Source organism: Henckelia pumila, chromosome 1 (assembly GCF_033568475.1).
Source record: "Henckelia pumila isolate YLH828 chromosome 1, ASM3356847v2, whole genome shotgun sequence".
Taxonomy (NCBI): Eukaryota; Viridiplantae; Streptophyta; class Magnoliopsida; order Lamiales; family Gesneriaceae; genus Henckelia; species Henckelia pumila.
This window is the reverse complement of record NC_133120.1, coordinates 158,396,033-158,468,121: the sequence shown is the minus strand read 5'-3', so window position 1 is coordinate 158,468,121 and position 72,089 is coordinate 158,396,033. Positions and strand designations below refer to the sequence as shown.

General features: G+C 34.7%; 3 protein-coding genes and 1 long non-coding RNA gene across 5 annotated transcripts; 1 reads left to right on the top strand and 3 right to left on the bottom strand.

Moving 5' to 3' along the window:
* Positions 1–32,522: 32,522 nt before the first annotated feature.
* On the top strand, positions 32,523–34,484 carry LOC140876066 (protein LIFEGUARD 4-like). The gene is made up of 4 exons (XM_073279920.1): positions 32,523–32,926; positions 33,208–33,321; positions 33,590–33,747; positions 34,016–34,484. Exons 1-4 carry the CDS (start codon positions 32,677–32,679, stop codon positions 34,217–34,219), a joined length of 726 nt encoding a protein of 241 aa, XP_073136021.1. The 5' UTR covers positions 32,523–32,676; the 3' UTR covers positions 34,220–34,484.
* Positions 34,485–34,756: 272 nt separating this feature from the next.
* Positions 34,757–39,043, bottom strand: LOC140887994 (VAN3-binding protein-like). 2 transcript variants are annotated; one of them, XM_073295670.1, is made up of 7 exons: positions 38,550–39,043; positions 37,682–37,804; positions 36,334–36,757; positions 35,966–36,193; positions 35,632–35,681; positions 35,357–35,414; positions 34,757–35,165 (listed from the first exon to the last, which is right to left on the bottom strand). In XM_073295670.1, exons 1-7 carry the CDS (start codon positions 38,862–38,864, stop codon positions 34,951–34,953), a joined length of 1,413 nt encoding a protein of 470 aa, XP_073151771.1. In that variant the 5' UTR covers positions 38,865–39,043; the 3' UTR covers positions 34,757–34,950. The 2 variants fall into 2 exon arrangements, with proteins under 2 accessions (XP_073151771.1, XP_073151762.1); XM_073295661.1 differs by having other exon boundaries at positions 37,682–37,807; positions 38,550–39,042.
* Positions 39,044–56,362: 17,319 nt separating this feature from the next.
* Positions 56,363–57,232, bottom strand: LOC140862910 (uncharacterized). The gene is made up of 3 exons (XR_012143807.1): positions 57,095–57,232; positions 56,657–56,715; positions 56,363–56,574 (listed from the first exon to the last, which is right to left on the bottom strand). It is a non-coding gene; the product is annotated as an uncharacterized lncRNA (long non-coding RNA).
* A 10,432-nt stretch (positions 57,233–67,664) lies between these two features.
* Positions 67,665–70,606, bottom strand: LOC140874307 (uncharacterized). The gene is made up of 4 exons (XM_073277582.1): positions 70,388–70,606; positions 69,952–70,060; positions 68,801–69,799; positions 67,665–68,614 (listed from the first exon to the last, which is right to left on the bottom strand). Exons 1-4 carry the CDS (start codon positions 70,604–70,606, stop codon positions 67,665–67,667), a joined length of 2,277 nt encoding a protein of 758 aa, XP_073133683.1.
* Positions 70,607–72,089: the final 1,483 nt, after the last annotated feature.

The window sequence follows — 72,089 nt, the reverse complement described above, 5'->3', positions numbered from 1 at the left end:
TACCCGGTGCAGCGGAAGTTTAAAAATTTTTCATGGAACGTTTCCATGGTATGGGTATCAACCGTTCATCGATTGAATTACGTGTGTGTAAAATTTAAATAACAATTAAATAAATTTTACCTCAAATCTCGCAACGAGATTAATGGACACCAACAGAAACAATTCTGCTCTTGTTGTCTCTCCCTGGAACCGATGAACGCCTTCAATCATGTCCACGAACAGAGGTTTTAATCCCTCTGATAGATTGCACTAGAAAATCTATCAGAAGTTTTCTGCGAAGAGAATACACGAATTTGATTCGCTATTCCAGACTGCAATTCAAAATCACAGACCGGAATTTCTCAGACAGAGAGGGAGGGGGGCGACGGCCAAGCTTGAGAGAGGGGCTAGGGTTTCGATTTTTTCTCTCAAAATTATGAGCTATCGTGTGTAATTTCTGTACTGAAATAACTTATTTATAATGCAGGCCACTAACACCTTAGGGCCCATTAGTCATAAGCTGGGGCCCGACAAGCAAAGCCCGCTCGTTCAGAAATTAATATAAAATTCATCGTGACTCCGATTGATGAAACGATTTCACCAATGTGCACAGAAACCATTTCTGCACGTTTTAAAGTCAAAATAAATTTTCCTGAATCCGAATTCAGTGGTTTCCAAAAATGTCCATCCCTATGTCATTTTAGGAAATCCTACTCCCTTACTCTTATTTAAGAAGTCCAACTCCTTAGTTCATTAAATTTAACTCTTTAAATTTAACTATCTCAACGGGGATTAAAACCCCATTACACTGTGTGACCCTCAATGGTTCAGGGATACAGCTAGCCGTGGGCTCACAACTCCTTTGTGACTCGGAACAACACTTTCCGACTTGCCCAACGAATCATGGTAAAGCGCCTAGCAACATCGCCCCATGATTCCCTAGGTATCACTGATAGTGCCTACAAGAACCAGTAGATTTTGGTTAACGTACAGTACGTCCCTTCATCCATATATCCCGATCGAATCAACACCCATTGGTATATCGAGAGTCGCTCAAGATTCGATAACTATGCAATACATCTTGAAGATCAAATTAGTGACATCGCATGTGCTACTAAGAAACCATTTCTTAAATCACATCAAGTACTCTGGCCAGAGATTTGTCACACTAATATCTCCTCAATCGCATAGGATATCCACACTCGCAAGTATGTGGTGAATCCTTGACAACAATGCATTGACTCCTATATGTGTCGTAACTGTACCCAATCTCGACACCTGATGACCCCCTCAGAGTCGGTAAACGAGTCAAAGCACAGTACTAGCATATAGAGTCTCCATGATGTTTCAAGTCGTAAGGACTAATGGTGTACAACCAAAACCGCGGACTTTATCCACTCGATAAGTGATAACCACTTGGAAAGTCCGGATAGGGTAGTTCGACTATTCATCCTATGAATATCCATTTGCATGCTTCGAACATCTCCATGTTCCCTACCAATGAAACGTGGTACTCCGCATCGCAAATGCTAGTCTCAAACTCGAGCGATCCTTATCCTTATTATCGGACGGCTCAATCGACTAGGAACGGTTTTAGAATATACAGTGACTATAAGATGTATTTCATGATAGACATCTCCATGTTCTACCACATCTTACATACACTATAGTATATTCAAGGTCTTTATCAAAACAACAATAGTATATCACAATATAACAATATGAAGTAATATAAAGTCATTGCCATAAAAGTGTAAATAATATTAAACAAAAGATTGTTTATACAAAGAGTCAACAAAGCCCATAGCCACACAGTTGGCTCACTGGGCACCCACTCTTACAGAAAAGACAAAGAAAATGTCATTAATGAATGTAAAATTATATAAACAAAGATTGTTTATACATAGAGTCATAAAAGCCCTTAGCCACAAGTTGGCTAACCGGGCACCCACTCTTTCAACCGTGTGACACCCACTGGACCAATGGGGCAGCATGTGTGGTTTACCCAGGATGACGATAATCCAAAATGAGGTTCAGTATGTGTGGCACCCATTAAATATTTAGAGCAGCGTGTGCATACCGGAGGCGCCTATGTTCTGAGCATGTTATTCCAGTTATGATCTCAGTTTACCAGAGCATTCATATTTCATGTTGCATGCATCATATAGACTTGCATACTTGATATTTTTGTACTAGGAGTTAGCGCTCACGTCCTTGCTTTTATCTCGGACACCCCATTCGACGGGCAGGTTTGCAGGTAGACCAGAAGCGAGATCAGTGGTTGGTTGGTGACCAGGGCTTGGTAGCATGGGTCATTAGAGGTTTCTATATTAAGATTTTATTCGGTATTTCACTAGAAAAAAGACTTTCGAAATGGTAAATTATAGGCTTTAGAAGTGGTCTGCCATCGCTTCTAAATAATTACCTCCAGTTCATTTCCCGTCTCGTCTGTCGGCGCAGCTAAAGCTTTTAGAAGCAGTAATAGACCCCGGTGGTACATCTCCTATAACCCTTGCGATTGGACACCAATTGGGGGGGGGGGGTGCGAACCCGCGTCTGTAGGTAGTTGTTAGAGCGGTTGTGCGATATACAGTTTTGGTTTCAGTCGCATTCTCTACTATTAGCAACAGGAAATTCCCGTTTTTAATTCAGTGATTTAGCGGCGGTGGTATTATCGCTTTGATAGATACTCCAGCGGCGGTGCTATAACCTCTTCGATAGATACTCCCCGCAGTGGTGGTATAACCGCTTCGATAGATTCTACCAGCATGGTTGTGAACCGCTGCGAATGCATCAATAGCATTGGGGAATAACCGCTTATATACATTGATATAGAAGCGGTTCACAAATACTTCATAATCATTGGTGTTTGTGTGTTACCTAAGATTAAACAGCGGTTATTAACAGTTTGTAATGCTTGATTCAATAGCGGTTTTCAAACCATCCTTATATCTTAATCTGATAATCATGTGTTTTAAAAGCAGTTTTCAAAATTGGTTTAATCAAGAATTAGCAATGGTTATAGATTTTTTTCTAATAGTTATATGAATCATTGTTATAGATTTTGTCCATCTATACACTCTTTTTGTCGTGGTTTGGCTGCTAAATATTGCATACTATAATGGTGCATTCTCAACCACAATTCATGAATAATAATAATAATAACAAATGTACTTTTATACTAAACAAAACCACACTTCAATCCACAAAATAAAATAACTCCATCAAAAATAAGTATCCATAAAACATACCAAAAGGATAATAAAAACCAAAGTACTTGTCCTTAACATTCTGAATAGAAATTATGATATTCCCGCGGTGGAGAATTTCGCATACTTCCATTTGTGGTTGAAAGAGCATTTGTGTGCTGATTCATAATATCCTCCATCATAGCCGCCATCTAAAAAAAATAAATAGAATTTGAAAATCATTAATTTACACAAATAATTATAACTTATTTCTTGGGATTAAGAATTTATACCAGTCATGGTAGTGACTCAGGTTCATGAGATCCTCCAAGCAGTTTCAGATGTCATAGTTTGCATGTCGCGTGTTAAATGTTGGCATTTTTTGTTCTTGCATATGTCTCATAATTCGTGCTTATATTTTTGCCTCCCTTGAGCTTGTCGAGCTTCCATATCTCTCATTTTCTCTTCCATTTCCTTAACTTTTTTCTGATATGTCTGGAGTATAATGAGAGGTTTGAATATAAATGGGCATACGCTCACAAAACTCAGGAATTACTTGACTAGCAATGCGCCGGCTCCCAAACATCAAACTCGACCATAATATTTGGGTCCAAATACATCACTATATAAATAAAATTAACATAAAACAATATGTAATAATTTTAAAAATAATTTTGAAACTATGACCAGAATGTTTCCTCATGCACTTCTATCATTGTGTTCCCTCAGGCTTATTGATGAGATGGTGTTGCACAGTCTCCTCCAATAATTCCTAACAAAAGTTGTTTGTTTATAAAATAAATAGAGTATATAGAAGTTAATATGTGAGAACATTTTTTACCTTCACTCGTATTGCTTCATCATCAACTAGAGCATCTCCTTTCTTTTTACTACTTTGACTCAATGTATTATTTCAATACGAGTCAGCTTTCTACCATTCTCCCGAAACTAGTAAGATAACAAGTAACATATATACAACACCAAATATGACAATATAAACATGTTTATGAACAAAAAGAGGTTTTGAATTTTTAGATACATAATAAAAATTTTGAAGAAAAAAAATAAATTTGATACTTACAAATTTGTCCTCCAAAGATGGTATATTTGTACGTCCTTGTGCATGAGATCCTTTTTTTCTTATTTGCATTTTCTCAATTGATTTTTGAAATATCCTGAGGAAAAATAGTTTACATAAAATTTCATAGGATATAATAGAAAATTTGAGATAATTAAGAAATACGACATATAAATATGAATACCTCAATAGTTTTTTCAGTAGTTACACAATCTCTCCCAATCATTTGTTGTAAGACCATGAGGAGCTAGACGAATGTTGACAAGCTCTTTTATAGGTGTATTTGAATAATAAGAACTTGGCCTTGATTTCATTCCTCCACCGTCTTCATGCAGCTCCCATGTTCTGCATCACCACATTTCTATGGCGCTCGCCGATACAAAAATGTCTTGTTCTTCCCCTAGTACTTTTTATTTTTGTCAATAAAGATCAATGTATAGTTTTATGTTACTAACATTTTTTTCTTGTCCAAATATCTTCATTCTTCAAAAAAATATGCTATTTGTTTTTTGCCCTACATAATTTTGTAATCGATGGTATAACAATAATAAGTTTATAAGTTAATGAGATGAAACCTATTATACCTATAATAAACTATCTGAATCCTGCCAAATTGATTTTCATATTTGCATTGAAAACAAAAAATATATTCATGAATTTTTCTTCAAAATAAGAATACAAAAAAAAAAAAAAACACCTGTGGCACCCGACTCTGGGTCTAACCTTTATTAGATGTCACATTCCCTAACAACACTCCTTGTATAAATTGTGTCTCTATTCGAAGTGTCGTAGGTAGTAACAGATCATTTGAACTAACAACGTTTGAGGAAGCGATTTATAATAATATTACAAAATGGTTCTTTGATACAATAAGACTATTCTTATCATGTAGTAGTACATAAAATACTAGAAATGACATTACTTTATTTATTACTAGATAGACGGACTCTAACGACATAACAGAGACAACATAAATACAAATTTAAAACTTGTTTGAGGCAAAAGATGGATAATTCACTACTTGTTTGAGGCAAAAGATGGATAATTCACTGCCATTTTATTCCTTTTCCATTTCTAGGAACCCTGGCTCTGGAATTACAATAGATAGAAAATATGAAGGTTAAGTCTTTAAGAACTCAGTGAGAATAAGTATTAATTCGTAGGATAATATATTTATTTGAAATAATAATAAATTTTAGGAGTAACAAAGCTCATACAAGTGTGTAAGAATTCAATAGTTCAATAATAATCATTTTGATGATGATGATAATGATGAGCCAAAGTGAAAAAATATACCCGGACCGAAGTCTCGTTATTCAGATGAACCATATACTCGGGTTTTACCAATTGTTCATTGGTCAATATCCAAACCAAAGTCCGTTGTCCAGTGGACTCAATCTCGAGACCGAATTTCGTTGTCTAGGGCTCTTTCTCTGTTAATAACATTTATTCATTCAATCATTTGACCTTTCGATCATTTATTCATTTGTTTGATGAGGAACCAAGACATTATTTCATTCGAAGAAATACAATGATCATGTATAAGCAGAAACGAACCAACAAAATAGGATGAACAATATTTGTGATGATATCTTATTATAATTCTCTGGCCAAATGCCAAAAGAAGAAATACAAAAAGGTAATATTCCTCACCTTAGTAACTTACTGTAATTGAGTGTGGAAATCCAAATAATAAGAAAGTCATATTAATCATATCATTAGTAAATTACTCTCCCTATGGTGTACCAAAGTATGCAGTAATTAACACATGGATTTTAAAGAACTTTATTTAGTGTCTTAGAAACCTAAGGTACTGATGAGTGTATTTTGTATGCATTAGTTCGTGATAGGTTTATGTCTATTTTGTGTGCATTCATATAATTTTTATGTGTTTTTATGTGTTTTAGTACATGCTTGTGTATTTCACTGGTTAATTTTGTAGGAAAATGAATTGTTGAAGAGTGAATTACGGATCAGTTTTGTTCAAAAACTCAAATTTAATTTTAGACATATCAAAATCCGATCTCATCGTTCAGAATTAATTAATGATGTTTTAAAGCTTTTGTCCAAATTTCAGCTCGATCCTACGGTTAGAACTCGAGATATGAATTTTTCAAAATTGTCGCTCGGAGCAAAAAATGTGAGGCGCGCGAGCGAGATTTGAGCTCGCCCGCTCGCGAGTTAAAATTCCAAAAACTTGCTTTTCATTGCGCGCGCGAGCAAGAATTCCAATCGCCCGCGTGCGGGTTCCGGCGTTAGACTATTCCGAAAAGTCCTTGTGTTGGAAGGAAACTAATTGGTATGGGTTCCAGATCATATAAATAGAAGATATATCATATTTTTGGGGGTTCTCTCAGTTCCGAAGTTCAAGAATGCAGACAACACAAGGGAGGCGGCTACAATGCGTGGGAAAGAAGATTTCTCTTTTTTTTTCTTCTTTTTTTTATTTTTGAATTATTGTTTTTAATTATTGAAAAGTTTTTATTCAACCAAGACAGCGTGATTGGGCCGAACAAATTCATGTAGAAAACTTGAATGTTTGTTTGGGATTTTTCAGACTTGATTTTATTTTATTAGTTGTAAGATTTATATTTGTCTTGTGAATAGCCTGATCAACTATTTTCTTGCATGTTAATTGATTTCAAGTCGACAGAGGAGGAATTGATTTTGATCACTTTGATAATCAACACATGATAAAACCGACTAGAAATAGAATTCGATTTCAGTGTGTGGTTTGGATGTAAACAGAATTTTCACAAATATTTAATGCATTCAAATTTGATTAGAATTACGAAAGATTAAACCGTCAATATTTGAATGAATTTGATTGTTCTAGAAATAGATCTTTGAACAAGATAGGAGAATTCCCATAATTTAAGATTAAAATCTGAGTCCTGAATCAGCTACATGTTACATGATTTGTTCGGTACCTACGTGTGTCTTGGTTGTATTATTTTAATTAAATTTTATTTTCAACTATTTTAATTCTTATTTCTTAAGCATTTTTTATTTAAATTCTTATTTTATTTAAATCAAATTGCTCTTTATGATTTTTTTCTAGATTAAGTAAAATAATTAATTCTTGAGAATTGACTACAGTCTCTGTGGGATCGATACTTGGACTCTCTGTCCACTTAACTATTACTTGAACTAGTGCACTTGCTAGTAAATACCAAATTAAGCAATCAAGTTTTTGGCGCCGTTGCCGGGGACTGTTTAGTTAAAATTAAGATAGATTATTTGCTTGAGACTAGACATTTTATTATTGTTATTTAATTATTATTTATTATTAATTTTGTTGTTTTTTACTTGTGAGGTACTTGGAGATGGATCATTGACAAGTGTTCACAAGGTTTGGCCAACAATATTTGGAGTCTTTCTATGATGCTTGGGGGAGATTCAATGATTTGGCGAGCAGATTTCAATGTCATGATTTTTCAACCTACACTCTAGTTCAGATTTTTTATGATGGATTGGATGAGATAACAAGACTTTGGTAGATTATGGAGCTTTGGCCACTGACAGTCACTTGTTCAATAGAGATTACGACAGTGCGATGCACTTGTTAAATGATATGGCAGATTTTTACTACCATTGGCATTGTGATCCTTCACTGCAGGGTTGGAGTCACCAATATCCTCCACAATTCAACTCCACAAATCAAGAAGAGTGTATAGGGCATTTTGAGGATCTTGTGGCTCAGTTGGAGAAAATGGTGCGACAACAGACAGAGATATATCAGCTCTTAGAAAGCCGCATCAACTCTTTGAGTCTCTTGGATGAGCAGATTGAGCTTCTTATAGAACCAGTTTCTAATATCTGTCAAGAGAATGAAGTAATTGTGCCAGATTATGAGGAAATATTTTTTGAGGAATCTTCATGTGAAGAGGATACAAAAGTGATGGTGGAGGAGGAGAAATATACAATGCGAAATATTTGACCTCGTCAATGGTCTTTACATTCACGTCATTAAAAGATTTGTTCTTGCCATTGACGCCAACTCCACAACATTATGATAAGTGCATTTTGTATGCATTAGTTTGTGACATTTTTATATATATAATTTTGTGTGCATTCATATTGTTTTTATGTGTTTTTATGTGTTTTATTTCATGTGTGTGTATTTCACTCCTCCGCTTAATTTTGTAGGAAAATGGATTTTTGAAGAATTAATTAAGGAGCAGCCTTGATCTAAAAATCATATTTAATTTTAGAGAGATCCAAATTCGATCTTGACCGTTCAGAATGAAGTTCAAGGTGTTTTGAAGCTGCAGTCCAAATTTCAGGTCAATCCGACGGCTAGAACTCAAGATATGAATTTTTCAAAATTGTCGCTCGGAGCAGGTTAAAGGTTGCGCTGATGGTGAGAGTTGTTGCGCGTTTGCACAACAACAGGCGCAAACAAACATGGAGAAGGCGCAATCGCGCATCAAGGATTGTGCTTGGGTGCTAAAGAGATGAGTTCAGCGCTTGACAAGGCGCAATCGCGCAAACTGGGAAGAAATTAGCGCAAGTGTGTTGCGCTATCGCGCAGATTTAGGAATTAGAAGACGCGCGTGCGCGAGGGCCATAGTGCGCGCGAGCGCAGTACAAAATTTCAGAAAATTTGATGAAGATGCGCGCGAGCGTGATGACATTGTGCGCGAGAGTCGTGAGGCCACTGGTTTCTAAAGTTGCGCGCGCGCAAGTTCTTTTTCAGGCGCGCGCGTGTGTCGCAAGCAAAATTTCCGAGAAAAAATATTATTTTGAAAGGAATTTAAATTATTACGGCACGGGCTTGGGAGATTTTTCTCTTCTCTTTTATTTTATTTTATTTGTCAATTCATGATTAAAACTTGGTTTTGAATTATGAATTGTGAGTAGTTTTTCTTTTTCGATCAAGGCCACGTGATTGGGCCAGACAATTTATGTAGAAAACTCGTTTGTTTATTTGAGATTTTTAGACTTGATTTGATTTTATTAATTATCGAATTTATATTTGTCTTACAAATTTCTTGGCCAGTTTTTTTTTTGCTTGTTAATCGATTCCAAGTCGACAGAGGAGGTCTCGATTTTGATCACTTCGATAATCAACATAGTGTAAAACTGACTAGAAATAGAATTTGGTTTCATTATGAGGTTTAGGTTTTTACTGAATTTTCACAGCAATTTATGCATTCAAATTTGATTAGAATTACGAAAGATTAGTTCATCAATATTTGAATAGGTTTGATTGTTCTAGAAATAGTCCTTCGAACAAATTAGGAAAATTCCCGTGAATTACAATTAAGTCTGATATCTTAGATTGACTGCTTGTTACATGAATTGTTTGATACCTATGTGTGTCCTTGATCGAAGTTTTTTTCCAAATTTTAAGTAATCCAAAGTCTTCTGCTGTGTTTTAATTAATTAAATTTTAATTGCAATTTTTAATTATTAGTTAAAATCTGAAATCGATATTTTTTATTAGTCTAGATTAAGTATAAATAAATATATTTTGGTAATCATATTTTTAACAGTCCCTGTGGGTTCGACACTTGGACCTTTGTCCACTATATTATTACTTGACCTGGTATGCTTGCCAGTTGAATTTATTCACACCGATTAACGCGGTCAAGTTTTTGGCGCCGTTGTCGGGGACTGTTTATGATATCAGAATTTTTTATTTCTCTTGAGATTAGACTGTTTTTTTTTTAATAAAATTTTGAATTTTTTTATTTTCTTTTTGTTTGTCAGGTACTCGTCTGCTAGTGCATGCGTCGATCTAGATTTTTTAAAAATCTCCTACCACTCGACTTGGAGATAGAACGCACACTCAGAAAAATTCGTTGTGCTAAGAGAGATCTTAATCTGGAACTTAGTTCTGAGTTTGAGGAAGAGATGGCAGAAGAAGTTGACAACCGCACTGTTTGGGATCTTATTAGGCCTCCGGTTGAAGGTTATGGATCCAGCATCGTTCGCCCCGCTGTTGAGGCGAACAGCTTTGAGCTTAAACCCTCCACTATTCAGATGATCCAACTTCAAGCACGGTTTGGAGGCACTTCTACTGAGGATCCTTACGCTCATCTAGAGAGATTCTTGTCGATCTGCGACACATTCAAGTTCAATGGGGTAACCTCTAATGCAGTGAGACTTCGGTTATTTCCATTCTCTCTACAGTGCGAAGCCTTGGAGTGGCTCGATGATCTGTTGACTGGTTGTATTACTACTTGGACGGGTCTTGTCCAAGAATTCCTAAAGAAATACTTCCCTCCTACGAAGATAGCTAAGTTATTCTCTGATATTATATCTTTCAAGCAAAAGGAGGGAGAATCTCTACATGCGGCGTGGACCAGGTTCAAAAAAATGTTGAGGACATGTCCTCAGCATAATCTTACTCAAAGCCAGCAGACCCAGAAATTCTACAACGGAACCGATCAGTCGGTTCGATCTATGCTGGATGCTGCTGCTAATGGATGCTTATTCAGGAAGACGCCAGCTGAAGCCTGGGAGATCATTGGAAATATGGCGGAGAGTAACATTGGATGGCCGGATGTAAAGAAGGAAAAGAAGGCCGGAGTTCTAGAGGTCGATGCTTTGATGGCCCTGAATGCTAAGATCGACGCTCTAACACATCAAGTGGCACTCATAAAAAAGCGCCATCACAAGGGAATCTGAAAGAAGATCAGCAGTTGTTTGAAGTTGATGCTGTAAATTTTATTGAAAATCAAGGACGACAGCCGTACAACTCCTACAACAACAATTATAATCAGAACTGGCAGCCCAAGCAAGAGGAGAAGAAACCGATCTTCGAGGAAATAATGATGAAATATGTGGCGGGTACTGAGGCTCGCTTACAAAAATCAAGAAGCTATGATGCAGAGGTTGGAAAGTCAGATGGGTCAAATTGCTTCCCAATTGTCAAACCGTCCTACTGGATCTCTACCGAGCAACACTGAGCTTAATCCCAAAGGCATGAATGCAATTATGGTAGTGACGAGATCACAATCTGAATAGTCTGAGGAGAAGCAGATGGACGAAGAAGAGACCATGGAGGGGACGAAAAGTGCAGAAGTTATGGAGGATGTGCGTGTTGAAAATTCCTCCAAGGCACGTAAGAAAGGTAAGACTTCGAAATTTGAAGTTAATGAAAATGTTGATTTATCTACTTTACCTTTCCCTCTTAGAGCTAAGCAACTATTATTTGATTCTCAATTTAAAAAGTTTCTTGAAATTTTCAAGAAACTGCATATTAACATACCTTTTGCAGATGCTTTAGCTCAGATGCCGAGATATGCAAAGTTTTTTGAAAGACTTGCTGAAAAATAAAAAGAAGCTGAATGATCTTACGCAAGTCACAATGAAGGAGGAGTGCTCGGCGGTGTTGCAAAAGAAGCTTCCAACAAAATTTCATGATCCAGGGAGTTTTTTCTATACCCTGTCATATTGGAAGTCTGTCTTTTGATAATGTGTTGTGTGATATAGGATCGAGTATAAATTTAATGCCATATTTTATTGCTCGAAAACTAGGTGTTGAAAATATAGAACCTGCTTCTATCTCCCTTAAATTTGCTGATGGATCTATTAAATACCCGAGGGGGATAGTGGAGAATGTCTTAGTCAAGATAGATCAATTTATTTATCCTGTAGATTTTGTTATTCTTGACATGGAGGAGGATTTAGAGGTGCCTCTGATTTTAGGACGTCCTTTTCTTTCTGCTAGTAGGGCGTTGATTGATGTTGAGAGAGGAGAGTTGGTGTTGAGACTGAATGATGAACAAGTAGTTTTTACTATGTCTAGTCGGCTACTGAGAGCCCAATTTTGAAAGCTTGTTCTGCTATTCGTTTTATTGATATGATTGATGTTGTTGGTGATGCATGTCAGCAGGTGCAGTTGTCTGCAGGAATTGGCCAAGTGCACAAATTCTTTAATGGTGTAGCATGCAAGTGCCGGACTGATTTGAGTTTTTCACAGACGGTGGATAAACCACCTTGAATTTCACCACTCAAGAGAAGAGTATAGTCGGGCTATAGACTATAAATTTAGCGCTGACTGGGAGGCAACCCAGTGTTTTGCTTTTGCTTTTTATTTTGTTTTCGGTTTTTTTTTGTTTTTATTTGATTTTTGTTTTTTTCCCATGCCAGTTGGTCGTGCCTGCCGTACTCTAGAATGCTGATACCGTCCCGAAGGATTCTGTCAAGAAGGAAGAGAATGAATCGAAAAACCAGGGAGTGTTATTTTTGTTTTCTTTGTGTTTTTTGTTTTTCATTGCATTGTGTGTTTGTTTGCATTTTGTTCATTGTTCTGAAGCATTGAGGGCAATGCTTTGGATAAGTATGGGGGGTAGACTAGTATTGCATTATCTATGTGTTTGTATTTCATCTGTCATGTTTCGTGTTTGTTTTCATATTGTTTGTTTTTGTTCGTTTTTGTTGTCTTGAATGAGTTGGATGAGTCATAATAGCTAATGATGATGAAGTTTTATTTTTGAAAAAAAAAATGGTTTTTTGAAAATTTTTGCTCTTTACTGTACATAAGAAACTGTAGGTTGAACCGTGAATATTTTTAAGCACTAATGTTAGGCCAGTGAATTGTAGCGAAAGATTTGATGAAGTTTCTGTCTGTTTGACCATTGCACGGCAATAGGTGGTTTGTGGATCTTGATTTTGTTCTATAAATTTTAATGAGGCTCTAGTTTACACTTATGATCTTGGGCGCACCTAGAGAAAAAAAAAATTTACAATTCCATCCGGGCCTTGAAAGGATTAAAATCCTATAAAAGAATAAATTTAAGGCTAAGTATGGGTTAAATGGGATTGATGCTCCATCCGGGCTATAGACGAGGGGATTAGAAAGAAAAAATAAAATGATTTTTCGTATCCTAGCCAGTTATAGCTAAGTCAGCGGTAATTATTGAGGCTAAAGCAATACCGGGTGCAAAATCCGGAGGTGTGTAATTCATTATCTCAAGGGAGGTGGGTATTTCTAGAGGTCGTTGGAAGGAATGGGCACTTGAAGAGTGAAACTTGCACTGATTTGTCATAGGTCGCTAAGCAGATTTGAGACGAATTCGGTCTAAGTTGCATGAAACTGGAATGACATTTTTCACGCACACGTTCACGTTAAACCGAAAGTGTATTATGAAAAGTTGGGAGTATGTCTGTGTTTTTTGTTTTGTGATTGAACTTCTCGGAGGCTGTGCACTCTCATGAATCATCCTTACTTATGTTTTTGTTTGCATTTTATTTTTGCATGTCTTGCTCGAGGGCGAGCAAGAGTTAAGTATAGGGGTGTTGATAAGTGCATTTTGTATGCATTAGTTTGTGACATTTTTATATATAATTTTGTGTGCATTCATATTGTTTTTATGTGTTTTTATGTGTTTTAGTTCATGTGTGTGTATTTCACTCCTCCGCTTAATTTTGTAGGAAAATGGATTTTAGAAGAGTTAATTACGGAGCAGCCTTGATCTAAAAATCATATTTAATTTTAAAAAGATCCAAATCCGATCTCCACTGTTCAAAATGAAGTTCAAGGTGTTTTGAAGCTGCAGTCCAAATTTCAGGTCAATCCGACGACTAGAACTAAAGATATGAATTTTTAAAAATCGTCGCTGGAGCAGGTTGAAGGTTGCGCTAATGGTGAGAGTTGTTGCGCGTTTGCACAACAATAGGCGCAAACAAACATGGAGAAGGCGCGATCGCGCATCAAGGATTGTGTTTGGCGCTAAAGAGATGAGTTCAGCGCTTGACAAGGTGCAATCGCGCAAGCTAGGAAGAAATTAGCGCAAGTATGTTGCGCTATCGCGCAGATTCAGGAATTAGAAGACGCGCGCGCGCGAGGGCCATAGTGCGCGTGAGCGCAGTACAAAATTTCAGAAAATTTGATGAAGACGCGCGCGAGCGCGATGACACTGTGCGCGAGCGCGAGAGACGTGAGGCCACTGGTTTTTAAAGCTGCGCGCGCGCGAGGTCTTTTTCAGGCGCGCGCGTGTCGCAAAGAGCAAAATTTCCGAGAAAAAATATTATTTTGCAAGGAATTTAATTATTACGGCACAGGCTTGGGAGATTTTTCTCTTCTCTTTTATTTTATTTTATTTGTCAATTCATGATTAAAACTTGGTTTTGAATTATGAATTGTGAGTAGTTTTTCTTTTTCGATCAAGGCCACATGATTGGTCCAGACAATTTATGTAGAAAACTCGTTTGTTTATTTGAGATTTTTAGACTTGATTTGATTTTATTAATTATCGAATTTATATTTGTCTTCCAAATTTTTTGGCCAGTTATTTGTTTGCTTGTTAATCGATTCCAAGTCGACAGAGGAGGTCTCGATTTTGATCACTTCGATAATCAACATAGTGTAAAACTAGAAATAGAATTTGGTTTCATTATGCGGTTTAGGTTTTTACTGAATTTTCACAACAATTTATGCATTCAAATTTGATTAGAATTACTAAAGATTAGTTCATCAATATTTGAATAGGTTTGATTGTTCTAGAAATAGTCCTTCGAACAAATTAGAAAAATTCCCGTGAATTACAATTAAGTCTGATATCTTAGATTGACTGCTTGTTACATGAATTGTCTGGTACCTATGTGTGTCCTTGATCGAAGCTTTTTCCAAATTTTAAGTAATCCAAAGTCTTCTGCTGTGTTTTAATTAATTAAATTTTAATTGCAATTTTTAATTATTAGTTAAAATCTGAAATCGATATTTTTGATTAGTCTAGATTAAGTATAAATAAATATATTTTGGTAATCATATTTTTACAGTCCCTGTGGGTTCGACACTTGGACCTTTGTCCACTATATTATTACTTGACCTGGTACCTTGCCAGATGAATTTATTCACACCGATTAACGCGGTCACATTACATTCTCTATGAGCTTCAACCTAGATTTAGAGTCTCCTTCCAAAAAAAAATTCATATCGAGTATTGCTGGACCGACGAGCTTACCATGTCAATATCACGCTAAGCTTGAGGGCGATGGAAATCAAAACCCATACGTAGAGTCGTATGATTCTTACTATGGGCGGCAGCCGCTCTTTGCTGGTTACTTCTACATAGTCGTGTTATAGAATATAAACTTAGCGCTGACTGGGAGGCAACCCAGTATTCTTTTCCTTGCCTTTTATTTTAATTTTTGTTTATGTTTCTTTTTATTTGAATTTTGCTTCTTTCCTATGCCAGTTTGTCATGACGGCCGCTATATCTAGTCTGTTGCTATCACCCCAACTGCTACTGTTGAGGGGGAAGAGGACGAATCTATAACCAGGGGAGTGTTGTTTTTGTTTTTCTTTGTGTTTATGTTCGTCTTGCATTCGGTTCATTATTCTAAAGCATTGAGGGCAATGCTTTGGATAAGTATGGGGGTAGATTAGTTTTGTTTGTGTTGTTGTTTGCATTCATTCGGTTTAGTTCATTGTATATAGTTCGTATTCATGCATATCATTATGTTTTGTGTTTATATTGTGTGAATAAGTATAATGATGACTGTTTGCCGATGATGATAAAGTTGTCGAAAAAAAAAATAGGAAATGTTGTTGTTGATTGAACATGAGAAGCTGTTGATTGAATCGTGAATCATTTTTAAGCACGCATGTTAGACTAGTGTAATGTAGCGACGTAATTGATGAAGTTCATGTTTGCTTGACCATTGCACGACAATATGTGTTTGTTGATCATGATAGTGCCTTTGGATTCTTGATGTGTGTTAGACATTTCATGTGTGATCTTGGGCGTACCTATAAAATTTTTGAAAATAAAAAACTTTTGTTGAAAACTAAAGTTAACTCCATCCGGGTTACGAGCAGAGATTGAAATCCTAATCTCTCGTTCTTGACTAAGTATGCGGATTCCATGGGGTTAAAAATTTGAAATTTTAAAATAGCAATTCCATCCGGGCTTGGACAATGATTGAAATCCTAATCATTGTTTCATAGCTAAGTTTGCGGGTTAAATGGGATTGTTGCTCCATCCGGGTTATAGACGAGGGGATTGAAATTCTAATTCTATCTTAGTTATAGCTAAGTCTGCGGGTAATTATTGGGGCATAAGAAAACTAATTGCAAAATCAAGAGGTATGTTTTTAATCTCAAGAAAGTGCATGTTTTTGTTTGGGATTGTTGAGATGACGGAGTGCTGGATTGTGATACTTGCATTGAATTGTCATAGGTTGCTAAACATTATTAGGATCGATTTTTTTGAAGTTGCACGAAACTGGAATAAAATGAAACACACACGTTTACGTTCAACTAACAGTGTATTGTGTACAATCGAAAGTTGTTTTGGTTTTTGGTAGATTGAAGTAGAGCTCGTCTGAGGCTATCTTGTACATAATTCATTCGTACTTGTGTTGTTGCATTGTGTTTTTGCATATCTTGCTCGAGGGCGAGCAAGGTTTAAGTATGAGGGTGTTGATGAGTGCATTTTGTATGCATTAGTTTATGATAGGTTTATGTCTATTTTGTGTGAATTCATATTGTTTTTATGTGTTTTTATGTGTTTTAGTGCATGCTTGTGTATTTCACTTCTCGGGTTAATTTTGTAGGAAAATGAATTGTTGAAGAGTGAATTACGGACCAGCTTTTTTCAAAAAATCAAATTTAATATTAGAGAGATCCAAATCAAATCTCCATTGTTCAGAATTACATAGATGATGTTTTGAAGTTGCTGTCCAAATTTTAGCTCGATCCGACGGTTAGAACTCGAGATATGAATTTTTCAAAATCGTCGCTCGGAGCAGAAAACATGAGGCGCGTGAGCAAGATTTGAGCTCGCCCGCGCGCGAGTCAAAATTCCAGAAACTTGCTTTTCATTGGGCACGCGAGTGAGAATTCCACTTCCCCGCGTGCGGGTTCTGGCGTCAGACTGTTCCGAAAAGTCCTTGTGTTGGAAGGAAATTAATTGGTATGGGTTCATGATCATATAAATAGAAGATATATCATATTTTTGGGGGTTCCCTCAGTTCTGAAGTTCCAGAATGCAGACAACACAAGGGAGGCGGCTACAAGGTGTGTTCAGAGAAGATTTCTCTTTTCTTTTCTTCTTTTTTTTTTTGAATTATTGTTTTTAATTATTGAGTAGTTTTTATTCAACCAAGATGGCGTAATTCGGCCGAACAAATTCATGTAAAAAACTTGGATGTTTGTTTGGGATTTTTCAGACTTGATTTTATTTTATTGGTTGTCAGATTTATATTTGTCTTGTGAATAGCGTGATCAACTGTTTGCTTGCATGTTAATTGATTCCAAGTCGACAGAGGAAGAATTAATTTTGATCACTTTGATAATCAACACATGGTAAAACCAACTAGAAATAGAATTCGATTTCAGTGTGTGGTTTGGGTGTAAACTGAATTTTCACAAATATTTAATGCATTCAAATTTGATTAGAATTACGAAAGATTAATCCGTCAATATTTGAATAGGTTTGATTGTTCTAGAAATACACCTTTGAACAAGATAGGAGAATTTCCGTAACTTAAGATTAAATCTGAGTCCTGAATTGGCTACATGTTACATGATTTGTTCGGTACCTACGTGTGTCTTGGTTGTCTTGTTTTAATTAAATTTTCTTTTCAACTATTTTAATTCTTATTTCTTAAGCAGTTTTTATTTTAAATTCTTATTTTATTTAAATCAATTATCTCTTTATGATTTTGTCTAGATTAAGTAAAATAATTAATTCTTGAGAATTGACTACAGTCTCTGTGGGATCGATACTTGGACTCTCTGTCAACTTTACTATAACTTGACCTAGTGCATTTGCTAGTAAATACCGAATTAAGCGATCAATTTTTTGGCGCCGTTGCCGGGGACTTTTTAGTTAATATTAGGATAGATTATTTGCTTGACACTAGACATTTTATTATTGTTATTTATTTATTATTTATTATTAATTTTGTTGTTTCTTACTTGTGAGGTATTTGGAGATGGATCATCGACAGGTGTTCGCAAGGTTTGGCCAACAATACTCGAAGCCTTTCTATGATGCTTGGGGGAGATTCAATGATTTGGCGAGCAGATTTTGATGCCATGATTTTCAACCTACACTCTAGTTCAGATTTTTTATGATGGATTGGATGAGATAACAAGACGTTGTGTAGATTATGGAGCTTTGGCCACTGGCAGTCACTTGTTCAATAGAGATTACGACAGTGTGATGCACTTGTTAAATGATATGGCAGATTTTTACTACCATTGGCAATGTGATCCTTCACTGTAAGGTTGGAGTCACCAATATCCTCCACAATTCAACTCCACAAATCAAGAAGAGTGTATAGGGCATTTTGAGGATCATGTGGCTCAGTTGGAGAACATGGTGCGACAACAGACAGAGATAAATCTGTTCTTAGAAAGTCGCATCAATTCTTTGAGTCTCTTGGATGAGCAGATTGAGCTTCTTATAGAACCAGTTTCTAATATCTGTCAAGAAAATGAAGTAATTGTGCCAGATTATGAGGAAATATTTTTTGAGGAATCTTCATGTGAAGTAGAGACAAAAGTAATGGTGGAGGAGGAAGAAATATACAAGGTGAAAGATTTGACCTCGTCAATGGTCTTTACATGCATGCCATTAGAAGATCTGTTCTTGCCATTGACGCCAACTCCACAACATTACATTCTCTATGAGCTTCAGCCTAGATTCAGAGACTCCTTCCAAAAAAAAAATTCATACCGAGTATTGCTGGACCGACAAGCTTACCATGTCAATATCACGCCAAGCTTGAGGGCGATGGAAATCAAAACCCATACGTAGAGTCGTATGATTCTTACTATGGGCGGCAGCCGCTCTTTGAAGGTTGCTTCTGCATAGTCGGGCTGTAGACTATAAACTTAGCTCTGACTGGGAGGCAACCCAATATTCTTTCCCTTGCCTTTTATTTTAATTTTTGTTTATGTTTCTTTTTATTTGAATTTTGCTTCTTTCCTATGCCAGTTTGTCATGTCGGCCGCTATACCTAGTCTGTTGCTATCGCCCAAACTGCTACTGTCGAGGAGGAAGAGGACGAATCTATAACCAGGGGAGTGTTGTTTTTGTTTTTCTTTGTGTTTATGTTCGTTTTGAATTCTGTTCATTGTTCTAAAGAATTGAGGGAAATGCTTTGGATAAGTATGGGGGTAGATTAGTTTTGTTTGTGTTGTTATTTGCATTCATTCGGTTTAGTTCATGGAATATAGTTCGTATTCATGCATATCATTATGTTTTGTGTTTATGTTGTGTGAATAAGTAGAATGATGACTGTTGGCCGATGATGATAGAGTTGTCGAAAAAAAAATTTAGGAAATGTTGATGTTGATTGAACATGAGAAGCTGTTGGTTGAATCGTGAATCATTTTTAAGCACGCGTGTTAGACTAGTGTAATGTAGCAACGTAATTGATGAAGTTTGTGTTTGCTTGACCATTGCACGACCATATGTGTTTATTGATCATGATAGTGTCTTTTGATTCTTGATAATTGTTATACATTGCATGTGTGATCTTGGGCGTACCTATAAAATTTTTGGAAAAAAAAACTTTTGTTGAAAACTAAAGTTAACTCCATCCGGGTTACGAGCAGAGATTGAAATCCTAATCTCTTGTTCTTGATTAAGTATGCGGATTCAATGGGGTTGAAAATTTGAAATTTTAAAATAGCGATTCCATCCGGGCTTTGACAATTATTGAAATCCTAATCATTGTTCCATAGCTAAGTTTGCGGGTTAAATGGGATTGTTGCTCCATCCGAGCTATAGACGAAGGGATTGAAATTCTAATCCTATCTTAGTTATAGCTAAGTCTGCGGGTAATTATTGGGGCATAAGAAAACTAATTGCAAAATCAAGAGGTATGTTTTTAATCTCAAGAAAGTGCATGTTTTTGTTTGGGATTGTTGAGATGGCGGAGTGCTGGATTGTGATACTTGCGTTGAATTGTCATAGGTCGTTAAACATTATTAGGATGTATTCTTTTGAAGTTGCACGAAACTGAAATAACATGGCACACACACACGTTTACGTTCAACTGACAGTGTATTGTGGATAATCGCACTACAAGAAAAATGCACAAACACAACCCTTAAAAGACAACACTTTTAGTGAAAAGTGTTGTCGTTTTTTAAAAGACAACGCTTTTAGTGAAAAGCGTTGTGGTTATATGTTTTTTATTCATCAAAGACAACGCTTTTTTTAAAACGCGTTGTCAATAAGTGTTTTTTTTGGGTCAAAGACAACGCTTTTAAAAGTGTTGTTTATTAGCGTTTTTTTTCCATGTATCACAACACTTTTTAAAAAGTGTTGTAGAAAAAATATTATTTTTATTTAAAATAAAACATAAAATAAATAATATTACCCAAGATCCCCAAATCAAAATTCAGAGCCCTTCTCGATTACTTCTCCCCCTTCTCAATTACTTCTCCGATCCGATCCCTTTCTCCTTTTTCTCTCTTTATAATTCAAAATCCACATCGCAACTGTTGTTGCTCGATTCTTCGGACGATTTTGCTGTTCTTGCTGTCAAAATAAATAATGTCAATTTTTTATATTGCTTGTACGCAACGCCACGAAGAACAGGGAGCGGGACTCCATTGAGGAGAAGTGGGTGTGCTACTTGGAGGTGGTGGAGAGGAAGAAGATAAAGGAGGAGGAGGTCACCAGCGCCGCCGTGGATCCGCGGCTGAGCGAAGATCGGGCGGCGATCCAAGGTCTTGCATTGAAGCTGGATTATCAAGAAATCTTGAAGGCTTGGTCCAACAAAGGCCCGCTTTATGTGGATGCTGAGAATTCGCAGATCGTCCCCGACATGTACTCCGATGATTTTCTCTTGCAAGAGTCTAATTCATCATATTATAACGTAAGATTTTATCAGCTCTTCTATTTTTTCAATCCTAATTTTAATCATATAGTTAAATTACTTAATATTATTATGTGCCTTTACTTTGTACTTTCCGTGCTTAATATATTACTTAATCATCACACGTGATTATTTGTTTGACTTGCTGAGTTTAGATTAATTAAATTCATACTAACTGCCACTCTTTTACTTTGTTTTAAAGTCTATATATGTATATTTTTTGAATCAAATTTCTGCCCCAAATTGAAACTTATTAAAAATCTTGGTAGCAGTCTAGTGTTTGATATGATCTAGCTTTCGCTTTTAAAGAAACTTGATGAGGTACTTGCTGAATTATTGAATTGAATATTTTGAATTACCTAAGTCCAAAGGCATCATCATATATAACAGAGTGCAAGTGAAAGAAAGAAAGAGCTTTTGAATCTTTATTGGGTCTTATTTTAGGTGTTCACGCCTGGAAAAATCTCCACGAATCTGGTTCTATTTCAATGTATTTTTTTTTTTTAGAAATAAAACAAAATTAGTTGAACAACTTTCTAGAAATGGGTCCGAGTCCGATCGATTAAAATTAATATTTGGTATTATTATTCAATAAATAAATTTTTCTTCTTTTGATACTTGCAATTAGAGATAGGACTTAGGAGATTATCACTCTGCTATTCAACGTCATGTCATCATGTTAATAGGCTTTTGACAAATGAATAAATTTGGTTGGATATATATGAAATTCACGGATCAAATTATGAATATTAATATTAATAATAATATTTAAAATTAGGGGTATCAATTATTGAATAGAAGGAGCACTGGGGCTGTACAATTGTACAGTGTGACCAAGACGGAATCATTGGAGTGTAGTCTTTTGTCGTGTGCCTCTGCCCCGAATTAATTCATGGGCACTCCAGATTCATTAATTAGTTTGACCCGAATTTTTTCAGGTCTAGGTCCGATGACATGACAATCGAGCTGCGATTTTTATGGTATAGTTTTCAATCATGAAAGTTTTAGGGATACATGCACATATTATATAGTGGTAATGGAGGAATTGATATAGGAAACTTTATTGTTTTGGAGCTTATAATATATAGTTATATCGAGTGGGTCGTTGCTTGACTTCGTGACATCAAATTGTCCTGAGAATAGTGTGAAATTAATATTTCGTTAATATTTTATGTGTTTTTCTTACATTGTTGGTGTTTTAATTTAGTTATACGTCATATATATGGTGTGATTGATTAGCAGGTAATGGATTTACCTGCCTTGCAAATCATGGGGAGTTGACACGGTACAGTGTATGAATTTTTATTCTAAGCAATATGGACCCATTAGTTTATGCTAATCTTGAAAACGAGTGCTCGAATTAGTTGAGCATATGGTAGCTAGTTTATGAATTGTGAATGGAAGGGTTCTATTTATGACTTGCTTCTATTGGTTTGATCGAATGAGTTGTTAATTGGACAGGATGCTGCGTACTTTTGTTTAGAAATGAGTTGTTAGTTGTTTAAACTCATGAAGACACAAGAACATTTTCTTACTTGCAGATATCTCTATGACTTCATACAGCTATTGGAGAGAAACGTAAGGGTGGAAACACTTGAAGGCATAAATGAGAAGATCCGAAAGCGACTGAAAAATCCTAAGTTGTCCAACAGTATTTGTGCTAAAGTATATATGCATGTTTCTGCTGCTTGGTGTAGATCCCTTGTCATTAGCATGGCAGTTGTTACACCCTTTCTTTCAAGGCTCTCGATTGAGATTTGTGATATGAATTTATTGGGCGAGGGACTGGAAAGAAACCAACTGCTTTGTGTCGATCTGCAATCAGAAGAATTGTGGAGTTCAGCTTTTGAGGATTCAAATCATCTCAAGAATCTTGAAACCAAATGGAACCCTTCGTTATCGAAGATCAAGAATGTTATAATCAAGAGAGTTTTAGATGAAGATTTGGAAACGGCAGCCGCACTTCTCAGATCTTCTTACAACTTTTATAAAGATACCTCTTGTGCATTGCTTCCATCCGGTATAAACCTTTATATGGTGCCAGCTCAGTTGGCGACAGAAACATATATCCAGCCAGGCATTGATGGGGTTGACATTATTGATATGAATACTTCAAGGAAACTTCTGTTATGGGCTTACTCACTTTTGCATGGCCATTGCCCAAACATCTCACATGTTATCAAGTACTGTGAAGAGAACGCAAAGGTATGACTTGTTAATATACATGGATAAACTAATCATGTAATGAGTGCGAAAGTAAATAAATTCTCTGTCACGAAAAGAAAAATAAAAGCATCCAGTGTATAACTTTCTACTAAATTTTAGACTTAGGACATAGGCTTGAGTCAAATTCATGCCATATGATGTAATCCATCAAATGGAAAATGTTGAGTGTCTTGGATTTTATGTTTGGTGAAGGCTTTCACCAGTCATTTCCAACTTAATTTTGCCTCTTAAAAATCAAATTCTTCTTGTTTTAATAGCACAAATATTAATACCGTAACTTTGGTATGCACTGGGTAATGTTTATATTCTGTTTTGCAATTCAGGCGAGGATCAAGAAAGGAACAGGGGGTTCATCCACCCCTCCAAGTGCCCACGTTTGTACTGCCACTGCCACTCATTTAGGTCCTTCCTAAAACTTTCTTGTGGTTCTTTACAAACAGAAAGTATCACCATGACCATACTCTGATATCAGCACATTCCTGTCCTTAAATTTGACCCAGAAATCTGCAATGCAGGTGGCATGAAAGATGGGGTTGATAAAAGAAGAGAACCAGAAGTTCACCCAATACCTCCTTTTAGTCCTATTGCACCATTACCTGAAACTCAGAACATCCACAAATCGGAATGCTTCACTTTGGCAGAGTCCAAAATATACCCCTTATGCTTTCGGATATCTTTTCTTCTGCTCATGAATTTTGTTTGGTCTTTTGAATTTGATCGCTTCATGTTCTTGTGTCTTCAAATTTCTTTCAAAATATGTCATTTCTTTCTAATGGTGTATATTGTTGCTTTCTTCTTTTTGAGTATTGGAGTAATTTGGCAATTGTTGCTACAGAAACTATACTTGTGCAGTTCTCGTCGTTGTTTGTTTGTTGGACTACATTTTGTGCACATGTTTATTAAACTTCGATTAACTTCCTCTTGATTTATATGTATTTAGCCATTGCGTGTGGTTGTTTAATATAGAATCTTTTAGTACGGATATGATTTATACCCAGGAGCTTGGAGGAAAGATAACTCGACAACCAGGACCAATTCCTGGAATCAACACTAAGATCACTTCTTTCCTAGATCCAGATGGTTGGAAAACTGTAAGTTTGATATTTTGGTTATTTACTTAAATATATCGAAAGTGATATTACTTGTAGTTCTTAGTAGCTTGCAACACTAATATACTAAGCATCATCTGCCTTGTCGAGCAGCCCCATTGTACCCTTCTTTTTAACATCATCTTGACTCAAATCTCAGGTTTCCGGGATTTTTTTTGCTGCTAGTAGGTTCTGGTTGACAATGCAGATTTTCTGAATGAACTCGAGAAGCAAGGGTGAGAGGACAAACCTTATGGCTCATTATTGCATTCAAATGGAAATGGGAATGTTTTCTTGTTCTTTTTATTTTCCTTCTCTTTACGTTGAATAAGGCATTGTTAATTGTTGCATGTTATACCGTTCTATATACTTCAAAGAATAAAGTGTGTCGATACACTTGTCGGGCATATCATTGGGGTGGGGTGCATTACCATTTGTTTTTGAGCCTATCAACTTATTTTGTCTATTCGAAGTTTACTAGCTTATGAGCTGAGTAGCGTTTGGTAAGGTAATTGCTGAAATTTTGGAAATCTGGAAGGCCCGAAGGACATCGATTCTTATTACAAGTCTGCTGAGCTATTCTTGTTTCTGAAGGCACAGTCGTTCGAAAGTTTTCTGTTGCATGTGACTAGAATTTATATGTAGTTTTTCTTATGCTTTAAATATAATATTTTGTTTTATTGGGATGAAACTAAAATTTGTGTCATAATATTTGTCAGGCTATGGAGAATATATCTCCGACTCTAGGAGTTGAAGATGGGATAAGTACTGAAGTTGAGTGCCTTCTTTTAGAACCCCAATTGGGCATGTTTCAATGGATAGTGTCTTGCGATTCAATGAGAAGATTCTGCACAATACCATGTGCATGAAAGATTTTTCCCCCGGTTTTGGTATATATCATATCTTCATCGTGTTAGCTTTTCTGACTAATATAACACACGCACGGTGAGGTGAGGGAAAAATAGCTGCCAATAGGAATTCATCAGGGAACTGATCCTGATCCTTGGTGATGCTTAACTAGCAGCCTTCAGGGTTACATCCACCTTGTAATCCTTAATGTGTAGTTAGATATTCAGCGTATGGGAACCTATTATCATGAAAGAGATGGTAGTCTTGTCTCACATGTCCGGTGGTGCTCATTTATTTGTTCAGATAGCACTTCTCATAATTTAAGTAAATTCCACCATTCTATAAAATCTAATATGCTGTTAAAATCTAATCCACCATACTAAAATGATAAGGAAAAGATGGTCATCACAGTTTCTGAACGCCATGTTAAGCTCCCTTGTTAAAACTTAATGTGGCATAATTTTTTGTCTCTTTATGATACATAAAAATATTTTAGTAAATAGGTGACCTTCAGTCCCCCCCCTGCCAACCCTCTTTAGGCATGCATGCTTGAAGAAAAAGATATACAAGTATCAATTTGGCCAATATGTGTGGACACACATGATTTTAGTTGTGGTTTTTGCACAGTCATCGTTGACTGTGGCTAATATATTCGAAGGATTTTTCTCGTAAAACAAGTTCGAAATTATGATTTATATTCGTGAACTTTCAGGTACTCACTAGAGATGCTATAGTATCCAAATGTAAGAATTTAAGGAATTTATTGTTGCAGGGTCTTGGTAAAATTCAAAATATGGGAATTTAAGGAATTTATTATTGCAGGGTCTAGGCAAAATTCAGAATATGGTTCCATTTGTGTTGGCTGCAAAGGTATGTGATTGTAAGAATGTATGGACTATGAATAAAATTTTATTATAATGGTTTTCTAATACTTCGAGGCATTTTATTTTATTCCACTAATTATTACACCAGTTATTTTTGGTGGCAAACTATCTTCGTTTTTTGTACTTGCAGGAAATCGAGGCACCCCGTGTTCCATTTCAAGGTTTCGGAAGAACTCTAGGCAGTAGCTCTCCTACTGAACCAGTTTCTGAGACAACTGGACCTAGTACCCTCTATGGTGCTCCATCGCCTTCATCGATACTTGTGGTGGATGTCTTTAAAACAAAATATTAATGTCATGTCGTAGTTGTTTCAGTCACTGAAGAAGGTAATTGGCTCTATGGCTATTGTTGGGATTACAGACCATGCTCAGGATATCTTGATGTATTTTGTGTTTGATCATTTAAAGTTCGCTTTTCCTTTTCTAGTTTATTTCTCAGATGATAATTTATTTTTTGTTGCAACGATTTACCGTTTTGGAAGTAGTTGTATTGCTGATGAGTTTGGTGATTTAACATTGAATATCATCTAGTTCATGTTGATAAATTTGCATTATGGATCAGAATTATTTGAGTTGGTTTTGCCTTTTTGATTTATATTTTTCTATTAAAATGTGTTCTTTATTCATTGATTGTGTTGATGATGTGATGTCTTGAAATTAATCACACCACAAAATCAGGAGGAAATGCATAAATGCCATCAAGAAACATGAATTGAGGTGGTGGTCCAGTAGTAAAAGTCACAGCACATGAGTTGATTTATTGTGTCATTCATAACCATGGCTTTGAAATTTTATTCTTGTTTGCTCCTATTATTCAGCACATTCCCAGTCCTCCAAATGGATTTATCATTCTGAGAGTTGGTCTGATCGCCGACTCCGGTTTGAGGCAGAAAGCATAGCGCATATGGCCGAGATGAACATGAAGAATTCGATAATTTGTTATATTTGAATGATTTTTGTTATATTTGAATAATTTATAACATTGAAATACTGTATATTAGATTTAATTTTCAAAAATTTTGAATATTGAGTGATTTATAATATTGAAAATTTGTGAATTAAATTTTATTTTTTTTTGTTTTTTATTTGAGAAAAGACAACGCTTTTTAAACATTGTCGTAGGTAGTTTAAGTGTTGTCGTTGCTAAAAAAGACAACACGAAAAAAGCGTTGTCTTTTTTAAATATCACAACGCTTTTTCCGCGTTGTTATTGTTACAAAAAAGCGTTGTCGTAGCCAGTGTTGTGAAAGACGGGGTCAAAGACAACGCGGAAAAAGCGTGGTCGTTTTGAGCAAAGACAACGCTTTTTATGGGTTGTCTTTGCTCAAAACGACAACGCTTTTTCTGCGTTGTCTTTGACCGAAAAGCGTTGTCTTTGCTCAAAACGACAACGCTTTTTTCGTGTTGTCTTTGACCGCAGTCTTTCACAACACTGGCTACGACAACGCTTTTTCGTGACAATAACAACGCGGAAAAAGCGTTGTCGTTTGCCATTTTTCTTGTAGTGTCGAAAGTTGTTTTGGTTTTTGGTAGATTGAAGTAGAGCTCGTCTGAGGCTATCTTGTATATGATTCATTCGTACTTGTGTTGTTTCATTGTGTTTTTGCATATCTTGCTAGAGGGCGAGCAAGGTTTAAGTATGGGGGGTTGATGAGTGCATTTTGTATGCATTAGTTTGTGATAGGTTTATGTGTATTTTGTGTGCATTCATACTGTTTTATGTGTTTTTATGTGTTTTAGTGCATGCTTGTGTATTTCACTCCTAGGGTTAATTTTGTAGGAAAATGAATTGTTGAAGATTAAATTACGGACCAGCTTTTTTCAAAAAATCAAATTTAATATTAGAGAGATCCAAATCCAATCTTCATTGTTCAGAATTACATACATGATGTTTTGAAGTTTCTGTAGAAATTTCAGCTCGATCCGACTATTAGAACTCGAGATATGAATTTTTCAAAATCGTCGCTCGGAGTAGAAAATGTGAGGCGCGCGAGCGAGATTTGAGCTCGCCCGCGCGCGAGTTGAAATTCCATAAACTTGCTTTTCATTGCCCGCGCGAGCGAGAATTCCACTCGCCCGCGCGCGGGTTCCGGCGTCAGACTGTTTCAAAAATTCCTTATGTTGGAAGGAAATTAATTGGTATGGGTTCCGGATCATATAAATAGAAGATATATCATATTTTTGGGGGTTCTCTCAGTTCCGAAGTTCCATAACGCAAACATCACAAGGGAGGCGGCTACAAGGCGTGGGAGAAAAGATTTCTCTTTTCTTTTCTTCTTATTTTTATTTTTGAATTATTGTTTTTAATTATTGAGTAATTTTTATTCAACCAAGACGGCATAATTGGGCCGAACAAATTCATGTAAAAAACTTGGATGTTTATTTGGGATTTTTCAAACTTGATTTTATTTTATTGGTTGTCAGATTTAATATATTTGTCTTGTGGATAGCTTGATCAACAGTTTGCTTGCATGTTAATTGATTCCAAGTGGACAGATGAGGAATTGATTTTGATCACTTTGATAATCAACACATGGTAAAATCAACTAAAAATATAATTTGGTTATAGTGTGCGGTTTGGGTGTAAACTGAATTTTCACAAATATTTAATGCATTCAAATTTGATTAGAATTACGAAATATTAATCCGTCAATATTTTAATAGGTTTGATTGTTTTAGAAATAGAATTTTGAACAAGATAGGGGTATTCCCGTAATTTAAGATTAAATCTGAGTCCTGAATCGGCTACATGTTACATGATTTGTTCGGTATTTACGTGTGTCTTGGTTGTCTTGTTTTAATTAAATTTTCTTTTCAACTATTTTAATTCTTGTTTCTTATGCAGTTTTTATTTTAAATTCTTATTTTATTTAAATCAAATTGCTCTTTATAATTTTGTCTAGATTAAGTAAAATAATTAATTTTTGAGAATTGACTACAGTCTTTGTGAGATCGATACTTGGAATTTCTGTCCACTTTACTATTACTTGACCTAGTGCACTTGCTAGTAAATACCGAATTAAGCAGTTAGGTACTTAAGTAATTCTTCAAAAAGATCAAGTTGTAATTTTATAATTAAAGTGATCCTTAAAAATTTATGATTTAATTACTTGTATAAATTCAGAATTTCATCTAACAACTTAATAGCATCTATATATATATATATATATATATATATATATAGATATAGAATGGATCCAAATACAAACACACAAACTTTCTAGTATCTTTAATCGAAAAACCAATATACAACTCAAATCTTTACAAATTTTAAGTGCAAAAATTTATAAAAAACTGTTGACTCTACTATAATGTATTTTTGTAACTAAATAAGCTAGGTATATTTATGCAAACACTAATATGATCACAATGTGTATAAAAAACCATATTCAAACTTTAAAAAAAAATCACAGAAATTAAACTACTCAACCAAAATTTCCAAAACTTGTCCAGAAGTCATAATTTATGCCGGATATTCCACGGCCACTGTCGGCGCGTGGTGACCACGCGTCACCGTAAAGGCGCGTGAATCTCCTACGACAGCCACGCGCGCCCGGGCTTCAGCCAGTAGGTCGACCATTTCATTATCTATAATTCTTCTAAGTAAGACTTCTTCAAATTCCTATCCGAATAGTACCAGAATTGATATCTTTAAAATGATGAGCAGAAAGATTCGGGGTTCGGAAAAGGCTACTTCTGATTACCTTTTTGACTAAATCGTGACATATTAATAATCTAATGCACATGTTTAACATTCTTTCTGTTATATACATCTAAAAAATTAGTGTTAAAATGTAAGAAAACAAGGCATGAACATGGTACCTCAAAACAGATTCTTCCTAGGTTTTTCCAGCTGCTAATCCTCACGGTTTTGGATTTTTTTTTTTGAAATTTTCGGCTTTTTTTTGTCACACCTCCTAGACACGATGCTTTCTCGGTGAAAATGATGTTTTTGCTAATTTTTTATATTTTTTGGACTGATTTTAGTATATATATATCTATTTTTTTGACTAAAAATACTCTTTTTCTCCACTACTTCTGACCATGAAGAAGAACACTCTTCAACTCTCTCAAACCCTACGAAAATATAAGTTTAAAAGTGATAATTCATTCTGATGATTGCCCTATTTATAGGAGAATTCCAAGCATCATGCCCTATATCACAAGAACACGTGTCAAACATGTGTTGGCCAATAAGAATCGATGCGGTTTCTCATTGCTTCTGCCAATAAGTCTGTAGCATCGATTCTTAAACACGGCTCTATAAAACTTGAATTGCGCTTCCCAAACGATTCTACATGATGAAGATAAAAAAAACGTGGGGTGCGGAATTTATACTTGGCTTTAGAAGCGTATAGAAATTACCCACAACAAATATGAAGCTTTCGACGCGGTGGACATTCGCTTTCGATGCGGTTTCGCCCCGCTTCTGACGAGTGGTCTATCGCATCGGTTCTCCATCGCCGCTTCTATACATCTTGAATTCGCGGTGCTTGTCAACCGCTTCTACTTGATGAAGATAAAAAAAATGTGGGGTGCGAAATTTATACTTGGCTTTAGAAGCGTTTAGAAATTACCAGCAGTAAATATGAAGATTTCGAAGCGGTTTAGCATCGATCCTAAAAGTTAATCAGAAGATTGTGTAGACAGACGAATGTACGCTTCTCATTTGAAACGGTAATTTGGGAATGCTGCGAGTGCATACAAGCAATAGAAGTGGTGGAACAACCGCTTCAAAACTACCAATTCTAAAACACCGTAGTGTTTATTGTTATTCTATATGATTGTAATAATTTAAGTTGTTTTCTGTCGGATTGTAGATTGTTTAAGTTTCAGCAGTAACTTTGATTTTGGTTTATCTGTTTAAGCTTAATTGGACGCTTAGATTTTTAATTAGTAGGTGATCACGGCAAGGGTCATTACATTGAACATTTATTCGACGGGGCAAGTCTCAGGTTGGACGACGTCGATCAGTGGGTCGAGACAGGGTTGAGAGCTGGTACTATGGTCGCAGTGAGTTTTCATTTAAGTGGTGTTGATATTGAGTATCGATTTGTTTGTATAAACAGTTTATCGCTTTTGGTTTTAGTCAACGGTTGTATTTCATCGATTTGATTTGTAAACCCGTTTTTAGTTTCCGTTGTTTAATTCGTTTTATCGTTTTGCTTAAATTATCTTGCATGTTTATTAAGTCAAGTAGTAGGTGGTCAATACAATCTAATTGAAAATTAATTAGTTTCTCAAATAGTGGGTTAGTGGACTAGGAAGTTATTTAACTCCTTGGTAGTTTATAATCTCTTATTATTCTATAGAAGCTTGTGTCTTGTAGTTTGTACGCAACGATGAATTCTGAAACTTCAATGAAAGTTCTTTTTTTTTTATCGTAAACTTCAATGAAAGTTGAGTGAGAGGATCAAGGAAAAATGGGACAATTACAATTTTGGTCCTATAATTTGCATGTTTTTCATTTTTGATCATGTTAAAAATAATTTGAGAGAGCCCATGCATGTTTGCTTGCATCTACTTATTTAAACTAGCTTTATCAGACTGGTTCCATCATATTTTGAAGTTTAACGGTTTACATATTCATAATGCTTTTCACATCCATTCATAAATTTGCCAATACCATTACACCATATATGTGATCTTTGGAATTACTTCTTTTTTTATTTTATTTTAACTAATAACTAGTTGAGCTTGACATTTTTTACATTTAAAAGTCTATATATGAGTCATGTCTCAAATTTCTTTTATGAAGTACTTACCTTAGATGAATAGAAAATAAGCAAAGAAAATATATTTTGAAATTTTGCGTGTTATATCACTTGTATATGAAGTAAATCCATAGGCTAAAAATTGTCGAAAGTTAGAACTCTATGATTTTTTTTATCACATTGGAACCTCTATCTTTTTATGCGCACTAGGTAAATATCCGGACTAATGGGATAGTCTGCAAACTAGGCAAATTCATTCAGTCATATGTTTATTTACTCTACCAATTAGGACACCACTTGAAGGCTAATTACTCTATAATTTTGCCTAAAATATAGTCGCGGGGGACCAACCTAATTTTTATTTCTATACAAAGTAAAAGAAATATTTTTGACCAATCGAGTTAAATAAGAAATTTGACCCGTAAAATTAACTCGCGGCGCGGTTTTCAAACATTTTTAGTTTTTATTTCTATACAAAGTAAAAAGAAATACTTTTGACCAATGGAGTTAAAAAGGAAATTTTACCGTAAATACGGTTTTTAAACATTTTTAGTTTTTATTTCTATACGAAGTAAAAAAGAAATACTTTTGACCAATGGAGTTAAATAGGAAATTTTACCCCGTTTTTAAACATTTTTGTTGTTTTTGTATGTAAATATTCACACGTGAAATCCCAACACTTTCGGAATCAAAACTCTGCCATCTCCCCTCACACACACACACACTCGATCCATTTCACAAATTTCAAATTCTTCCTTTCAAATCTATAAATCAACCCTTTTCTTTTCGAGGGTTGATTGGGCATCAAGAAATTCGGAGAGACAAACAAATATATCAAAAACTTTGAGAATCAAAACAAAGGGTTGAAAGAAAAATGGCAACTTTCTACGGGAAAAGGGACGTCGAATCGGGCAACGCCGCCGGGCAATTGTACCCCGGCATGATGGAGGATCCGCAGATGCGATGGGGTTTCATCCGTAAAGTTTATTCCATCCTGTGCGTGCAGTTACTCTTGGTTTTCGGGGTCGCCATTGCCATGTTTATGGTCCATCCGGTTCGGGCATTTATGCGAACTTCCCCCGGCCTTTACGTCATGATCGCCGCCATGGTTCTTACCTTCGTTCGTGAGTCAATTCTCCATTTATTAGCTGGGATTTTACAAACAAATATTCTTATCAGAATTTTAATGTTTTGTGTTCGTAATTGGTTTTTAATTTCCGGATGAACCATTTTTCAAGAACGTATATATATGCATGGGGGTGGAATTATGGGAATTAGATTAATATTTTAATGCTTTCATGAGTAGCGTTGATCGAGATTTATGTCACAGACTAATTGTAATTTGCTTGATTTATAATGTTTACAAGCAAAAATTTGATGATTTTTCTTGAATTGTGGAATGCAGTGTGCATGATGATGTTTTGTTTCAGCAAACGACATCCATGGAATTATGTCATTTTGTTTCTCTTCACCAGTGCTATGTCCTTTATGATCGGTGCTGTTTGCACTCAGGAGAAAGGTATAATGTTCCAATTTATCTCTCATTCTTGATTAATCAACACGTACACTGCGACTTCGAAATCAGAGCGGGATCAGAGATTTTAGGTCGAAAGATTAATAGGAGGAGAAACAATCCAGGTGGGCGAACATACATGTAAAAGCATGACGGAATGAGTGACTAAATATGCATAGAAAAAAATTGATGAAAATGAATAGCAAAAGATTATAAAAAAAGCATATTCAGTTTTTGATCATTTCAATGCTTGTAAATTGTAATTCATGGACAGGTGAAGCTGTGCTGCTAGCTGCTGGTCTAACACTTGTCGTCACTATCGGTCTCACTGTTTTCACATTCGTCGCGGCTAAACGAGGCTGCGATTTTAGCTTCTTGGGGCCCTTCTTACTCTGTGCTCTCTTGTTATTATTGGCTTTCGGGCTTCTGCGGGTATGTTTGTTCATCTTCACCTCCCTTTTGTTGTCTAAATTCTTTTGATATATATCTATATCATCCTGATCATGTGATTAAATAGAAATTCACTTTTTTAGTGTTTTTGGTGTGAAATATCTTTCTCTGAGTTGCCCATGAGTCTGATCAACGTTGATCAGCTTTATATGGCAACACGTGAGACGTTGAAATCGTATTAAAATTTTGATATATTGATACTTTGTACTAAATCAAAGTATTTGACTTGGTGTTTCCTCACGGACAACAGATTGTGTTTCCCATGGGGAAACTGGGGGAACAGGTGATTGGATGCGTTGGAGCATTGGTTTTCTCTGGTTTTATCATATATGACACTGATAATCTGATCAAGAGGTTTAGTTACGACGAATACATCGAAGCCGCCATGTGCCTCTTCCTCGACATTATTAACTTGTTCTTATATCTTCTGGCCATCATCGGCGGGGACGACTGATCGACGACCAAGCAGACAAGCATAGAATATAGATCAATCCCATGATTAGGAAACGCTGTTTCTTTGGATGTCTTCATTTTGTCATATTAACCTAACTTTGTTCAAATTCGTACATGGTAGTAGATACATTAGCCTAAGGACTTTTGACTTGATCTATAGCCCAAGACTCCAACATGAATGTAAAAGAAATGCAGAATCTAGATTACTTGCTTGTCGACTGTGCAGTCGACACCTACGTGAACAACGCCTTAGATGATTTCTTGTGCATTCAATAAATAGACGTCACCTCTGTTGTTATTCACAAAAGTGCTCACGATGGTAGCGAGTGAATCAAAACTATGAATATATATATATATATATATATATATATATATAATATCAAAAAGAAAAGGACCCATTCTCTCTTTTGACCAAACAAATCCCAGCACAAGATCCAATCCACCATTTCCCCACAGCATAGAAAGACTTTTATCACGTGGTTTTCTAGCTTTTTTTTCTTCAAAATAGAGCATACAACCTCAAAGTACCAAGTAAAGAAGACTCCATTTCATTAACCAATCATAAATTCCCAATTTTACAAGGAAAACACGAGGTGAAGAAAAAAATATACCACCCAAGCTTGCTTTTCATGACATATTGTTAGTCCACAGGATAGAAAAACATTCTTTCTATAAGGCTAGAGTAAATCCACTCGATCAAGGTTTTTTGTCGCTACATTTTTAAGAAAGGCATCAGATCTTGTGTCTGCTGTTCTTCTCTGCTGCGATTGCGAGCAATCTTGAAACCCCTTGAGTCCACATATCATATTCCCTTTGATTCCTACACTCGAACTCGACTACCCCTCGTGCAACTGTCTTCAACGCGAAATATCTCCGGTGCTCGCTGCCTTCCAGGAGATGGCGGCCGGCCCATGGCGGGATGTCTTTCAGCACCTCCAAGACTACATCTGAAACTCCAAAAAAAGATAAAGATTTCAGCTTTTTTATTTTCAAATTTCCACTGAGATCTCACACTACTTTCTCAAATCCCGATATAGGAAAAAGCCACACATCCTATGATCACGATCTCATTATCACTGAAAAGACAAAAAAGCAAAATATAAATTTGTAGATAACAAATAAAGAGATGTAAACTCACTCTTTTTCTTTTTAGTAATGGTCCCAGCAATATGTCTACTCTTCATCTTGAGCATCACCTGCCAAATTTGAAAGATATTCTGATTATGGATCAAAAGATAAAAGGGAAAAAGAAAAAAAAAAAAAAAAGAAAAAGAAGCAGATTCATTGTAGAAACTTCAACTCATGCGCTTGAAAGAAGTTTCAATTATATCATGCATGGTAAAGTGTGATCTAATATCCCAAGCGACTCAAAAATAGGCTCGATGGATCGGATCATGTTTAACAAAATTTTACCTGGCCCATTCTGTTTATGTATACAGATACTACTTTCCAATGAAGATCACCTGCAAATAGAGGAGGAAATAGAACTGTCATCTAGCAGAATCTGAGATGTAGTTGAAAATTTTTAATGGAAGGGACTAAAATAGGTACTGGTTTGCAATGGATCTGCTATACACAAAATCTATGCGGAACAAAAACTATTGCGAATTATTTATCAGTAGGAACAACAAGATTTCGGCACTTAAATTTGATCACTTCATATTTATTTAGATTTGCTAATCATAGAAAACCTTCAGCAAATACGGGTTAGTTTACGAACTTGGAACTTAAAGGAATAGAGAGTTACCCTTGCGCGTTCTTTTCAGAAGTTCGCAACCTTTGGCTAGCAATTCTCTACTGCAGATTCCAAGGAAATTTTCTTCTGGAACAAGTTCCCCACTAAAACTGTCATTTGAACTCCCATTATTACTCCCACCATTTGTAACTCTCATTCCCTTGTCCACCGGGATCACAGACGCAACGTTCCACACTTCCTTCATCGCCCTTGCCTTCAATGTGGCAGCACCGCGTAGTGCTACAAAATCAATAGCAAATCAACATAAAACAAAGGTCCAAGTTTATATAAATTACAAAAATAAGATCACGTTGTCATTTGACGTGCAATGTGGTGACTTATAGTTTCGAATTTTACAAAGAAACGTGAAAGTATGTTACCTGTAGCTGCAGCAGCAGTCAAGGTCATGATATCACCAGCTGAACGAACATTCACAGCCGAGCTCACGACTGAAGCCAAGCGTTCCCGCTCGGCTCCCATCAGCTCAGCTGCTTCAACACATTGTGCAGCCACCAACGTGGCGGCAGATGCAACAGCCATGTCGGTTTTCGCCATCTGTTCGTCTTTTCCAGCGCGGGACGACGCAGCAGTGGCCGCAGCAATCGCAGCTATAGCAGCAGCAACCCCTGCAACCGAAATGGCAGCATGTAACTGCGCGTTTTGCACCCTTGCCTCCTCTTTCTTTTTCTCCCTTCGGTCTTTCAACCATCGCCCCACTGTTTTCCCTCCACCACTCGGGGCAGTTCCACTGGCGGCGGCACAGCCCTTGTACTGGTGGCTCACCGGAATGCTCCATTGTGAATTCTGCATGTACAAATCCACGTCAGCATCGGAAAAACACAATCTTTCGTTGTACAAAGGTCTTAATCAAACGGAATACGACCCATATTTTTCAACGCAGAGGACATACCAAAAATTTAATTAGATTCCATTAATGAGACCATTAGAACACATCCCATAACAGCTGGACTTCTTGTCATACAATTTGGTCCCTCTTCTCAAACCAACATGAACCACAAACTAAATATAGTGGTCCCTTCATCATTAATTATGTAGAAAGTAGAAACCTTTGTTGCTAAATAATAATAGGATAAATCCCATTAAATAAATCATTCCAATTCATGATTATGAAGAAGATTGACATTAATGTACCATAGCTTTGCCATTATTCTTGTACCCAAGAGGTTTGTTTATAAGGTAGGATGGCCACCCCATCACTTCATGGACCATGTACAAATTACACATGCTTTTACTTTTCTCATTTATCTTCATCTGACAATGACAAAGCTCCATATCATGGTACCGACATAATATTTCTTGGAAAAAGATGCATTTTTTTTAATACTATATATCATGCTATGATTCCGAAATTAATCCAAATTTAAGTCTTGAATTCCCAGAAACAAAATATACTGAAAGAAGCATAAATTTTGGCGAGTAGAATAAGGAAAAGGCGTCGATGTAGTAGTACTCTTTTGGCACATTCTGAGTACGTTTTTGGGCCAAGAGAAAGCTGAAATATGCTCTTTCTATACATGTATGTGCGTTGTCACCAAAAAAGAGTACATAATCCCAAGAAAATATTAAACAAACTTCCCAAATTCCAACACCAAGAAAGAGTGAAACTAAAGTAAAGATGAGTAAATAAAAAGCAGTGGAAGGTTACATCCAAGAAGATCACAAGAAAAAAAAATGTGAAGAGAAACTAAAGAATGAAAAAAGTAAAACCTTGGGTTCATCAATTTCAGAGGGGGAAGCAGGGGGGCTGTCAGTGAGAGAGCCGCAGCTCTGGCCTCCATTGAGAGGGCCGCTGCTGTGTGATAGCCTTCCTGAAGTGCGTGGTGATACATCCTGCTGCACATGTTGTACACACATTGTGTCAAAGTACAAGAAGTTGGATTATTATACTAGTAGTCTGGTACTAGTAGATGATAAAAAAAAAATGGAATTGAAGGAGAGAGAATGAATCTTGAAAAAATGAAAAATCCAGTGGGATTTTCATGTTTGATTTTTGATCATCTTCTCCAAGGAAACAAACAAGCCTACTTATTAAATGCCCTCTAAATAGCTTAAAGTTCCAAGAAACTCTTTGTTTTCACATATACAATCACACCTAAACATAAATGCTTCTTTATCATATTTTAAAAACCTTGAAAAACAAAAACATAAGAACGCATAGGAAACAAGAGCAGTGATTTAAGTAACCTTAATCCTCAAAATAAAAATAAAAACAAAGAAGGATCACAAAATTGCTATAATCCCTTCATCAAGAAATAAACAAAGAACTGCTGATTTTAGTCGACATTAAAAAAAAATTCAGAAGCAGACAGACACAAACCCGCTGACAAACTCCCAAATAGAATATAGCCAAAAAGGAATGAATTTTTTTGGCACCAGTGGAACAGGTCAAATTCAAGATAATATTCCAACTCCATCAACACACTTGGAGTCTTGGAGAGACAAAAAAACAAATCCCATATATAAAATCAAACTAGTGATGTCAAAAGCTCAAACACGGCACACAAAAAAATGATAAAGAAAAACTCATTTTTGCGCAGCTTCTTGATCTCACAAGCAATATGAAGCCTTCACTTACAGAATGAGACATGATACGCTCCATAACAAGCTGAGAGGTCTCGGATGAAGCAAAGGAAAAAGGGTTCCCAGAAACAGTAGCCGAAGCAGCCTCCAAGTCGTCGGAGACATCTTCATGTATAGTCTCGCCGCCGCCGCCGCCTCTTATTACGGCGTTTTTTAGGAGGGTACTCCTCGGCGGAAGCTTAGGTGGTGGTGGAGCTAAAACTTTTGAAACTTCAAAGGCCGAAACACTCCAAGAACGTGACAGAAACTCCATTGGCTCCATCGGAGTTTCTGGTGGCCTAAACATCGGCTGAAGCTGAGCCCTCTCCATAAAAAGAAATGGGAGAAATAGCAGGAAACCAATATTCAACTGTCGATGTTCTAAAGAAGAACTAGTGTAGTATATGTATATGTATGCGTGGGAATTTATATATTATATTATTTGTACAAATACAGAGAAAAAAAAAAAAGAACAGATTGAGGTGAGAGAGAGTGTCAGTGTTGTCTACTGAAGGCATTATATTGGCAAGAGAGAGAAGAGTAAAATACAGGGGAATTATTTTCACTTTGTCTCACCTGTGTGGGGTTTATTTTTTAAATGTTTTTAAATTAGGTTTGAATCGAAAACATAATCATAACTTCGGTTCGGATTCTAGTTTTTTGGATTTTCGCTTTTGGGTTTGTTTTTTTTTTATTATTATTTATTAAAGAAACATCTTTTTTTTTTTGGTTATTTATTTGTATTAATAATATATATAGATAAATAAATAAAAATTTAAAAAGTGAAAATTCGATTAAACACCGAAAAAATCGATTATTAAAAATTCGATTAGATTAAATTTTCGATTCGTTCAAATGAAGACCTCTAATCCAAATAGACCCAAGATTCCCAAATTTCGGGATTTATAGTCATCTAATATTAAAATTTTAACTTTTGGACGAGTTTTTACTTTTGATATATTTCATTGTAACAAAATTTTCTCTGAAAATTATGATAAAATCTCGAGTTTAATACTCAGTGTAAATCTTGTAACATATATATATATATAAATTAGTTTGGTTCTTCTGTTATATGCCACTACGAAACTTTAATCCGATCATATTGGATTGATTTGATTTTTTTTTTTATCGAAAATGTTGATAGAATCCGAGAAAATATTATAACAACCCCAATCATCGTTCTTTGTCATCATTCTTGAAACTAATACACAAAAATAAATGTAGATATGTGACGGTGGATTTGTGGACGTACCCAAGAAACAAGCAAGAGTCTAAATCTGATCTTCAAAAACATTAAATGAAGGGACCATATAATATAAACAAATAGTGTATATTTTAATGTGATGAAATAGAGAGTAGACCCCCCACGCGTGGATGTATGAATATTAGGGTTGAGATATTGAGCTAAAATACCGATTTTTTGGGATATCATACCGAACTTTTTTCGAAATATAGACATTTGTTTGGTATATTCAAATTTTTTTCGTTATCTATACAGTATCAATATGAATTTTTTTCATACCAACATTTAATAATTTCGATATTGGTACCGATATGAATTTTTTTCATGTCAATATTTTTTATACGGTATACCGAAAACTCATCCCTAATGAATATAGCTTGAAATTATTAATACTGATAAAAGTACACATGATATATCATATATTAATATTCACATCAATTATATCATGATATTTTATTTTATGTTATTAAATTTTATATTTAATATATCACGAAAATTTTGATAAATTAATTTTTTGTATTAAATTTTTTTATAGTTTAAAAATTGATATACATATATTATTATACGTGTAAGCATGATTAGAAGTTTTAGCCTCGGCCCGTGGACCCGACCCGACCAACAATGGGGAGTCCATTTTAATTATGCCTCAATTATTCATTTTTATCAAAGCTGGAAAAACGCGGGTAATTAAATCAAATGTTCCTCACACCTACTCTACTCTATCCTATCATTGTTTCCATATAATTAATTATATGCTATAATTAATGTTGTCCTAGAAAATACTATATTGTATATGTATATATATGTATATATATATATATATATTGTCTGTTGTTTAACATATGTGGATCATAATTGGTTGCAACATTTGTTCTAAAAAAAAAAAAAGCCAAAAGTATGGTTTGAGTGTGAATCGTGAAGAATAAATTTTGATTCGGGCACAAGCAAGAAAGAAAAAGACTGCATCAAGGGCGAAAAATGCGTGATCTTTTAAAAGCCCGCTTCCAAGCCCGATAAAATTAATTAAGGTCGTGCTTGGACGAATAAATTTGAGACATAAATTTCAAATCTATTTATTTTAAATGTTTTGGCTTGCTCAGATGCACGGAGTTAGTGTGAATTTCATATCCGATCTACATTGAGAGATGATACTTAAAGCCTTAAAACACACCATTTTGGCCGTAGTGGATTGAGGTAGGTAGGCTTGCAATCCATCATTGGCACGCAAGGATGGACTGAAAAAATATCAACTCAATTCATTTTTCTAATAAGATGAGACGGACCAAAAACATTCAAGAGATTTTTCTACAAAATAGACGCAAGATGAATGTCATTTGAAATTCATCAATCAAATCATTCCCCTAATCAAATGCAACCCTCCAATTATCAAATCCGTCTATCCAAATATAACCTAAAATTTTTCTATAAATCTTCTTTTCTCAAGATGAAAAATACTCCTTGGCATCAATATTGTCTCCGCATCTGTAAATCGACCTGGAGAATAGTCAAATGCTAAGTTGGCAAAGATATATCGTACATAAAACTAGTCGCTTATGAAAATTGATATCCCAAATAATTTTAACAAGTAGCGAGACGTTTTATATTACATTGGGTGATCTTCACCGTTTGCTAAGAGTAGAGCCCACGCATTCATTGGGAGCGGACAACGGCTAAGATCATTAGCTAGACATAAAACACTTGGTGAATCATAAAACTTTAACGTAATTAACGAGTCGTTCCAACACACGTGATTACTTATAAATTACCTTTTGTATTATCATTTTTTTTTTTTTGAAAGAGCCTTTTGTATTATCATTACATGCACATGAAATTAAAATTAGCAGAGGAGACAGTAGTAGTGTTTGTTAGTTGTTAGGCGTATGTTAGACAAGCATATGACTTGCACTGCCAATTCCTGAAAGGAATATTATGGCATGCGGAATGTGAAGCAATAGTGTTCACCGAGACGACTAACATACGCGTGGGTGATATTATATTTCTTATGCATCTCATCATATCCAACATTATTGTTGGTAATTTGTCATCTTTACAAAATTATTATTATTATTATTATTATTATTATTATTATTATTATTATTTTGAAAACACTTCGAATATAAAAGAAACATATCGTAGGTTCGAATTCATTCAGCGTCTTGCAAAGATACAATTATTTTGCAAGGCTTTGAATGTTTATATATAGATTGTGATCGTATCATGATTTATGTTGAAGACGAATCATGAGAAAAAAAACCTTCTTCACATTGATAGATATATATTTAATATTTTTTTTTCTTCATTCTGTTTTCTTAAAATTCATTTATACTAAATGTACTTCATAAATAAAATTATAAACCACAAAACTTTACTATAAAAATGAAGCCGCGCACGCTGTACTTTTGCCCTTCCAATGCCTATATTAGTTGAAGTACTACACAATATTTCAACTAAGCAATCCTATTTTTTTTAAAAAAAAAAAGGTTTGACCCCGAAGGGGACCCCATTTCATATGAGTCAGAGGCCCATTGGCTCATGCGGAAAAGTTAGCAATTCTAGCACTCAAATTTCCCTGCTTCTTACTTTGTTCGGCACCTCGACAAAATTATGTAATAAAGTGCTAATTCCTAACATATTTGTATTTATTTGTGTTGGATTAAAATGTCAAAAAGGGTCTAAAAAAGGAGTTACATCGTGCGGGATGTTGAATTTTATATGTGAAATTTAATTATTACATTACAACTTGTAAGTTCTTGAATATATACATTATACAATACACGTCAGAAAATTAGTAGATTATCTGGAAATACAGGGACCAAATTGATGTGATAGTGTACAATTAGATAAGGACAGAACTCTAATTCAATAAATATAAAGAAACAAAAATGAATTAATTGAAGGAATATTAAATCCCATCACCAACTTCCAAGGTGTTGGAAGCTCCCATTTACCATTGAAATTTCTTAGCTAGAATATTTAATTAAATTTTATGGGGAAAAAATATAAATTTGGAATTAAATTTCGGAGGAAGACAGGACAGCCAGTTGGTTACTACTTGGACACATATTTTTCTTAGGTAATAATAATAATATAATAATAATATGAGATCGTCACTTCAAAAAAAAATTTATAATTAATAATAATAATAATAATAATAATACTAGGATTCTAATCTTAAGTCCATTTTATAATAATTTGAAGCGTTGATTAAAAGCCACAATTCCAAGATTTTGGTCAAAAAGTGTCCATTTCATTTTGTGGCCCTTGGCTGTGATATTGAATAAAATATGAATAATTGGGAGTAGTTTTGGTCTCGTTTTCTTTCAATCCATTCCATAAATTCCAATTCAAATATTTTTTTATGACAAATTTTCCAAAGGGTATTGTTTTAATAAATGAAAAAGGTAAAGATATGATCAAGGTGGATCAATTAAATATTTTATTTTAAAAAATAAAATAAGAGAACAAATATTTATATACATATGAATTATGATCGTTGAATTTTTTTGTATACTTATACGGTTCCTTTAAAAAATTTCGAGGTTGCATTTAGTTAGTCGGATATGAAGTTAATGATTTTTGATGATATGATAAAAATCCTATCATATCTTTATTTATATTTTAGAGATATATCAGAATATTGCATAGATATCTATAATTCTAGTTGTATTATAAATTACAATTCTACATGAACTGATACTTTCTTCCTATAAATAAGGGATCTCTAACCCAGGTGAGTTGTATTTTTTTAATTACATCTCCCAACCTTTTTTCATACACATTTCACCTATGTATTTTACACGTATTTCACATATTTTCTATCCTACTTTTTCTATTGAATTCTATACTGACTTGAGCGTCGGAGTGGCTTCACCTTCGGGCGAGCCATCTCACATATTTTCTTTGATACACAGTAATATTTTGGGATCATTCGGCTCGTTTATTGAAGAAATTGGTTAGTTGATTACTGGTTCGAGGTAATTTATTTGATGTGAAATTTTTGAACGCATCAATTGGCGCCGTCTGTGGGAACGAAATATAATCCCATGATTGGATCTACCTGGTTGAGTAAAAGATTAAAAAAAATTTTGCAATTCGTTTATCTCCCCGAAGAGATTCTCATGGAAATTACCGAAGGATTTCGAAACAAATCACGACCACTCTGCAAATAAAGATAAGGCTTCTAAGTGTTTTTATTTTTAGCAAACTATTCTTGTTGTGAGACATTTTGACATATCTCATGATAAATTTTTTATGTAGAGCCAAGAATTTATTTAACCCAATATTATATTAGACTTTTATTGCCTTGTATTTTTTTGTTTGGGTCTTTTTTTTTACAAATATTGGGCGTACAATCTTACAGTAAGGCCTTATTCGGGCGTGCAATCTCGCAGTAAGACCTTATTCTACGATATCGGGCATGCAATCTAGCAATAAAGCTCAATCTATGTCTCGATACTCTCTTAAGCCCGATCAAGTTCGAAACATATCACACAACTCGTGATCAACTCGGAAATCCCGACTAAGTTCGACACATAACACGTAATTTGTAGTCAAACCAAAGCCCGAGCAGCTCGGCACTATAAGTCATTAACTTTGCAATGAAGACAAGTCCATTAACTTGGAAAAAATCACAAACCCGACCATCTCGATACCATATAAGTTCACTCCATCACAAACGCTCAAAAGAAATTGCAAATAACCAGAATGTTGTCTTTATGCTCTATAATATAAATTCAACCACTTCAAAGTTCTTCCTCGTTTCACTCGTCGTCACTTCTCTCCGGGAGGTAGTATTGATAATATGATAAAAATCATATCATATCTTTATTTATATTTTAGAGATATATCAGAATATTACATAGATATCTATAATTCTAGTTATATTGTGCATTACAATTCTACATGGACTGAGACTCTCTTCCTATAAATAATGGATCTCTAACCCTTATTGAGGTGAGTTGTATTTTTTCCATTACATCTTCCAACCTTTTTTCATACACATCTCAACTATGTATTTTACACGTCTTTCACATATTTTCTATCCTAAATTTTGTATTGAATCCTATACTGACTTGAGCGTTGGAGTGGCTTTGCCTTCGAGCGAGCCATCTCAGATGTTTTTTTTATATACAGTAATATTTTGGGATAATTCGGCTCGTTTATTGAAAAAATTGGTTCGTTGATTACCGGTTCGAGGTAATTTATTTGATGTGAAATTTTTGAACGGATCAATTTTAATGATTGGTTTGTTTGGATTGATCAATTTGATAATTGATTTAAAATCATCAATTAGTTTTTTTAGCGTACAAATACAATCTTGATCCAAATTAATCATAACCATATAAAGTATTTCCCGCACTACATTCTACAGACGGAACTTAAGCGTTGACTCGAGACATAGAGAAGAAGAATTACAAAAAAAACTTTTAAATATATCTATATAAATTTAAAAAACTACTCATAGTCAGTGCGAATCGAAACTGAGACAAAAAAATCTCAGGGACGTTGTGGAGACCTCGTGTTGCTAATTTCATCTTAGGGCAATAAACGATTAATCAACAATTAATCATATAATAAAAGAATATTCAAACCAAATTTTTTTTTCCAGAACCCCACGCGCGCCTGCGCCCCACTTCAGGCGCGCCCGCGCATAGGTTTCGGACAGAATCTGATAAAATGATAAACATAAAAGTTGTTGATATTTGTCTTAGCTTTCCAATGCCGCCAACCGCACCCTAATCGGAGTTTTCAGTAAAACGTTATGCTCATTATACCAAGAAGGGTCGGTGCAGAAATTTACAAAAATTATCAAAGGCTACAACAAAGATCAAAGTTGCTAGGGCTATTTCAAATCTGAAAAATTGCATACATAATCTCAATATGTCCGAAGCATAAACACATGCATATCTAGACATAACAATAATCGCATACATGTTTCTAAGATGCAATACAATAAACTCAATTTTAAGTTTTCTAAGCTCAAACTAAATCAACACTTTCTAACATGCATTTGACAGGAATCTATTCTTAGCCCGAAGTCACCACATGCTAATCTTTCTCAATCTTGAGCTATCCAAGCCACATCTGACTCGCTCATGCCCCAAACCTGATGCAATGCACACATACAAACAAAGCAACAGCCGGATAACTCCGGTGAGAATAAATCTCAGTATGAACAACATGCATATACATCAGTTAAACATATGATATCTATATGCCAAATGAATCATAAATCTTCAATCATGTAATAGGAGGTAAAACATGATAGTATGTTCATCTTTAATACCAAGTATATAAACTCATTCAAATCTTGAATGTCATAACATAACATGCTAGCATTTATAAACGCATATTCTAATCCCTAGAAATCTCTAGGTTAATGCATAAATGCAATGCATGTGCCAAGGAATAGGCTATCGAATCTGATATCAATAAATCGTAATTCTGGGATCCCGGGGAAATAAAATCTTTAACTAACCACCGAATCTCCCAATCGATGTGGCGTCAAATCTCTCAATCCCCTGACGTTGGTTCAACTATAGTGATTTATCTAGCTCTGGAAATAAATCTATATTCCGTGCCATGAGTCATCTGACTCTGGAAGTAAATCTACATTCCGTGCCACTCAACTACAGTTCTCCAAACGTCATCTGCATTCTAGGCCTTTCAACCCTCTGTGCTTTTCAGGCTGGAGTTCAAGATGAATGCAACATAATCTGAATGCATCAAATCATACATAAGCTAAAACAACATCTTGAACACATCAATCATATAATCATATGATCATATAATCACTCAAAGATACCGACAAATCTGTAAGCATCACATGGAATATGTAAGACATGTTCAATACAGAACATAATATAAATCAAAGAAGACAAATAAACATTGACATAAATATTCTGAAAATTCAAGAAGATATCTATCTTGAATAATCTATCCCATTTATGTAAACGTAAACAATAACATATATTAAACATGCATGTATGTGATTTTAGGCAACTCGATAATCAACAACAATCTCGAGTTATTCTGCCCATCTTATTAATGTCTATTCATACCTTTCGATCTCGATTCAAACTTCTGAACTCGTGCAAATCGTGATCAACCACAAGTTTATCAAACTTCTGCTCTTCTTTCCATCTTGCTATTCCAACTCTTGTTGCTTCATTTCTGTTTGCATTCCTAATCTTATTTTCAACTTCAACTTCATCGATTCAACTTCTAAATCTCGAGTCTGAATCGCTTCTTTAAGAATCTGAAATATGGCATAACAATTTATGCAAATCAACTAATGAACTCACATTAACATATGCTTCAACACATCTCAACTTCAAGGCCAAAACTAAGTACAAACTTATCTCATTCTTAGCTTATTCAAATTCTAATTCCCGAGTTAGACGACTCGACTTTGATACCTCATTTCTCAACTGAAACTGAAGTGTTTAACATGTTTAGCAATCTTATCAAATCTGATATTCATTGCTAAGTCCGATCGATAGCTGAAATCGGATTAAAAATCAAATCGGCAGCGTAGCGATTTGAAACCGATAATCCCGCAACGCCACAACATTTATACAATGCTAATCCAATCTCATATTCAAGTTAGTTTCCTGGCTTATACACGTCCAGCTCAACTCTCAAAATCAGAATTATCAAAAATCTTTCAAAAATCCAAAACATGTCCAAACGACGATCTTTTCTCGATCCGTCTTAAATATGCTATCGTCGTATATGCTAGAACACATGTATACAATCAAATCTTAATTCCAAAAACATCATAAAATTCAAACATGGTAGAACTTCATAAAACTTACGTCAAAACGTAGCACTCGAACCCGTGATCGCAAATATACGATCAATCGTAAATTCTACCGGGCGGATTGAATTTAATTGAGACTTGAAATATGAAATTTGCTTCAGACCAATTCTTCCTACCTTGCTCTCGATTTTATGATTCCATTCTGAATGGTATACACGTGCAATGCACTATATCACATATGTGTCATCCACTTGCCAATGAAATTGCACTTTGGCCCCTACACTTTTGCATAATTGCAAATCAATTCCCGGACAAGCGATTTAATTCAATTTCAATCCTAAATAATTTAAGAATATTAGAATTCAAGTCTAAACTCTAAATATTCTCAAATTAAATATTTTCGGATTAAAATTAAATCATTTCGGACCTTATCGCATTTTAGTCCTTGAACTACTCAATATTTGCAAATGGTTCCTTGCTCGGATTTCATCCTCAAATTAAATCCTTGATATTTATAATCTTGGAATTACATCTTAAATTCCATAAATATCAATTGCAAATATTTTTAATCTTTTAATTTAAGAATTCCGGATATTAAAATCTTAAAATCCGAAAAATCCTCAAATTAAATATTTTTGACCCGAAATTGAAATCTCTAATTTCCATACATTCTTATATTCATCTTTTCCCTCTTATATGGAATTTAAGTCTTAAATCCCGTAATTAAGTACTTAATATTTTCGGGCCTTACAATTCCTCCCCTCTAAAGAATGATTTCGTCCTCGAAATCGCATTCGATCTTACTGCTGATTCTCATAAGTTGTATAGCTGACTGAAGTAATACTGACTTCAATTCTCTGAGCTTTCGATATCTATTCTGATATCTTCTCTTCTATAATATCTTACTCTTCCTGATCACTTCTGTAAAACATATAATCACTGAGTCAACTTATATCTAAGTTGCTTTTTCTCGTGATCTAACTCTGCATTAGTTAGTCTGTCTTGCTTACAATCTTATCGACTTCTGTTGTATCTGAATTGAATGCACATACATATTCTAGCTGATATTCTTCAGCCACTGCATATGGATAACAATTCATCTATCTGACAATTCACGATTGAGTATTAATCAACTAGTTAGATCAAATACTCATAGCTTCTAAAATCTCTTTATGAACCTAATGATGCTTGGGAAAAGAATTTCTTTGCTGATCATTCTGTTCAGGCTTCAAATCTCTATCTGTTACTCATCTACTAGCTCTGTTAATGCTGCTCTATTCTTATTCTGTTCGAAGCAATCTTCACATTCTCTATCGTTTCTTAACTTATATCTGGTCTGATAGCTGATATTTCTGTAAGATTGTTTCAATATAAAGACAATTCTGTGTTTCTGATCAATCAATCATCAAAATATTGTCTTTATATCAATCAAATAACTGTCACATGAATCATAGTAATCACGTGACAAATAATCAAGCAACTAGTACCGAATCTAGTACTATAGTTCTGAGCATATCCTCGGAAATCTGGATAATCACATCTGATAGTCCACTAATCAAAGAATGGTATAATGAAATCTCATACAACCAAACACTCAGAACATCTGACAATCAATGCCACAATCTAGAAAACAAATCTAAAGTTTCTATCTTGACAATAGATTTCCATAATTTCTGTAATCTGATCATCTTGCTAAATGCATGACAAGTATCTTTTATGTTTGTATCATATCTAATACAACATATTCATAAATCTGTAGAAATCTACTACACTCTAAACCGCAAAATCATGACGATTCGAGTAGATTCAAACTAAAGTCGTTCACAAAGTTGATCTGTTTTCAACTCTTATGTAACTAATCTGTTACATAAACCACTTGCGTTCTTCTTTTCTGCTTCTTTTATTGGAATTTTAGTATTGGTACTGTCAATTCTGTCGTATCTGTTTTCAGTTCTTCTTACAATACTAATTTCCAAGTACTGACTACGTGTAAGTCATACATGTTTAGACAACTAAATGGATATTAAATATGTTGTCATATGCATCTTTCAGAATCTGATATTTCATATCTAGAATATCTGGCATAATCAAACGATTATTCACCGCAAAAATTCATCTGTTTTGCTCTGCTGTCTTATCTCTTATCTTAATCTAGCGTTCTCAATCAATATTCTATTTCTTGATCTTAGATCAATGTTACTTTTATCGTTCCAAACCAATCGAGTTTAGCTTGGATCGCAACAATTCTGATCGTTTAAGTATCTGTCAAGCATAAATATTCAACAAGTACAGATCCGTACCCAATAAATTCATCAATTATCTAAAACCCATAAATCTTGCTTCTAGTCTGAATCTGAATTTCTATCAGTTACGTGCCAAATACATCAAGATACACTGAATAAACACATCAAATAATCAATAATTCTCAAATTTCAAATCAAAGGAACTCGCTCAAGGAAATGTCAGTCAAAATCAAATATTCTGAATGACAGCGAGTGAATCAAAGTAGACTCTAGCAAAGATTAAGAGTCAATCAACATCAATCGAGGTCAAATAACACAACCTCTAAATCGATATTAAGAAATTCAAGAATCATGATTTCTATGATGTAATAGCTTCAGAAAAATTTGAAGAAAAAGTTCAACTGTAACTGATATTTCTTATTCTCTATTGATATGAGTTCTTTTATTAATTCTTATTTCTCAGCTGACAATAGTCGAATATATTCTTTTCGACTTAACTCATTGTCATAGAATTAATCATCATTTCAGTACTACATAACTCTTTTCTACGCAATCTGCTAGCTGTTTCTGAAGTTCTTCAGTTCACGTAATGCTCTTCTATACGAGTTGCCATAATACTTTTGTACTAGACACCACTCTATATAGAACTGAATTCATGTCGTAGAAAGGTCAAAATATGTCATTGAACTATTTCTGTACAGTCTAACCACTGACATAGCTGTCAATTCTTGGTTAATTCTATACTAGTTCAATATATCAACTAGACTTCTACTGACATTCTTCCACGGTCATCGTGATATCATCAGTACCGACATAACAAAAATCTAATTTCTGAAACTCATATCATAAATTCTATTCATTTCTATTGCTTTATTAGTGCACGGATTCAATCAGCTGTTAACTGGTACTCAGTTATTGCATTAATATCTATAATGCATTCTAGCTTAATATCTCACGCCTGATATCAGCACATTCAATCTTATTTCCTCAATTTTGTATTTCATCTGCTATGACTAATCTTACAACTGTATTCCATCTACTCACAGGCAAAATCTCAGCAAATATGATGAATACAGGCTCATCAGATACAGATTATAGCATAACAAATCACTGATCTATGAATGTATGCTATGCAATCAATATATAAGCGGTTAACTAGAATTAACTCACGTACCTGTAATATTCTTATCTGATACAACTTGAGCCTTTCAGTTAGGGGAGCTATGCTTATATATCTTCATCTGCTGGCGTTTAGACTGACTCGATCTTTGCTGTTATTGTCACTATCGCTTGCTTCATAGCTATATTCCTATGAAAGTTTAGTGAAGGTGATGATTATAGGTTTTCACACTTACAGAGGCGTCAATAAAATTTCAACTCTACCTCGTACTACCGGTTCATGATTTCGTTCTTCTATTACCGGCTTGAAATCACCTTATGCTTCTATTCTGCAAAGTCTTCTTTTCTATCTTCTTTATCATATATGGAAAGAAACAATTCTATTTACTTACCTTCCAAACATGTAAATACTTCTTCTGGAAACTTCACCAACTTCTTGCTAAGTCTTGGAGTTGATATCAATCAAGCCGATTCTATGTTCATCTGAATATTCTTCACTTGAACAACTGATTCAGCTTTTCAATTCAACCCCTTTCTAGACATAGCATATTCTGTATCTTTCTGAGTTGGCGAGTACTAGCTTTGGAGTTGTTCAACTAACATACTCCTCAGGGCAATCATCATATCGATCGGCTCAAAAACTTACCTCAACTCTGTTCTGTTCTGTCTGCGGTTCTGTTCTGTATGAGGTTCTCATTCTATCTGTACAATCTGTCTTATGCAATAACAGAAGCAATATATATGGCAGATATTATAACATACAATGTCAGTATATCGTACATATAATCTCATGCTTCTTAATAGAACACATACTTGCAATTTCTCATGCTTTTTCACATATTACATGCTTAAAACGAATTCACTTATTCTAATGAATTCAAGAAATCAGGCATACATAACAACATATAAGCATGTAATTCTTATCTCAATAAAGCAAGTAGTGTTCAATCAAACAATCATAGTCGCATACAATTCTGTAAAGCAAGTAAAGCATACTCATGCCATACTATAAATGCATGCGACTCAATCTACCCCACTCAACTTCTATCTTAGTCCAAGACTTTATGCTCTGATACCACCTGTTGTGGGGACCTCGGGTTGCTAATCTCATCTTAGGGCAATAAACGATTAATCAACAATTAATCATATAATAAAAGAATATTCAAACCATTTTTTTTTCCAGAACCCCACGCGCGCCCGCTCCCCACTTCAGGCATGCCCGCGCATAGGTTTCGGACAGAATCTGATAAAATGATAAACATAAAAGTTGTATATCTTTGTCTTAGCTTTCCAATGCCGCCAACCGCACCCTAATCGGAGTTTTCAGTAAAACGTTATGCTTATTATACCAAGAAGGGTCGGTGCAGAAATTTACAAAAATTATCAAAGGCTACAACAAAGATCAAAGTTGCTAGGGCTATTTCAAATCTGAAAAATTGCATACATAATCTCAATATGTCCGAAGCATAAACACATGCATATCTAGACATAACAATAATCGCATACATGTTTCTAAGATGCAATACAATAAACTCAATTTTAAGTTTTCTAAGCTCAAACTAAATCAACACTTTCTAACATGCATTTGACAGGAATCTATTCTTAGCCCGAAGTCACCACATGCTAATCTTTCTCAATCTTGAGCTATCCAAGCCACATCTGACTCGCTCATGCCCCAAACCTGATGCAATGCACACATACAAATAAAGCAACAGCCGGATAACTCCGGTGAGAATAAATCTCAGTATGAACAACATGCATATACATCAGTTAAACATATGATATCTATATGCCAAATGAATCATAAATCTTCAATCATGTAATAGGAGGTAAAACATGATAGTATGTTCATCTTTAATACCAAGTATATAAACTCATTCAAATCTTGAATGTCATAACATAACATGCTAGCATTTATAAACGCATATTCTAATCCCTAGAAATCTCTAGGTTAATGCATAAATGCAATGCATGTGCCAAGAAATAGGCTATCGAATCTGATATCAATAAATCGTAATTCTGGGATCCCGGGGAAATAAAATCTTTAACTAACCACCGAATCTCCCAATCGATGTGGCGTCAAATCTCTCAATCCCCTGACGTTGGTTCAACTATAGTGAGTTATCTAGCTCTGGAAATAAATCTATATTCCGTGCCATGAGTCATCTGACTCTGAAAGTAAATCTACATTCCGTGCCACTCAACTACAGTTCTCCAAACGTCATCTGCATTCTAGGCCTTTCAACCCTCTGTGCTTTTCAGGCTGGAGTTCAAGATGAATGCAACATAATCTGAATGCATCAAATCATACATAAGCTAAAACAACATCTTGAACACATCAATCATATAATCATATGATCATATAATCACTCAAAGATACCGACAAATCTGTAAGCATCACATGGAATATGTAAGACATGTTCAATACAGAACATAATATAAATCAAAGAAGACAAATAAACATTGACATAAATATTCTGAAAATTCAAGAAGATATCTATTTTGAATAATCTATCCCATTTATGTAAACGTAAACAATAACATATATTAAACATGCATGTATGTGATTTTAGGCAACTCGATAATCAACAACAATCTCGAGTTATTCTGCCCATCTTATTAATGTCTATTCATACCTTTCGATCTCGATTCAAACTTCTGAACTCGTGCAAATCGTGATCAACCACAAGTTTATCAAACTTCTGCTCTTCTTTCCATCTTGCTATTCCAACTCTTGTTGCTTCATTTCTGTTTGCATTCCTAATCTTATTTTCAACTTCAACTTCATCGATTCAACTTCTAAATCTCGAGTCTGAATCGCTTCTTTAAGAATCTGAAATATGGCATAACAATTTATGCAAATCAACTAATGAACTCACATTAACATATGCTTCAACACATCTCAACTTCAAGGCCAAAACTAAGTACAAACTTATCTCATTCTTAGCTTATTCAAATTCTAATTCCCGAGTTAGACGACTCGACTTTGATACCTCATTTCTCAACTGAAACTGAAGTGTTTAACATGTTTAGCAATCTTATCAAATCTGATATTCATTGCTAAGTTCGATCGATAGCTGAAATCGGATTAAAAATCAAATCGGCAGCGTAGCGATTTGAAATCGATAATCCCGCAACGCCACAACATTTATACAATGCTAATCCAATCTCTTATTCAAGTTAGTTTCCTGGCTTATACACGTCCAGCTCAACTCTCAAAATCAGAATTATCAAAAATCTTTCAAAAATCCAAAACATGTCCAAACGACGATCTTTTCTCGATCCGTCTTAAATATGCTATCGTCGTATATGCTAGAACACATTTATACAATCAAATCTTAATTCCAAAAACATCATAAAATTCAAACATGGTAGAACTTCATAAAACTTACGTCAAAACGTAGCACTCGAACCCGTGATCGCAAATATACGATCAATAGTAAATTCTACCGGGCGGATTGAATTTAATTGGGACTTGAAATATGAAATTTGCTTCAGACCAATTCTTCCTACCTTGCTCTCGATTTTCTGATTCCATTCTGAATGGTATACACGTGCAATGCACTATATCACATATGTGTCATCCACTTGCCAATGAAATTGCACTTTGGCCCCTACACTTTTGCATAATTGCAAATCAATTCCCGGACAAGCGATTTAATTCAATTTCAATCCAAAATAATTTAAGAATATTAGAATTCAAGTCTAAACTCTAAATATTCTCAAATTAAATATTCTCGGATTAAAATTAAATCATTTCGGACCTTATCGCATTTTAGTCCTTGAACTACTCAATATTTGCAAATGGTTCCTTGCTCGGATTTCATCCTCAAATTAAATCCTTGATATTTATAATCTTGGAATTACATCTTAAATTCCATAAATATCAATTGCAAATATTTTTAATCTTTTAATTTAATAATTCCGGATATTAAAATCTTAAAATCCGAAAAATCCTCAAATTAAATATTTTTGACCCGAAATTGAAATCTCTAATTTCCATACATTCTTAAATTCATCTTTTCCCTCTTATTTGGAATTTAAGTCTTAAATCCCATAATTAAGAACTTAATATTTTCGGGCCTTACAGACGTACACGTACCAATATGAAGTTAGTTTAAATCATTTTTTCGCGACAGTCCAAGTGGTAAGCAATAAAAATGACTTTTGGTTTTGGGATAGGTCCCAAAAAAAACATTCTTTTAAATACTTTTTCAAATTCAGATCATTCGAATTCATTCGTAACTACAAAATATTGACGAGACTAGACACTTATGATTGTGCCATCTATTTTAATTATCAACACTTTTTTTATAATCAATAGATTTTAGTGAGACGGCTCTTAAAGCTTTATCCGCGGTACATGTAAATCATATTCATATTTACGATAAAATTTAAAACTTTTGTCATAAAAAACAATATTTTTTTATGAATAACCTAAATAAAAGATTCGTATCACAAAATTGACTTGTAAAACCGTCTCATGTGACTTTTAATTTTGGATCAAAAACCAGAAGTAACGTACTATTCAAATGGTCAACGAAGTTCTCTACGTTTTATTTATTCATGATGTGAAGCCTCGGGTTGCTAATCTTATTCTTAGGGCAATTAGTAAATAAACATGATTAATGGACCAAGGATCAGAATTAATCAAAACAAGAATTTTTTTTTATTCAAAATGGGGTGCGCTCGAGCGGCACTTTTCTGTCGCTCAGGCGCCCCCAAAATGTCCAACCTTCGGGTTGGAAAAAATGGGCTGCACTCGAGCTGCTGTTTTCTGCAGCTCGGGCGCTGCCCTGGGCAGATTCTTGCTCTGTTTTTTCAGCTCAAAACTTGATCCTTCAAACCAATCCAATCCATCATATTCAAGTCCCATAACATATATATACATAGAACAAGATCTAAACATGTTTCCAAGTAGTTGATACATCAAACTAGATGTTTGGAATCCAACAAAAGCATTACACGACACAAGGTGTTCACAAAATACTTCAAGAACAACAACTCAAGTGTTTTCTAACATGCTTGCTAGGACTTATGTACATCGTTTTAGCTATAAACAACCCAAGTCCACGTCTAATCTTCCCTCATGAGCTACCCACGTCGACTTTGGTCAGCTCCTGCCCCATCTGTTGTCATATACATATACAAAACAAGACAACAGCCGGAAACATTCGGTGAGAATAGGATTCTCAGTATAAAAGACATAAACATGCAATATCACGTATATCAACTTCGAGATATAAAGAATAAATTGCATAACTCGTAAACTAATTTCCTTCGTTGAGATTTACAGCCGCTCCAGGCCTCAAGATTTGTGCACAATCTTGGTTTTGAGATTTAAAACCTCTCCAGGAGCTCAAGACTCGTATCAATCTTGGATAGAGGTTTTAGAGCCGCTCAAGGCCTCAAGATTTATCTATAAACCTTGGATGGATCCATTTTCGATAGTTCATTTCTGATACGACATCGTTATAACATCAGTTATAATTTAAAAATCCACTACCTGTGATGGATCAACAATTCAAATTCTAAAACAAGAACATACAAATAACAAGTATGTGATTTTCTTCGGGAATACTCAAGAAATCATCGATCTCGAGTATCATATCCCTTTTCAATCGATGTCGTCTTATACCTTCTCGTTTTTTCTCGGTTCTTGAGTGCTTCAAATCTGCAAATAATCATCAAGAACACATATCTCATAATCTATTTAACCTCACAAATCAATCTTCCATATCAACTCAACTTCAAACCTAGCTCAACTTCTTCTTCGGTTCGAAGGACTCTCGAGTCGATCAAGCTCTTATCTAATCTGAAATTAAGTATATGTAAGCTATAATTATCAGCAACAACTCACTTCACAGTCAGCTCAATCAACAAGATACCGAAATCACTTCAATTCATAAACCGACGGCGTAACGACTAAAAATCGGTAACCGAAACGATATCAAACACAATCTAATATACTTCAAACCAACATATATCAGCAAGATATCATTAAAATCTCAGCATATCATCAACATATAGGTTCGAACACAGCTGGAAAATCATAGAAAATATAAAAGATCTCCGTTCTTCGATCCGGTTTCGAATATATAAGATATAAAAGCTCAAGAACACTTATTCATGCTCATAATCTGATTTCATCAATATTCTGATTTCGAAACATGCTAAAAAAAAATAATACTTACACCAAATTGTAGCTCTCATCGCAAGAATTCCAGAACTATGCTCGAAATTAAATTCGGACAATCAGATCAAAAGACACGAATATTTGAAAATCCAATTCAAGGAAGAAGATGGTGCTCTCGGTTCTTACTCTAAAATTCTAAAGGAAATATGTATATACACGTGTAAGGCTAACTAATCAAATGGGTTAAAAGATATATTCAAGCCAAATTGCAATTTAGTCCCTGAAACTTCAAAAATTGCAAAACAGACCTCGACCATCTTTTTAATTCAATTTCAATCCTAAATAATTTAAGAACATTAGAATTTAAATCTAAACTCTAAAATATTCTCAAATGAAATATACTCGGATTAAAATCAAATAATCTCGGATTAAATCAAATAATCCCGGGCCTTACATATGACAATCAACAAATGAAATTTTTTCCAAGAAAAACATGAAGTTTCATTTCAACTATCAATCAAGAACTAAAAAGTTGTTCCGCTCCCCTTGACAAAGATGGTTTTTTGTTATTTTATTATTAGTGTTATTTTTTATGACGTGACAACTCACAATCACTATTATTTAGTGCATACTAGATAAACCCGTGAAACATATGTAGTAGCCTGAGCCTCTAAACCACACTAGATCATATACAACACACTCGTTTCTAGAATTATTTTGGTTGTAGAGATTGGAAAGATGATTATGTCACTGGATCAAGAAGTCGTGGGTCGTTGACAAAGATTATGAATAGAAGAATTGTGATGTAACTTAGATATTGACATATCAATTGAACTAATTATAAATATGTGGATCGAATTAAAATCCTAATTAATTATGGTTTGGGGGTTCTAGCTAGCTGTATTGGACCATTAACCCATAAATGAAGAGTGAGTCCAAATCAGTACTGCACCGTGTCACCAGAATTGTTAAGAGAGTGACTTCGTTAATTATCAAGTGTAACATCTTTTCATTGTCAAAAATTAAATAACTATAGTGACCTATATTTAATTGATTTCGTAGTAATCTGATAATTTATTTTAGTGTTTTTTTAATAATTAAAACAATTTTTTATATATGAATATTATTTGTATATTTGTGTTTCACATATATGCACTTTCATATTTGACATGATCTGTAAAAAAATATTAATTTTTATGTCCAAATACTATTTTTATTAAAAATATAAAATCAGATCAACTCATCGACTGCTTCTGGCTTTTGATAAACAAAATTTTCAACCTTTATCTGTTGTACATGACGGGCTCCTGGCCATCCGAAAAGGGTCTAACTTCTCTATGAAAAGAACTTCCTTAACGTCCAAATTGCAACGGATTCCTTACTAGCAGTGCAGACAGTCACGGTTACTCAGGAAAACCTTGGTTATGCTGATTTTGTCGTCTTAGAGATCAAAAACCTTTTGAAGCTTCATGTTATTACAAACTAATATTTCACTCGTATGATGCACGGACTATATCTCATGTGTAATATGACTAAATTGGTGGATCATATGAAAATTTTTTATAATTCTTTAAATTAAACATATGTAGTGCAATGTACGTGATGTTATTTTATACAATTAATGATAAAAAATAGTAAGAATGAACATTTGAACAAATAATTGAATACAAATTAGCTAAATGAATTATTTGAAATTTCCTGATAAGCATCTACGTATTCATTAAATCCACGAATTTAGTTGGTTCTCACTTGAACTTTGAATAGAATATTTCGATCATTTATATATTCAAAATCTTTTGGCATTTCTATAGCATCCATACCCTGAAATAATATAAGCAGGATTAATATTTATGAAACATCTATCAACAAAAAAAAAATACATTGTACCATGAAAAACTTATAACGAAAACCTGATTTGTCATTTCAGTCTTCAATTCTAATGTTGTTTTTCCAATAAGGTCTGTAGACTCTCTATCCCAATGTAAGAAAACTGCATTTTCAGTGTGTTCAACAGCTCTCACTTGAATTTTGAACCTAGTGAACAAAATTTTCAAAAATGCATTTAATAAATATATCAGAGTAAAATACACATTATGAAATATATTATCATTATTATGGAGCAAACCTACTATTTCCATGAGTAGACTGACTAATAGTATGACACATAAAGTTGCTCATTTTGTTTCTTCCTCTCATTCCTTCTTTGTTTGAGTAAATGGTGAGTTATCAAATGATTGATATATAGAACTTGTAATAAACGATGCTTTTTAATAAAATTGCATGTTTACTTAAAAAAAAAAAACTCAAATCAGCTCGTCTCACACATGTGTAACCTTCAAACATAGAGCCCATCCAACAATCTCATCTCATAAATCCCTGGTAGCCTTCAATTTTCCCAAAGGTGGCGGTGAATCGAGTTTCAATTCACGAAGCAAAAATCGAGGAAGACCCAAAAAGCCAATTAAAATGGACGAAAAGGCGACCAATAAATCACAGTGATACTTAATAAATGATAATAAAAATCAAATGACATGAAATTAAGTTGAAATAAAAAAAAAATATTATTGTACGTATGTATTTTCATGTCAAATTCCGGAAGTCAGAAATAGCTGTATTGGGAGCCTACCACCGTAGTCTGTCACACATGGATGTTTTTCCATGTCTCTGCTAACTTAATTGATCCGACAGCATGCGGTGGCGCCGCCGTTCGCCGCCGCGAAATGGGGATTTCATCGGTGGCTTGATTTGATCACGCATAGGAACTCTGAAATTACGGAGATTCACAAAGGAACTACCTAGACTAATAGACTACTGAGGTTACTAAATATTTGGTAGCGCATCGAATCAATTGTCACTTGTCACATTTATTTTTCTTTCTTTATTTTCTTTCTATAATAATTTTTTTTTTTGTCACACCATGGGGCATGGATGCATATAAATTAAATTAAGTTTTATATGAATCTTGATATGGTTCTAGAATATTATTCTAATTAAAGTTTCAATATTATATATTTTTTTTTGGGTTACCACTATTTGAAATAGGTATGCAAATGAGCTCAGCCAAACATTATCGGACTCTAGCTCAGCTCATTTCATATATATATAAAGGCTCGAGCTCGGTTTATTAATATTTCGTTTATCATATGTAACGAGTTTGGCTCGAGTTTGAATTTTTAAGTGATCTCATATCATTTTCAAGCTCGTTAATCGATCTCGTTTTCAGGCTCGTTAAGTGATCTCGAAAACTCGCTGAGCAGATTCGTTAAAAGAGCTTGTTTTCAGGCTCATTTAATAAAATCTTTAAGTAAACTCGTTTAATAAAATACATTATTAAATATTGAACAATACAATTACGAGCGAGCTTACGAGCCACCTAAATGAGCCGAGATCGAGCTCAAGCCTCGCGAACATGTTACGAGCTTTCTTACGAGGCATCTAAATGAGCCGAGATTGATCTCGATCTTGAGCTCGTGAACGTAATAACAAGCATGTTCGCGAGCTCACGAGTCAAACAACATCAAGCTCCGGCTCAACTCGATAAAATTATGAAGCTCGAAATCAAGCTCAAGCTAGCTCAAGTTCAGGCTCAAACTTGGTTCGATAAGCTTAACGAACGAGTGTTTTACCAAGCCGAGTTTCGAACGGCTCAAGAACAATTTGGGATGGACTAGTTGGAAAAGAGCTTTCACAAATGGATCAGCAGTAATCTCTACGGAGTTTTCCTCAAACTGCACCCGAGCCAAGGGGTTGCTTTCCTTTACATCTCTTATTAGAAAATTGTAGAATAGAACATCATTATTTGATGTGTGTATACGTATACTTCAAAGTCATGCACGCTATAATACTTGTGCTTGGATTTTTAACATAATTTATTATTTTTAAAAGTATTTAAGTTATTGATTTTTTTGGAAATTTAAGTTATTAATTATGATTAACAGATATTTTTTTATAATTTAGTAAATAGGTTTTTATAATATTTTTTATTAAATTAAATAAAATATATTTTTGTACATCTAATAAAATTATCGATGTGGTTACTCTAAAAATTGTGAAATTATTATATAGTATATATATACTCAGAATTAAACATGAGTCATTAAGAGTCCGTCAATATAATACAAAACTAAATTTAAATTTATAAAAAAAATTAACTAAACTAATACACATAACAAAAAAATGGAAAAAAAAAAAAACCTAAGATCGTCCATATCAGATACCTTAAAACAATATTTTACCCAAAGTTTTAATTTAGGTTAAAAATCTATGCATCATCTACCCTACGTAATTGTTCCCTAAATTTTGATTTTATGGACAATACTTCTCCAAATTTAATAAAGCAACTCTTTTGACTTATATTTAAGATTTTGGATGGAAATATGATGTACGACCGTCATGCTAAAAATTTAAAGAAGGAAAAAGAACTTCTTCTCCCACCACTGTAATGGAAACCATCGTATAAGCTAGTTTCAAAAATCATTTTTCCAACACCCAAAAATTATATACAATCGCATTATGTGTGTCGATCACTAATATATAGGAGTAAAATATATTTTGGTACATGAACTATTGGTAAAATGTCATATTGGTATACGAACTATTGAAAATGACTTAATTGGTACATGATCCAAATAAAAGGTCAATTTTACCATTAAATTAAATTAATATTATATTTATTAATTTTAAAATATCATATTTATTTAAAAATTAATTGAGTAAAATTCATTTTGATACACGAACTATAAGAGAATGATTTAATTGGTACATGATTTAACTAAAAAGTTTAATTTATCCTTTAGTAATTGATTTTAAGTTCAATTATTTTTAATAATAAATTCAACTAAGTGTACATTTTATTTTTTAAAAATGGCTTAATTTTTATATGATCCAATTAAAAGTTCAATTTTACTCTTAATAGGAATTAATATTATATTGATTAATTTTAAAATTTCGTATTTATTTAAAAATTAATTATATATATAATGATAAACAATTGCTAAGTCAAATTATACAAAAAATATTATAATATATGATATGATAAAAATATATATCACTGAAATCTGTTGATCTTGTGTTTAAATGATTGAAACAAGCATAATCACCATTTTAGTTTTTCAAAATTTAGTATAAAAATTTTTAACATTAAATATTAGATCATAAAAAACAACTATCACAGAAAAAAATTTCACTCATTATCTCAATTTACGTAGTTCTAATAACCCAAAAATTTTTACTCAATTTAATAATTTATAATTTTATATTTTTTTTACTCACACTTAAATTAAATATAAATAAATATTTATTTAATTATATTTTATCGTTATTAAATATATTTTAGTCTTGCATATAATTTATTTATTGAATTTGTGATTTTATTATTATATAATTTATATCAATTTTTTTAAATAGATAATTATTTACATAGATGGCAAAAAATACCATTTTATTTTATATTATTAATATTTTAAAAATATAAATAATTTATTAATGAGTAAAATATCAATATATTATAAAAATATTAAGATATTTATTTTTTATTATTTTTAAATTAATATAAATTTTAATTTAAAATAAATAAAAATTAATTTAAAAAATAAAATGTACACTTAGTTGAATTTATTATTAAAAATAATTGAACTTAAAATCAATTACTAAATGATAAATTAAACTTTTTAGTTAAATCATGTACCAATTAAATTATTCTATTATAGTTCATGTACCAAATTGATATTTTACATATAGTTCGTGTCTCAAAATGAATTTTACTCAATTAATTTTTAAATAAATATGATATTTTAAAATTAATAAATATAATATTAATTTAATTTAAGGGTAAAATTGATCTTTTATTTGGATCATGTACCAATTAAGCCATTTTCAATAGTTCGTGTACCAATATGACATTTTACCAATAGTTCGTGTATCAAAATACATTTTACTCCTAATATATATATATATATATATATATATATATATATATATACACATAAATGTACGAATAGGGTCGATCACTCAAGACTCCTAGTGCAAATGAACAGTGTTAAAAGCAGTTTAACATTGGGCTACCTCATTATTTATTGTGGTTTGGACCTGGGCCAGCCCAGCCCGTGTTTCACTGGATCGGAACTTTTGCGTTTTGAATCTGATTTTTAGAGATCATTCGCGAATAAGTTAGACTTGGCCAAGGGTCGGGTCAAACCTGGACTTGAACGCAAACCTGGACTTGAACGGAACCTGGCCCATGGTCAACAGTTTTGACTCAGAACTGTGACTGAGCATTAGACGGTCCGGTGATTATTAACATTATTTTTCTACGATATAAACATATTATTTGAATCAATTTATATTATGTACATAAACACACACACAAATTATTTATGTTTATTTTCTTCTTAAATAAAGTTAATACCATTGTCCTAAAAAACGAGATTAAACGAGGATTAAACGGGATTAAACATGAAGCGCGATGACAACGCTAAGATTCATGTAAAAACGGGAAAAAAACGGTCAACTCTAAGTTGACCATATTAAACGTGTTTAATCGAGATTAAAAGTGATTTTTGTAAAAAAAAATTAAATGTTTTTATTTTTAAAATAAATTATATCAATTTAAAAATCTCAAAATAAAACCATTTTCTTCAAAATCAAATAAATAAATCCGGTCGTATATTTTTCAAAACCCTTTTCTTCAAAGTTTTGTGTTCTGGGTAATGTTTAAAATTTTTTATGCGGTCTAGCCATAGACATTGCTAAAAATTATAGTTTTGATATTTTTTTGCTTTTAAACATTTGAAAAATTGTATGTTACTATTAAATTTATTATATATGTGTGTGTTATTTAGCCTATATATTGATAATAGATAATTAAAATTTTAATAAAAACTTGAAACGTTTTTCATGTTTAAACTTGTATTAAATACGTTTAAACTTGTGAAACTTGATCTCGACCTTTCGCCGCGTTTCACGTTTTTTAAAATCTTGGTTAATACACAATATATATTAATTATAAATTTGATAGATAATGTTTTGTTTTAAAAGAACAATTTTTTTAGTACATGTCTCTTTCAATAAGATATTATGATTAATATAAAAAAATTATAAGTTATGATAATAAATTAAGGGTACATGTAATAAAAAAGATTTAAAATTAACAATGATAATGGGAAATAAAACATAAATTAAGAAAATTAACGAGGTATATGTTTTTTTTAAATTTTTGATTTGGGTATCCTTCTATAATGTCAGTAACAATCACAAATTTAAGAAATAAAATTTTTACCAAAAATAAATATTATCAATTAAAGGATATCATTGTCAATTTTGAGTACAAAACTTAAGTATGGAGTATGTTTAACAAAAAATGAAGTGTAAATAACATTTTTTTTATTAAAAAATTATGATTAATTTTTTAAATATGAGTTTTTATCTTGTTAACATACACATATAATATATTTAATTTTTTTTACATAACATTTATAACAAAGGAAATTAGTGGGTATATGGATCAAGGGAAAAAAAAAGGGAATGTATGTGGGTAAAAAGTCAAATGGAGTGCATGTAACTCAACAAAAGATAAAAAATATTTTCGTGAAATGGTCTCACATGTCAATTTATGAGACGAATTTTTTATTTAGGTTACTCGTGAATTTTTTTTTTTTTGCCAAAAGTATTACTTTTTAGTGCGAAAATTACTAGGGTTGACATTTCTTACGGATAAAGATCCGTGAGACCGTGTGTCACGCCCCGAGATCGGAACGCAGCATCGGCGTTGTTAACAATTTTAAATCGTAAAATAACAAGCCATGTAGTGTATAAATAGCCTTCAACCAGTCTTTTACAAATCCAGAAATGTCTTTACAATATCAAAACATGACAATAGCGAAAGCAAAACGTAAAAGATAATAAAACTAATAAGACTGCTATCATTTCCATAATTTTAGACTTGATCACCAACCCCAGAATGCGTGTTGCTCATCGTCATCCAACTGCTCTTCGATATCTGGGAAGGGAAGTAAGGGGGATGAGTGTTTTGGGAAATACTCAGCAAGAGGGGGTCAATCGTAATGCAAATATTGAATATACATATATATAGGAGTTCAAAGGGAGCATGTTCTAACACATATCGCACCATAGTCGAGACAAGGCAAAACTTGAAACTGAGCATCAACACATATCATGAATGAAACATAAACTTAGACATAGCACGGTTATTCATCTCGTTAAGCATGGCTACTGATCAGTCCCTAATTTTTACTCATCTAAAGGGGCGAGGCCTTAAACGGTTATTATAACCCACCGCATCAGGGTCATATCATATCTTATCATGTTTTCAGAATTCCTTACCAATTCTTAAGTCGAATTCTAACAGTGCATAACAAGGAGTTTCATGGAATAAACTTGTACATAATTCAAAGAAATATGAACCAGGAGATGTACGATTGAACTTTCACAAACAAGATCATGAACGCTTTGAAAACATATATAGGTATAAGCCCTCTTACCTTAAGTGATTTGTAAGAAAATCGTGCAGAAACTGATGTTGATGGTAAGCCTCAAACGTGAGCAAAATAGAACAGAATGCTTGCTTTGAAACTGGTACAGAAACCTTGCTCAAACTCTGGACAGGAATCTGCTTGAACTGCTGCTATCAAACAGGTGCTGCTTCTGCTATGCTTCGAAAGTGGCAGAAGGTTGGAACTCGAAAATGTGCAGAGTTTTACTCAGTTTTTGTGCTCGAAAATGGTGTGATTTCCCTTCTGAATCTGCCACTATTTATAGGTATAAAAAGCAGCTGAAGGGCCCCCTATTCATGGCCAATAACTCATATTAACAGCCATCATTCTCCATTATTGTGGCTGTTACATTTCTGACTATTATATGCAGCATGAATTTCGAAATTAACAACATAATTCATCAGTTTCAGCAGCCACTACTCTCCATCATTGTGACTGTTACCATTCCTTATGTTCAGTTGGTTCTTTCCCCTTTGTATTTCGAAATTCAACATCATTACACCATCAGTTACATTTGCTTTTATATGACTGATAGGGTTACAGATTTTGCCTTCAAGTACATGCATATAACCGTGGCTTCACATTCCTCCCACCTTGGGAGAAGTTTCGTCCTCGAAACTTGGATTGACTTGTTCTTCAAAGAGGAATGGGTATAGGTTGCGCATCTTCTCTTCTAATTCCCAAGTGGCCTCCCTCTCCGTGTGATTAGACCATTGGACCTTTACATATGGAATGGTCCTTCGCCTCAAAATTTGATCCTTAGTATCAACTATTCGAATTGGAACCTCTTCGTACTTGAGCCCCTTATTCAGATTTCCTTCAATTACCAGAAGTTCAATTTCAAGGACATGACTGGGATCTGGAATGTACTTTCTTAATTGACAAATATGGAAAACATTGTGAATCCTTGACATATCTAGTGGTAAAGCCAGTCTATACGACAAGGTTCCTACTTTGTCCAAAATCTTGAATGGTCCGACATATCTGGGATTCAATTTTCCAGTTTACCAAATTGAACAACTCCTTTCATGGGTGAGATTTTTACATACGCCTTTTCACCTACTTCAAATTCCAACGGTCGTATCTTCATATCAGCCCAACTCTTTTGTCGATCTTGAGCAGCTTTGAGTCTTTCCTTGATGATGGTTACTTTTTCTACCGTTTCTTGTACCAGTTCAGGTCCAGTGATGGCTTTCTCTCCTACTTCATCCCAGTATAAAGGTGAGCGACACTTTCTCCCATATAATGCCTCGTATGGTGCCATACCAATACTGCTGTGGTAACTATTGTTGTAAGAAAATTCGATTAAAGGCAAGTGTTCACTCCAGTTACCACTGAAGTCTAGAGCACAAGCCCTCAACATGTCCTCCAATGTTTGGATCGTTCTCTCTGTTTGGCCATCAGTTTGAGGGTGATAGGCCGTACTGAGAGTGACCTTAGTTCCCATGACATTTTGAAAGCTTTTCCAAAATCTGGACGCAAAACTCGGGTCCCTATTTGACAAAATACTAGCAGGTACACCATGTAATCTTACGATATTGTCCATGTACAGGGTAGCTAGTTTATCCAGGTTGTAGTTCATGCGGACCGGTAGGAAATGCGCTGTCTTTGTAAGTCTATCTACAATTACCCATATTCCATCATGACTCTGCCTTGACTTGGGTAAGCCGACAACAAAATCCATAGAAATGTGTTCCCACTTCCATTCTGGAATTTCCAAAGGTTGAAGTAATCCTTCAGGTCGTCGATTTCAGCTTTGACTTTCTAACAGACCTGACATCGAGACACAAACTCAGCGACATCCTTTTTCATCCAATTCCACCAAAAATTTCCTTTTAAATCTCGATACATCTTGGTGCTGCCGGGATGAACTGAAAATTTTGATTTGTGTGCTTCAGACATTACTTCATGACGAAGATTATCGATGTCGAGTACACACAATCGTCCTTTAATCCACAAAACTCCATTTTGATCTATTTGGAGATTAGGCGTCTTTCCTTCCTTGAATTGGTCCTTAAGTTTGATTAAGGAAGGATCTTGATTCTGTTTCAACTTGACTATTTCTCGAAGACATGGTTGTGCTGAGATTGAAGCTAGAATTACTTTACCCATATTCTTTCAACTTAACGCATCAGCGACCTTGTTTGCTTTTCCAGGGTGGTAGCTTATCGTCAAGTCATAATCTTTCAGTAGCTCAATCCACCTTCTTTGTCTCATATTCAACTCTTTTTGAGTAAACAAGTACTTGAGACTTTGGTGATCAGTAAATATTTCACATTTTGCCCCGTAGAGGTAGTGCCTCCAAATATTTAGTGCAAAGACTACTACTGCTAATTCAAGATCATGTGTGGGGTAGTTTTGCTCATACGGCTTCAGTTGTCTTGATGCATAAGCAATTACCCTTCCTTCTTGCATAAGTACGCATCCCAACCCTTCTTTTGACTCATCACTGTATATGGTAAAATCTTTACCTTCCGTTGGTAGAATCAACACTGGAGTGGATGCCAACTTTTCTTTCAAGGTTTGAAAGCTCTTCTCACACAATTCATCCCAGTTGAATTTAGAGTTTTTTTGTGTGAGTTTGGTGAGAAGTATAGCTATTGAGGAAAATCCTTCCACAAACTTCCGATAATAGCCAGCCAGGCCTAGAAAACTCCAAACTTCAGTTACCGTTTTTGGTCTAGGCCAATCCATGACGGCTTCCACTTTCTTGGAATCCACTGACACTCCGTCTTTGGAAATTATATGACCCAGAAAAGTTACGCTCTTTAGCCAGAATTCACACTTCTTAAATTTGGCGTAGAGTTCGTTTTCTCTCAATGTCTGAAGTGTGAGCCGAAGATGGTCTTTATGTTCCTCGTCACTTGGTGAATATACGAGAATGTCATCAATAAACATCACTACAAACTTGTCGAGGAACGACTTGAATACTCTGTTCATGAGGTCCATGAATGCTGCCGGTGCATTGGTTAATCCAAAAGGCATCACCATGAACTCGTAATGTCCATACCTTGTTCGGAAAGCTGTTTTCGGAACATCTTCTGTCTTGACTTTCAATTGGTGATAGCCTGACCTTAGATCGAGTTTGGAAAAGACTGTTGCTCCTTTGAGTTGGTCAAACAGATCATCAATTCTTGGAAGAGGATACTTGTTCTTGATTGTGATTTTATGTAGTTCTCGGTAGTCAATACACAATCTCATACTCCCATCCTTCTTCTTGACAAACAGGACTGGGGCTCCCCAAGGAGATGCACTTGGTCTTATCTGCTTTTTATCCAACAATTCTTGGAGTTGCTCTTTTAATTCTTTCAACTCTGCTGGAGCCATTCGGTATGGTGCTTTCGAGATAGGTGCAGCACCAGGTACCAGATTAATTTCAAATTCCACTTCGCGGTCGAGAATTACCCCAGGAAGTTCTTCAGGAAACACATCCGGAAATTCTTGAACTACCGGAATATCTTCTAATGAAAGTGTAACTTCTTCATTTACCTTGCCTACCACTGCTAAGTATACTTCTTTGCCACTTTTCATAGCTTTCCAAGTTTGAGAAGCAGATAAAAGAGACTTCTGCTCCTTGACTTTGCCATGATAAATGACTTCGTCGAGATTTGCAGCTCTCAATTTGACATTCTTCATGCGACAATCTACTAAAGCATGGTTATTTGCTAGCCAATCCATTCCTAAGATGGCATCAAATTCTACCATGTTTAGTTGAATGAGTTCAGCTTGAAATACGTGTTCACTGATGTTAATTACGCAATCTCTGTGAACCCTATATGTTTCAATTGGGTTGCTAGTGGGAGTTGCTACTCTAAAAAGTTCCACAAGTGACTCAGGAGTAAGTCCTAACTTCTTAGCAAACCTCTTAGATATAAATAAATGCATAGCACCACAATCAAACAACACATAAGTAGAAGTTTTGTTGATTAGAATGGTACCTGCTACAACGTCATTTGCATTCTCGACCTCCTCTTGGGTTATGGCAAAAACTCGGGCATTCGGCTTGTTCTCATTTGGTTTATTCGGAGTAGAACTGCCTTTTGCCTCAGTTTCTTTGCCCTTGTTTTCTGGATAATCTGCAATGCGGTGCCCAGTCTTCCCACATCCAAAACAGGCGCCACTTTCTCTGCGGCATTCTCCGAAGTGTTTAAATCCACAGGTACTACATGGTTTGAATTCTTGATTGCTTGGTTTTGAAGGAGCGCTCTTGTTTGTTCCAGTAAATTGATATGGTTTCTTGAATGGCTGTTTTCCTGTTGAAGATTGCCCCACAAGAGGTCTCTTGTTCGTGTTCTCGTCTTCCCTTCGCTTGATATCGGACTCAGCTCGAATTCAGCTCCCATTAAATCAGCAAAACTTGTGGCATGGTATACTGCTAAAGCTATCTGAATACGACTGCTCAAACCTCTTTTGAAATGGTGCATCTTCAAGACATCATCAGCCATGATAGTAGGAGCATACGTTCCGAGTGAATTGAATTTTGAAGTGCATTCAACCACTGACATATCCTGAGTCTGAGTGAAATTTTCGAACTCACTTAATTTTTGCAATATGACTTCCGCAGGATAATACTGCTTCAGGAACACATCCTTAAATTGTCACCACGTGATTGGACCGACTGCAATCATAGGTGGTGAAACTGCCTCCCACCACTTGGCTGCTTTTTCTTCCAAAAATGGTGTCACGACATCTACTTTAAACTCGTCAGGAATCTCGAGTAGGCGAAGTTGAGTCTCAATATTCTTGAGCCAATTTTGGCCAACCTCAGGATTTGGATCTCCTTTAAAGGTTTGGGCTCAATTTTTTCTCAGTGACTCGTAATGATACTTCACCCCTTGCACCTGTTGTACTGCCTGTGGTGGTGGATTTCCATTGGCAGATGGGTTTCCCAACCCTTGAATGGTGGTAGCCACAATGGTTGCTATGGCCATCAAATCTGCTTGATTCAAGCCTAACCCTGGTGGTGGTGGTGGTGGTGGTGGTGGTGGATTCCCTTCATTGTTGTTGTTGCGGTTTCGATAGCGTGGGTTACGATTGTTGCGTACCGGCCTCTCGTCCATGTCCTACAATCGTGTAAAGTTTCTAAGATTTTGATAGATTTATGTATTAGAAGCATAACTGGACAAGTTGGACACATAGATAATCAAAAGATCATTCATTGAATCTCAAAATAACACTGAATCAAAATAACAACTGATAGTTTTTGTTTGAATTTAAAACAGCAACAGAATTGGAAATAAGTGACAACGAAACACAGCTGAATAGTGACTAAAGCATCCATACTAATCTAATTCTATAACTTCTTCATCCCCCACGGCCTCGACGGGCTCTTCCTCAACCTCTATCTCTTCCGGATCCTCCTCCGGATCTTCCTCGGGTTCTTCCTCAGAATCCTCTTCTTGCAGCTGATTTACAGCCTGAAGTAGAATAACATTATGATTATTCAAGTTTGCCACTGTACCCTACAATTGCTGGACTTGAGCTTCCAGCTGCTGGATACGATCTCGCATCTGTTGACGACGCTGCCCATGTTCTGCGTAGGACTGCTGCCCCAACTGCTTCTCATGCTCCACTTGTTTAGTCAAGTGGCTAACAACACCAGACAGCTCTGCTATGGTGTCCTGTGCTGTCCCCAATCTGTCTTTTGTCTGCTTATGCTCTATCTAAGTTGCCTCCATTTTTCCTTTCGTTTTGTTATGCTCTTCTTCAGACTTAATCACTTGGTTGCGCAGAGCTTCCTCACGGAAGTGATTAAGGTCCATGTCATCACGGAGATATATGTTATCCCCCCTCACTTGCTCTAACTCATATAAGTACTTGTTGGCCCTCTTCTCCCATTCTCGCTGCTCACGCCTAGCAAGAACAACCTTAGCGCAAAGTCGAGTAATCTTATGCTTCTGGTTATCAATAACCAGTTGCTTCATGTGAAAGATGGAATGGGCACGGGTACGAGGAAAACTGGGCGCCATTTCCTGAAAGAAAACAAATGGAAAGGCAAGGTGTGAGACCTCGGTTCTAAACAACAATTAAAGGAGTAATTCAATAAGTAAGCAATTAAAAGCCAAGAGCATTTTTTTTAAAGGGGACGTGCGGGCGTCATGCCCAAGCCCTCGCACGGGCGCGCCTGAAGCTCTGCCCAAAACTTTCGAAATGAAGTGCGGGATGCACGGGCATGCCACCCGAGGCGCGGGCGCGCATGGCCTGCTGAATTGGCTCAAAACAAGCCTCCAAAAGTGCAATAACATAACCAAAAGAACTCTAACATGATCCAACTAATATATATTCAACAACATAGCATTTAAATACATAAAAGTGAAGAACACGCATCGATGCTAGCTATTACAAGCCGAATACAGAATACAAGAGTTCTAACCACAAGCAAGACCACTTCCAATCCAAGTTCCAGTTCTTAACATGCTTCAAAACATAAACTAGATTGTCATGCTAACAAGACTTCTAAACCGAGTCTCACTTCTACATCATTCCCTCAAAGCTAACCATGCCTCTTCTGACTTGATCCTGCCCCACCTGTTGCCAAGTACA

Coding starts and splice junctions, on each gene's coding strand:
- LOC140876066 (XM_073279920.1), top strand. CDS start 32,677: ATGGCAACTTTCTACGGGAAAAGGGACGTCGAATCGGGCAACGCCGCC. Junction 32,927..33,207: donor CATGGTTCTTACCTTCGTTC/GTGAGTCAATTC, acceptor TGTGGAATGCAG/TGTGCATGATGATGTTTTGT. Junction 33,322..33,589: donor TGTTTGCACTCAGGAGAAAG/GTATAATGTTCC, acceptor ATTCATGGACAG/GTGAAGCTGTGCTGCTAGCT.
- LOC140887994 (XM_073295661.1), bottom strand. CDS start 38,864: ATGGAGAGGGCTCAGCTTCAGCCGATGTTTAGGCCACCAGAAACTCCG. Junction 36,758..37,681: donor CTGAAATTGATGAACCCAAG/GTTTTACTTTTT, acceptor TTGTACATGCAG/AATTCACAATGGAGCATTCC. Junction 35,166..35,356: donor CATTACTAAAAAGAAAAAGA/GTGAGTTTACAT, acceptor TTGGAGTTTCAG/ATGTAGTCTTGGAGGTGCTG.
- LOC140874307 (XM_073277582.1), bottom strand. CDS start 70,606: ATGGACGAGAGGCCGGTACGCAACAATCGTAACCCACGCTATCGAAAC. Junction 70,061..70,387: donor CACCACAGGCAGTACAACAG/GTGCAAGGGGTG, acceptor AATTTCACTCAG/ACTCAGGATATGTCAGTGGT. Junction 68,615..68,800: donor TAAAAAGCAGATAAGACCAA/GTGCATCTCCTT, acceptor ATCTAAGGTCAG/GCTATCACCAATTGAAAGTC.